We start from the raw sequence: 66,074 nt of genomic DNA, 5'->3' as shown, positions 1-66,074 counted from the left end.
ACACACACACACACACACACACACACACACACACACACACACACACACACACAGGTTTAATATCCCTCTCTCCCTGGCTGGAGATGCCTTCATGGGCAGGTCGACTGGAGAAGTAGCTAACCTGGCCCATCTCTGTTCTCCAAGAAGCACGGGCTCAGAACACTCAGTGTCAGCAGCACAAGGAGAAACTTAAGGTTTGGGGAAGACCCAGTGGGCAGGGAAAGGCTGAATACAAAAGATAAACCAGGAAAAAAAAATCTTCAAGATGTTCTAGAATTATGATGTTCAAATCTTGTGTTTGTCTTTTGTTGTTGTTGCTTTCAATATTGGAGGTGGAACCCAAGGTTTTGCTCGTACCAAGAAAATACTCTGTCCTTGAGCTATTACCCCAACTCTCAAATTACTTTCAAGAAGCAAAATTTGACTTCCAATCAAACTGCCTACAGGGAGAACCAAGATAACACATTCTCTCTCTCTCTCTCTCTCTCTCTCTCACACACACACACACACACACACACACTCATACACACCTAGCTTGTGTGACTAGCTTGGGAGAGTGACTGCCTTACATATGAGGTCCTGGGTTCCATTCTTAGTACCTCTGAAGGAAGAAAGGGAGGGAAGGGAGGAGAGAGACCGACAGAGGAGTGAAGTTGAGCCTCTAGGTCCAATCAAGAGCTAAGTTGCTGGGGCTTTGCCAAAACCAGAGGCTAACAGATGTCAAGGATCTCCAAAAATCTAGAGCCTGGCGGAAGAGGGAGAGCAGGGATGCTTAGCCCCTAAGACAAGCCTGGTGTCTGAGGTGTCCATCTTCTACAGGGCACAATGGACAGCTCTGAGCCCTGGGCAAAGGTCCTCCACCCACAGCACAGGCCAGCCTGCAGCTTTCCTTCAAAGCGTTTCTCCCACACCCTGCTTTGCAGAGGCATTTCCAGAGCAATCCCTTGCCACATTCAGTTTCTGTCAGCCACTTAACACTCTGAATAAAATATCAAGCTCTCCCTAAGAGCAACTTCAAGCAAAAAGTGGATAAAATTGATCCAAGGCTAAAGCAGGACCTTAATTCCTGTGACATTGCTGGCGCTGGCAAAGGCTGGCTAAGAAGGATGCTCAGATTCTGAATAGAGCAGGCCAGCTGAGGACAGAGGATAGAGGGAGGAAGGAACCACTGTTCTCATCTTCCTCACCTAGCCCAGCCTGCTGTGTTGATGTTGTTTTATACAAATATAGAAAGCAAAGAGCATAGTGGGTGCCTAGAACAAGACAGAAGACAAGCTGCTTGACAGCTGTGGCTCAAGTGGTCCCTTGGCCAGGAGCAGCAGCAGCAGCAGCATCTAGGCTGCTGTCAGAGGCAGGGTCCTCCCTAAGAACCTGCCTATCAGAAGCCCTGGGGGGGCCCAGGAGACCCTACGCATATTCAGTTTGAATGTAGCTGTCATAGCGCCCTATTCTTGGGCTATTGCAACAATCCCAGGGCTGGGGAGGAAAGGGAGCCAAGTGCCACTGGAGATCAGGCCCAGGGAGATGGATCATGCTTCTTTACTGCTAGTGACTGGCACAAAGATAGGGGTTCAGGATGGTAGGGGCAAAAAAGCAATGTGGCTCTAGTGGGTGGAGCACAGCAGTCTCATCAAGGTAGGAAAAAATAAAGGAGCAGGGCCTTGCAAGCCCACCATATGGCTTGGGTCATTGGCCAACAGTCAAAGGATGGTCTGGGAGAGACAAGCTCAAGTGGTCTTGGATCTAGAGGGTCACAGGGATCAGGCAAAGGTTCTAACTAAGCAAGTCTCAAAGCAAAGGCGGCTTCAGTGCCGCAGGCTGGACATGGTATATGTTCCTTTGCTCTTACAGGGCTGTACAGGGGTCAGTCCAGGTGACCTCACAGATCTCGTCACATGTGTCTTCAAGAAGGCATCACCCATCCTGCAGAGCTTAACCTATTGACCCGAAGGGGCACCAGGTGACCTGGGTGACAGGAGGAAACTGCTTCAAAGGAGAGTGATATGATACCCAGCTTATCTGTGTCCCTTCTCTGAAAGATCCTAGAGACAAGACCATGGGGGTACCAGTGCATGATAACCCTGGCTTCTTGGCTGGGTTCACAGAGCACTTGTGGATGTGCTCAGGAGACTTCTGTGGTTTAGAAAAGCAACTTGCTTCCTGTTTGGAGACAGAACTCAGTTGGTAGAGTGCTTGACTACTACACACAAGGTCACAGGTTCAATCCCCAGTCAGGCATAAAACCAGGCGTGCAGGTGAATGCCTGTAATCCCAACATTCAGTGGGCCACAGCAGGGCTAGCCTGGGCAACATAAGACCTTGTCTTTAAAAAGCAATTCTCTCCTATATCTGAGTTTTAATTTTTATCTCCCGTACAAGAAGGAACTGAACTAGGAGGAGTGGGGAGTCCTATATGGTGCTGACCCTTCAGGACATTTCAAAGGGATCAAGCCAGGTAGCGTAGCATTTGCCTATAATCCCAGCACTGAGAAATAGCGATAAGAGGACCAGGAGTTCAAAGCTAGCTCCTTGTACATAATGAGTTCAAGGCCAGCCTGCACTAACAAACCCAAACTTAGCCAGCAACCAACTGACCAACCAAGATGGGTCATGACTTACGATCAGTAGGGAAAGCTGCTTGAGTGAGAAATGGAGAGGGGAGGACAAACTGGAAGACAGCAGCAGGTGGACCCATGGAATGTGGACTATCTCAACTCAACCTCCATTGGCACAATCCGATGGTCCATCCAGTAAGTTATACCATATGTACTGTGTGGGCCTCAATACCTGATAAGTTCTTGTTCAGTTGTAGTAATGATTATTATTGTGATTGACAGCTCTGATTTATGAGCTCTCTACTGACCTAATTGTCAGTTCCCACAAATCTTCAAACTGCTGCATCATCAGGCTGAGGACTGCTGAGTCATGGAATCCGAATGCTTGCTGGACTGATGGGAGCAAGGAGCTCCTAGCTAAATCGCTGAGTCAGCATCAAGTGCCAATACCAGGGAACATCTCTATCCATGTTGTCCTTGGTACTTTCCATGCCCTTCTAGATCCTTCCAAAAGCCAGTCCCACCTTGAGGACCAATCTTGATGGATGTGACTTCAGTTGATTTGACAATTTGATGAAGCGTTTCCATGATATTATCCTGATGGGTTTCAGAGGCTCTCGGAAGTCACAGCCTGCGTTGCATCCTGGTGCTTGACCTTCAGGAATGTGTCACCTGACTCACCTTTCCCGTGTCCATTCAATTTCCAGTCAGAGAGAAGTTCATCCTTCTCTCTTCCAGCTGCCTCGACCTCTTTCACTTTGGTTGGATTAGAGTCCCATATAGTCCAGGTTGGCCTTAAAGTTGCTATGTAGTCAAGAATGCCTTTAAATCCTGACCCTCTTGCCTCCACCACCCCAGGCCTGTTTTTTTGTTTTGTTTTTGTTTTTCTTTCTAATGTAGGGCTGGGGTTGAACCCAGGGTTTTGTGTATGACAGGAAAATGCTCTATCAATTGAGCTGCATTTCCAGCTCCTCTTTCATCTTTATTTATGGCACATAGCTAGTGTGTTATAAACTTTCTGGGCACATGGACAGACAAGGCTCATACCTCTTTTCTTATGTCCTCCATAGCCAGCCATGAGCCAGGCTCAATGGCAGTGTCAACGAAGCAGACTTTTGAGTAGGGCCATTTACAGACACCTCCTGCCAGCTTGCCAGAAAGAACCACAAAGCATGCCGAACGAGGGGAAGAAAGTATAGTCAGGTCCTGCTTCCCTCAGGATGCCCAGCCTCATTCACTCCAAAGTTGATCACGGCCTGCAGCCCCCTTCCACGAGGTCCTGCTGGAATTACAGCAGCCTAGCCTTTTCCTGCCTCCAGCAGGAGGCACTCTGCTTTGATTCCTGAGCCCTGTGGAGAATTGGGCAAGAAGCTCTCGTTCCTCCTTCCAAAATAATAATAATAATAATAATAATAATAAGTCAAAAGCCAGCCATGTGAAAGCTTTTAATATACTTAGAATTTTGTATATAATATCCACTGGGTTTGAAGTTCACTGATGAAACCCCTAAAGACATAAGACCCCAAATTAGAGGCAGACTCAGGAGGTTTAGGTTTCAAGTAACTAGTGTAAACAGCGGGGGATTTCCTCTGGGTCTCTGGGTTCCTGGATAGAAACGGGGGTCACTGTGAACCCAGATAACCCATCCCAAATCATCTTGTGTCACCCTGGCAACATCCCAGGGTCCTTCTCTGGCTAGGACAGCCTCTGCTCCCCCCCACTACTGCTCCTCACTGAGGCTTGTGGAACAAGGCTGTTTTACCTTTGTTTCATTAGACAGCCTTTTAAAATGCATTTGCAAGTCTGGGTTGAGTACAGCGTGTCTCTTGAGTGAGACTACTCAGCCAGGTCACCTTACCTCAGAGATGTTGGCTGTTTTTTTTTTTTTTTTTTTTTTTTTTTTCCTCCGTAGCCATGTCAGGACCTAGCTCAGGGTAACCATAGGAGAAGAGTATAAACCAGAAAGCAAATCTGGGGCTCCCAAAGGCCTCTGACCTGCCTAGTCATCCCACTGAGCTGAACTGGTGGGGGGACTCCACAATCACAACTCAACCAAAGACAAACTTGAGGTGTCTGTATTGCCTCTCCACTCGACAGCCTCATGTTGACCTTGGCCTCAGAAACTAAAGTTGCCCTTCAGGGTTGTTTGCTTAGGAAAAAAGGCTCAGGGGCAGGAAGGCTGCTGCAAGGACATTCTAGGCGTCCTGTCAGGGCCTGGTCATTTGAATGGTGACGGGGGCCTCGGAAATCATGAATGGGTGTTGAATTTTCTGTTGGTTGAAAAGTGTAAGGGAAAATAAAACCCTTGGAGTCTGTCTGCAGAATGTAGTAGCTGGAGTTTCCCAGACACTGTGGTTCAGTCAGCTCAAAAAGGTCCAGACAATGTCAGGGACTACTATGGTGATGGGGCTGGCAGCTGGGCTCCAAACTAAGCGTCCAGGTGCCACGCTGCTCACGCTGTGTGGTGACATTTGACTCCAGGCCCACCAGAGGGTGGAGGGCTGACAGGTGAACGAAGGAAGCAGCTGAATCTTTCCTTCCAAGGCTGTCCAGCTCACCGAACAGGCAGGAATGTTCCTTTTCAGGGCGATGCCTCTTTGCACATAGGAGCAGCCTGGTGCCTGGGGGGGGAGGGGAACCTGTATCCCAGATCACCAGGGGCACTGCCCCCGAATCTGTCTCTCCCATCTGTACATTTTCATCCCCTCCTCTCCCTTGTCACCACCTGAGTGCTCAGACTCCAGGTAAAGGCCAGATGTTTAATCAGGGCCAGATGAGATCCGTGCCAAACTTACCAAGCGCAGAGGCAAATGAGAAAGAGCCCGGCACAGTTCCTTGGATAAGTTCCTCAGGTTTTGCTGAGTGCTAAGGACTTGGGAAACACTCGGAGGATGATCTAGAAGCTTTGGAAAGCTGTGGAGGCTTTTGGAGGTGGAGGCTTGTTGGAAGAATTAGACTACCCAGGGTGGGCCTTGGAGTCTCATTGCCCAGCTCCACTTCCTGCCTGCTCTGTTCCCTGAGTGTAGGTGCTCCTGTCTCAACACCTCTTCCCTTCTGTGATGGATGGCATCCCCTTATAAATTGTGAGATAAGTCAAAACCTTCCACCCTTAAGCGACCTACTGTCAGGTGCTTGCTTTGTCTTATGTCTTTGATCTATGTGATGACAGAGTCTTGTAAGCCTAGGCTGGCATGGAACTAAATGTATAACGAGCCCCAAACTCATGGCAATCCCCCTGCTGCAGCTTCCTGGGCTGCTGTGCCCAGAAAGTCACTGAAATTCCATTGCTCCCCTGTGACTGTAGCACGGCCTAACTCCTCCTATCTGATATAACTGTAGCCTTTGTCCATTCATCCCCATCCTCCCTCAAGTTTCCCTTTCCACGGGAGCTTAGACATTGATATGAGCATAAAATAAATCAGTGGTAAAGATGCAAGGGCAGAGGTCACTTTAAGGGACCTGGATCCAGATGAATCAGCCAGCCATCCCAGAGTCTCTGAGTCTCCCAGTTACAGGGTTGCCAACACTTTCTAGCTCCCTCAAGGCCGAAGGTCTGCTCTTTCATTCACCTTCTGCCCCTGCTCAGGACTTCCTTCATTTGCTGACATTATTTTCAATTAGAAAAAAAAAAAATTTATGTGCCTGGGTGCTTTACCCGCACGTTATGTCTATGTACCATATGCACCCCTAGTACCCTAGTAGAGGGTAGAAGAGGGCACTCGTCCCCCAGAACTGCAGCTACAGACAGTTGTGAGCGACCATGTGGGTGCTGGGAGTCAAAACTTGGTCCTCTGCAGGAGCAGCCAGGGCTCTTCACCAACCACTGAGCCACCTCTCCAGACTCACTTTAAAGAATATTATATTTTAAATTACATGCATGTGGGTCGGTAGGAGGGGTAATGTGGGCGCGACTACTTGTACCTGCAGAGGCCAGAGGCATTGGATCCCCCTGGATCCGGAATTACAGGCAGTTGTAAGCAACCTCCATGCTCAGAACTGAACTTGGGACTTCTGGAAGAGCAGTATTTACTTTTAACCACTGAGCCATTTCTTTCTTTTTTTTTTTTAATTATTTTATGTGCATTGGTGTTTTGACTGCATGTATGTCTGTGCGAGGGCGTCAGATTCCCTGGAACAGGAACCACAGAGAGTTGTGAGCTGGAAATTGAACCCTGATCTTCTGGAAGAGGAGTCAATGCTCTGAATCGCTGAGTTATCTCTCCAGCCTGAGCCATTTCTTTAAAACCTTTGCTTTGACCAGTGGTGGTGCACACCTGTAATCCCAGCACTCAGGGAGGCAGAGGCAGGTGAATCTCTGTGAGTTCAAGGCCAGCCTGGTCTACAAAGCAAGTCTAGCACAGCCAAGGCTACACATAGAAACCCTGTCTTGAAAAAAACAAACAAACAAACAAGCAAACAAACAAATTTGTTTCTCTAAGAATTAGTATGGGGCCGGAAAAATGTCTCAGTGGGTCCCAGTGAGTAGTACTCTTACAGAGAGCCTGGTTTCTGTCCAGCAGCCATGGTGGGTGCTCACAGCTGCAGGTAGTGAGCGCTGGCTCTGAGGAAGCCAACACCTCTGGCCTCCTCAGGCCCCTGTGTTCACCTGTAAGTACCCACACATGGGCACATACACATAATCAAATAAAATCTTTGCTGAGGGTGGTAGCATATGCCTTTCATCCCAGCCCTCAGGAGGCAGAAGATACTGGTCTCTGTGAGTTCCAGGCCGGAGGAGTCTACATAGTGAAACCTTGTCTCAGAAAACCAAAAACCAAAAACAAAACATAGTAACTAAAATCTGAAAAGCCATTCTGACCCAGCTCTCTACAATACAGAGTAAGTTAAGTCTCCTGCCTTGTATTTTGTGTTGCAAAACACCAGGTAGATTTAAGTTTCTAGTTTTTCAAAACCGCAGGGAGCTGGCAACCAGCTCTAGCAAGGAAGAGCTAGTACTGGAAAGGCCAAAGATAACAAGGGCAGTGGAAGATTCGGAGTAAAGGGAAGGCTTGTGCGCGGCTGGTGGGAGTGTAAATTAGTACAGCCATATGGAAAACAATATGGAGTTTCCTAAAATAAATAAATAAATAAATAAAAATAGGCAGTGACTTATGGAGCTACTGCCTCGGAGCTATGCTAAGCCCGCCCGCTCTTCTAGCTCAGAAAAGCATAACTTCTCCTTTTCCTTTCAGATGTAGGCCATGGCCTGGGCATGCTTTGCAGACACACTGAGCTTTTCCTTTTTCTCTGACCTCCACCTTCATCTCCTGCCACGTGACTGCTTATGAAACAGCATGTAATTCTCTCTTCCCACGTCTCCCTCCACTGGGAAACTTTGGAGGTTTATATATTTGCCTGCCTTGGTTTTTTTTTTTTTTTTTTTTTCTTTCAAACCCTAATAAAATTGTCCCTCGAGCTTCAAAAACAAGTCAATTAGTTAAATTAAAAAATAAGCCATGTACGGTGCACAGTTCTATATTCCCAGTGCTTTGAAAGTCAGAGGCCAGGAGGATCACATGTTTCAGGTCAGTCCGGGTTATATAGCAAGACCCTGACTAAGGATACAGCTCAGAGGTGCAGTAATCCTGGCGCTGGGGATGCAGAGAGTCTCAGAGAATAACGTGGAAAGCAACTGAGGCAGACACTGACATCAAGCTACCAAACATCAGGCTTTGGCTCTTACACACATATACCACACACACACACACACACACACACACACACACACACACAGAGAGAGAGAGAAGTTGGCTCATTTACATGCAGAACCTAAAAAAAAAAAAGGTGATTATCTTGGAAGTTGAGAGTAAGGACTAGGGAGAGAAGCAATGAGGTTGGCCATGGGTGTTAAATTATAGTAGGTATAAGGGAGACGTTCTGGGGTGCTGTTGCATACAGTAGGGTGAGGGAGATAATGTATTACAAATTTCAGAAAGCTCGAGGAAAAAAAAGATCTGGAGTATTTTCAGCATTAAGCAATGACACTGTACCTGATTTAAGCATGTGTGTGTGTGTGTGTGTGTGTGTGTGTGTGTGTGTGTACAGACACACCCCAGGGTGTCCCACAAATGTGTTTAATTTTTATGTTTGTGTGTTCTACCTTACAAAATCAATTTAATTCCAATTGTTAAATTCTTAAGTCTTCGACACCCATATTTCAAATGTAACAAATTGAACACTCGGACGTCTTGTTTCTTGCAGAAACCTTAATAAAATGTAACTTAAGCACAGGGTTAAAAAGTGGGGAAGGGGGTCTGTCCACAAGAACAAAGGGGGAGGGGGAGGGGGAAGTCCAGCAGAAGAGCAAAGCCATCGACATATTTTTGAAGCTGGGAGGAAGGGAGAGGCATTGGAAGGCCATGTGCCCTCACGGGGCATGGTAGTGAGGGTGGAGCCAAGGCACGCTGTGGAATCCTGGCAAGGCCTGAGATTTCAGGCGCCGGGTGCTGCAGAGACAGGAAGGGGGCGTCCAAGGGAAAACTGGGCGACCAGCTGAAGCTGGCCTAAGGAGCATTCAGCGCACAGTGGCGCACATCTGTAATCTTAGCGCTCGGAGGCGGAGGCAGGAGGGTCAGGAGTTCAAGGCCGTTTGAGATACAAGAGACACTATCTCAAACAAGAGAAGGAAGTTAGAGACCCCCCAAGTTCCCACCCCCATTTGGTTCAGCCAAGTGACCCACCTTTCTCCGGGAAGTCTATTTGGCGGAGAGTCATGAACAGGAAAAGCAGAAAGGGAAGGCACCACTGTGAAAAACAGAGGACTAAATAAGTCTGCCTGCTGGATGCTCCTACCTCCCGTCTCAGCTCATACCCTCCCCTCCACTCCAGGCCAGAAACCCAGAATTACACTCTGTACTCATCCACACCTTCCCTTCCCACTAGCAGCTTGTGGACTCCTGGAGTCTTCGTTTTTTTGTTTTTTTGTTTTTTTTTTTTGGGGGGGGGGAGTGGGAGGGAGCGTTGGCTTTATAGTAAGTACTTAAAGTCTTTGTTACTCATTTATTTCTGCTTGTGTGCATGGACGGACGTGTCTGTGTATGCTCACGTGTGTTTTGGGGAGGGATGCCTGCACACTCCCGTAGAGGCCAGAAGAGGTTGCCAGCTGTCCTCTATCACTCCCCCCGCCCCCCCCCCCCCCCCCCCGTTCCTTTGAGGCAGTCTCTCCCTCACCCTGGGGCTTGTGTTTTCTTGGCTAGGCTAGGGGCCGGCAAGCCTCAGCCGTCCTCGGAGCTGGGTTTAGAGGTTTGTGCAGGACACCTGACTAGTTCTGCGGCTGCAGGGATCTGAACTTTGTTTCCTCATAATCACACAAGTGCTCTTAACAACCGAGCCATCTTTTAAGGAGCCCCCTGCTTTAATTTTCTAAATTGATAAATAATAATGGCACCTACTTTTAGAGAACAATGTAGTGTGTGTGTGTGTGTGTGTGTGTGTGTGTGTGTTCATGATGGGGGGAGGTGTTTGTTCACATATGTGCAGGTACCAGAGGCCAGTCTCAGGTGTCATTCTTCAGACACTTTCTGCTTGTTTTTTTGGAGACAGGATGGTTTCTCATTGGCCTGGGGCTTGTTGAGTAGGCCAGACTCCCTGGTCAGCAAGCATCAAGAATGCCCCTGTCTCAGTCTCTTCAGTGCTGGTATCGCATATACCGCACGGCACTTAGCTTCTTTTCATAATGTGTTCTAGGGATTGAACGCAGATCCGCATGGTTTCCCTGCGAGCTCTTGACTAACGAAGCTATCTCCGCAGACCACCCATAATGTGATTTTAAAAACATACTTATTTGCATTATATTTAATTATATGTATGTTTCGGGAGCGGTATGTGCAGATGAGCGAAGGTGCCCGCAGAAGCAACAGGTATGGGATTCTCTCCACTCCCCACCCCGGAACTGGAGTTACCAAGCAATTGTGAGCCTCTAGACATGGATGCTGGGAACTAAACTCTCATCCTCTCTGAGAGGAGAAAGTGTTCTTAACCACTGACCCCACAGTGTGATACCGTGCTAGACGTACACCAGGCATAACGGTCAAATCAGGGCAATTCACATGCCCTCACTAGTGATGTGAATCATTTATTTGTGTGGTGTCAAAATCCTTTTACCAGCCATGTTGAAACACACAGTCAAGTATTGCTAACTCTAGTCACTCCACTGGGCTATAGAACATCAGAATCTTCTCTCCTATTTCCTATCCAATAGCCCCCACGGACATAAAATAGCCCCTAGAAAAGACTCACTGTTGCAGACACTGGGGCTCCCTCCGCCAAGAAATGTCCGGGACCTCTGGCTCTGAAACTCTCTGATGAGAGATGACACCCATACAGAGTTCACTCTGTTTACGTTACTTTACTCCGGGTACCACAAAGCATAACCAAGAGTTTGAGGAATACCTCCAGCATAGAAGACAAATACTAGTACAGCACACTAACGGGCACACAGAGAAATGCTTGGACAGAAGATTGATCATCAATAGCCACAGAAGGACAAAAAGTCAAAAGGAGATGCGTCACCCTCGAACTTAAACGAAAGAGAAAGAACTCATTCAAACCAGGATGTGGTGAAGGGTGCTCATCTCTGAAAAATTATTTAAAAGAAAAAAAACCCTACTGAATTAGAGCTGAGGAGATGACTCGATAAAATGCTTGCCCTGCAAGTACATAGACTATTCAATATCCAGAACATGCATTAAAAAAAAAAAAGTTGGGCATAGTGGTGCTTATAATCTTAGTGCCTGAGAGGCAGAGGGGGCTGCTGGACAGCAGCTTAGCCTACTTAGTCATGTCCCAAGCCAATGACAGATCTTGTCTCAAAAGAAATGTGGATACTGTCTAATACACGTTATATTGGCAAGCTGTCAGGTGCTGTTTGAGCTCACTGAGAAGCTGCATCTGAAAGCGGAGTTGCCCACGCCCCCTTTTCAGACCCAAGCATGTTTATCTCGGGGTGCCTCCAAAGTCCCTCGTCCGGGCATGGACTGGCCCCCTAACTCTGTGCTGGGGATGGAAGGGAACAGCCCAAGAGGGAATCCTTGGGCCCTGACCATCAGCTAGAAGGAGAGCCATTCTCAACAGAGGTTACTGTTGATTGCCCCATGGTATAAAAACGCCCAACCAGGGAAGAGAAGCAGGATCTCCGGCTGACTGCCTCAACTTCCCAGGTGGTTTCTGCTAGATGTTACGAGCTCCTGATTTGATGCTGTTGCTATGTATTCTTTTACTTGGAATTAAAAGAACCCAAGGGGACACCGATCTGCCCAGAATCCCTCTGTCAGAAACTCCAGATGGCAGCCTTGAAGGGGCTCCCCTAGTTGATTTCTGATGAATGCCTTGAGTGACCAATTTAAAGTGGTTTTCTTTTTCTTTCTTTTTTTTTTTTTCAAGACAGGGTCTCTCTATATAGCCCTGGCTGTCCTGGAAGTCTATCTGTAGACCAGGCTGGCCTCAAACTCATAGAGATCCGCCTGCCTCTGCCTCCCAAGTACTGGGAATCAAGGTGTGCGCCACCACCACCCAGCTAATGATGTTTTTGTTTTCTATCTGTCTATTTACCTATCCATCCATCCATTCATCTGCTATTTGCTATTTATTCTTTTACTTTGCCTTGCTGCATACTTTATAAACTTCACCTATTCAAAACCAAAAACCAGGCTGTCATGGAACATTCTCCAAACTTTGCAGAACATGCATAGTGCCTGAAGAGTAATACCCAGGATTGTCCTCTGGCCTTCACACACACACACACACACACACACACACACATACAGAGAGAGAGAGAGAGAGAGATAGACAGATAAACAAAGAGTGTGTATGTGTGTGTGTGTTTCTAGAGACAGGGTTTCTCTGTGTAGCCTTAGCTGTCCTGGACTCACTTTGTAGACCAGGCTGGCTTCAGACTCACGGAGATCCCCCTGTCTCTGCCTCCTTGAGTGCTGAGATTACACAAATGTGCCACCGCACCCAGCTGAGCGTTTCTCTTACTGTAAGAAAAACAAGCAAAATAGAATACTAATTTTACGAAGTAAGTCTTTGACTATACAAAGACTGGGATGCGTGTGGGCATGCGTGTGACAGACATGTACAAGCAAGCACTCGTGCAAGCTTCTGTGTTGATCTCTTCTCTCATCATCCCCACCATCAGCACCTTTGCACACAGTCACACTGTCTTCCTTCCTTCCCCTCACCCCTTCCATTGTCCCTGCCTTCCCTGCTGTCTCTTCCTAAACTGGCCATCACACAAGGCAGAGCTTTTCATTTCTTCATTTGTTAAATCATTTTCTGTTCGCTGCTCTCCATTTTAAGAGCAAAACAAGCAGAACACTTTGTTTCTGCATCACAAAATCAAATTAAAATGCTTTTGTGCTTTTCCCCTCTGTGGCCTCTGAGGTATCCCCCTGGATTTCTGCCTGGGAAGCCCTGTGTCCCTCCTCCTCCGATGGGAATAATTTAAGATATGTAGGTTGCTTCAAATGGGAATAAAAGGCTTAGCTAGTTGGAGCTCAAACTCACCATTTAAAGATCAACCCAAGCTGGTATTTTCTACTTATTAGAAACGGAAAACAAAACAACAACCAAAAAAAAAAAAAAAAAAAACCCCGCAAAGTTTAGATCTTTAGAATTCAATAGGAAGCCGTGTTTGTTCTAGAAGGCTTTCTGTTGGGCCGGCCTTGTATTAAAAACCTTCCAGGCATGTCTGTGACTCCGTGCCAGGCTTCTAACAGGATGAGATACTATCAAAACATGATCAGAGGTAGATGGTGCTCACATCTGTCAATCTCACAGAAAAATCTACCCAAACTGTTTCTGTTTGCTTTGAGAATGTGCCCTCTATGGTATGGGAGGACAAACAGTTAAACAAGTGACCTTTCTTTCTTTCTTTCTTTCTTCCTTCCTTCCTTCCTTCCTTCCTTCCTTCCTTCCTTCCTTCCTTCCTTTCTTCCTTTCTCCCTCCATCCCTCTGTTTTCTTGAGGACAGAAGTCCAGCTCTGGCTAGCCTGGAAATCACCATGTAAACAGGCTGCCATAAAGCCCATAGTGATTCTCCTGCCTCTTCCCCCTCTCCCCCCAATGTGCTGGGATTCAGGCCTGGTCTACCAATATTAGTTTCGAATAAATGACCTTTCTGTGGTGGGGAACATACGCAGATGGCACTGAGGCCACTCATAGGAGGCAGAGCTCCTCTGTCATGGGGCACTGACGAAGAGGAGGCAGCTGGGATACTGGCAGATGAAGACAACTGGAGGTAGGGGAGGGCAGGCTCTGCAGGGAAATGGCGAGTACCAGAGCACTGAGGGGTCTAAGAACATTCCTTTTGGATGCTCTGGGATGTGGCATCCAACCCCACCATAGAGCTTCCCAAGCCCATACGACCCCCATCACCAGTGTCTGGTCCAGCATCGTCAATGCTGGCTTGTGGGTGATGGCTCTGTCCTTAGCTCTGAGATGGGGCAGCTCTACTGGCAACCAGCGGCTCCCAACTCAGCTCTGCTGTCCCAGCTGTCCCTGGAGGCTGCGAGTGAGACAGCCTTGTCTCTTGCCGTGTGCTGGCTGTCCCAGTCTTCAGGGCCCCTCTCCACACTGCTCTCTCTGTGGTGGTGAGAACAGCAGTGCTTGCGAGTTGCTCAGGGCAGGCTTCACCATGGAGACAGAGCACTGCCCTCAGGATCCCGAGGCTTTGGGTGGTCATTTCCAGTGTCCACTGAGGGCCAAAGTAGTCTGCCTCTCAGAGCCTGATCCCATCTATTTTCTTTGCAGAAAAAAAAAAAATGAGGCAGATGGTCAGCTCACTGCCCGGTGCCCAGATGATTGCCACAAAAAAAATGACTGGGGGAGGTCAACAGAATAAAAGATGGGTTTTCTGAACTCTACCAAGGAATGTTGCTCCCCAGAATCTGCCAGCCCTTCTCTCACACGCTCCTCCTTCAGTGACCTGCTCCCTCTTACCCACTCCTTGTGGACTAGCAGATCACCACCTGGAAAGCAGGGGTCCCCAGTACAACACCATGCCTGCTGCAAAACTCACCCCAGGGGAGTGCAAGCAATGTCGCATTCCTGGTTCAGACAGGACAGGAAGGGCTCCGGTTCCCAAAGCCAGCTCCTTAGGCTGGACCCAAAAGCTCTGTCTTTGAGTTCTGAGCCCCACATGGAACACTGGTCCTTTTTGCCTTAAGAAAGAAATACGTATCTATTCATCTGTCTGTCTGTCTGTCTGTCTGCCTGGTATACGTGTGCACACTCACCTACTACAGCATGCACATGGAGACCAAAGGACAGCTTGAAGGGGTTGGTCCTTTCCTTCTGCCACATGGGCTCTGGGGATTAAATGAAAATCCTCGGTGCTTTGAACAAGCCCCTCATCTCCCTGAGCCATCTCACTAGCCCAGGTCTTTTGTGTTTAGCATTGGCTCACCTCCTTCCCAGACTGCCCAGCTTTAGTCAGGAAATGAAGTCAAAACAGAAGGGTTTCCCCTGTGGCCTCCCAGGTAGCTGAGAGGCTCCCCCGGGATTGAGCAGGCCGCAGGCACACTGGTGTCTGCGGTTCCCACCAGCCAAATGTACGGCAAGTGGCTCAGTTTGGGTAGGGTGAGCAACTTGTCAGCAGTGTCTAGCGAGCGGGAGTGAAGCCTGAGCGGAAGATTCAGGAAGGACCTTCAGCTCCATCCACTGGAGAAGACAGAAAAGGAGATAGAAGAGAAATCTTGGTTCCAGGTACCTGGCCCTAGAAGAAACCAATTATGACAGCCAGGGATCTCGAGGGAGGGACACATACAAGGGACATGTAATACAGGAAACCTAGGCCGGTGTTCCCTGGATGGCTGCACGCTCCTGAGAGTAGCCAGAGCAGCCCTGGGTTTACCTGGTCCAGCATTCACCAGGCCACAGCACCACCTAGAGGGGAGCCGCTGCATCAACTCTAGGCCAACTCACAGGTAAGGGGCTATGACAGGCAGATTTTTGTTGTTTTGTTTTATTTTTGGAGACAGGGTTTCTCTGTGCAGCCGTGGCTGTCCTGGACTCAGTTCGTAGACCAGGCTGGCCTCCAGCTCACAGAGATCCACCTGCCTCCGCCTCCCTGAGTGCTGGGATTACAGGCGTACGCCACTGCACCCCCTCTGACAGCAAACAGAGGAAAGAATCCATCATGGGGCCCAGCCCTTCCCAGCAACCCTCTGTCTGTGATTTGGGCAGGTAGCACTATACCCATTTGACAGATGGAGAGACAGGGTTCCTGAAAGCTAGAACTAGCCAGCCAGGGAGTGGTAGAACCAGACAGGATTGCAGCCAGGGCCCTCTGCTGTCTCTCCCCCACATAGAAAACAAGAAAAGAGAGGCGTGTGGTAAGTGGGAAAAATGTAACCAAAACCTGAGGATTGGAGGGCCTTGAGAGCCAGAATTTGCGACTTGGTTCTGTGCCTCGCATGACAAGCCCCGCCCACTCCAGCCAGGGAGTAGAATGATCCCCAGACAGAACAGCCGATTACAACGCATAGAAAATTGAGCTACTTAGAAAGGATTGTGGAGGTGGGGTGTGTGGATTTTTTTTTTTTTAACATCTCAAAAGCTGGCAAGATAATTGAGGACATTTTTTTTTTTCCTTCCAGAGCTCAGAGCTTGTCTCGGCAACAAGCCCTTGTCAGCCAGAACTCAGAGGCCAAGGCTGTCTTCCCTAATGGGAAGGAGATACTCAAGCTGTCTAAATTCACCAAGTTTCCTGAAATATGAAACCTATAATTTCCTGAGCTGTGTTCTGTTACTTGGCCATCCAGATTCCCGAGTTCATATTTAAGTACTGTCAAAAAAAAAAAAAAAAAAAAAAAAAAGAAAAAAAAAAGAAAAGCTGGCAGCCAGCCCAATTTGGTCAGCATTCAGTCAGCCATGAGTGAAATGACTACTCCCAGGTGGTTCAGTGATCGCATGAGCCACCTTCTTCCAGTGTTTTAGTTCACTTTTCTGTTGCTATGACAAACACCACGACCAAAAGCCACTTGAGGGAAGAAAGGATTTATTTCGGCTTACTCTTCCAGGCCCCACTCCATCACTGAGGGAAGCTAGAACAGAAACCCTATCAGGAACTCAAAACAGGATCCAGAGAGGAGTGCTGTTTGCTGGCTGGCCAGCGGGCTGATGCTAACCTAGCCTTCTTTTATTCCGATTTTTAAAGATTTACTTTTACTAATTATGTGTTTGTGTGAGTATGTGCCATGGAGATGCCAGAAGCGGGCACCAGGCTCCCTGTAGGTGGGGTGAGAGGCAGTTGTAAGGCGCATGACCTGGGCACTAGAAGCCAAACTGGGGTCTCCTGGAAAAGCCATCTCTCCAGCTGTAGCTACCTGTCTCACTCAGCCTGGGGATGGTGCTGGCCACAGTGGGCTGGCTCTCCCACTGTGATCAATCATCAGTGAAGACACAGCCACAGGCCAATCTGATTGAGACAATTCTCCAGTCAAGGCTCCCTCTTCCCAGGTGACCCTTGGCTTGTGTCAAGTTGAAAATAAAAAGTAACCAGGGCAACCACCCATTTATACATCCCAGTGGGAGTGTGTTCTGGGGACAGAATCTCGTAGCTGCAGTCCCCAGGTGAATAGCAATTTAGTCCTGATGGAAGTGTAATCGGAAGGAGACTTGCCTGCCATCCAGCATTCTTCTCCTGTCCACACTCGGAGCCTTCAGAAGCGATTTACCTGGCCCCAGCAACTCCGTTGTTTGATTATCTGTATTGCAGCTTTGTTTCACTAACTCAAAACCTTCCACATTTATGCCTCCTAATTAGCCAACAACATTTAGTAATTGCCTACTGAATACGCATATCACTAGGATGTTTCGCTCGGTGGTGCAAAGAAAACATATTCTTCTTTGGGACGCTGGTCTCCTTGGGGTCTTCAATCAGATGACGAGACGATACACACTGAACAGTCACTGTATTCAAAACACATGTCTGGAAACACACACATCTGAGAATAAATGCCCACTGGAGAATTTCTACAGTTGGTTGAAAATGAGAAAGAAAACAAGTTGTATTGTTCTGGGCCTTCTTTATCTCACTCAGCCAGGAGAAACACGGGGACTTTTAGCACAATATGTGACAGTCTGCTACGCTGGTCATTTTAAGGAAAGGTTTGTAGAGAGCAGGGAGAGCATTTACTGGAATGGCCTTTCTTATACTAAAACACCCACCAAAGGGAAGACAATTGTCTGCAGTCTCCTCTCCAAGGGTTCTTCAAGCTCATACCCCAGGAAGAAAAGCCAAAGAATGCCACCATGGCTAGACAGACTGTCTCAGGCTACGGTTCATATCCCAGCTCCATTTACACTCCCAAAGAAAAATATTCAGGGGGCAGTGGACCTGGCTTGGCGGTGAAGTGCTTGCTGGCAAGCATGAGGACCTGAGTTCAGATCCCCAGCAAACATATAAAAGCTGGGCACAAAGGTGAGAGACAGGAGGTTCCCTGAGGCTCGCTAGCCAGCCAGTCTTGCCAAATCCATGAGCATTAGAATAGCGAGATACTTCATCTCAAAAGCTAAGTGGAGAGCAGCTGAGGAAGATAGTGTTGTCCTCTGGCCTATATACGCACATACATGCGTGTTCACACCAACAACCAGATATATGACACACACGCATATCCAAAACAGTTACAGGCAATTATCCATCCCTTGGCCCATTTATTTCCCCTGAAAATCATTTATCATCCAAACGGTCTACGTCCTCCATCTGCCTCTGTCCCCCGAAGAAGGCATGCAGATGTGAAGCCTGGCCAAACTGGGGTGATAACCCTCCTGACATTTGCCTGTCCGTGTTAGATGCACATACACCTGATAAGGCTGTCAGTCAGCTTCATTTATTCACTTGTCAGCCCGTTCCAGCAAACCTGTTGAGGGTTGGGTTCCTCTCAGCCCTACAATTGTGTTAATTAACTCATCAGATATTTGTTGAATATCCCCTGCCTCCCCCCAGGTTGGGCCTGGGAGAGGGTTTTGCAAAAACATAGGATTGATTATTGTTATTCTCTCCTACATTACATCCTGAATGCAGTTTTGCCTCCCTTCTTCCCTCCCAGGTCCCCTCCCGTGCACTCTCCCTCCGTTTCTCTTCAGGAAAGGGCAGGCATCCCATGGGTATCAACCAAACATGACATATCAAGCCGCAATGAAACTAGGCGCCACCCTTCATATGAAGGTTGGATGAGGCAACCCAGTAGGAGAAAAAAAGGTCCCACAAGCGGTCAAAAGGGTCACAGACAGCCCCTGTTCCTACTATTAGGAAGCCCCACAAGAAGACCAAGGTACAGAACCCTAACATACATGCACAGGACCTAGGTCAGACCCAGGCAGGCTCCGTGATTGTTGGTTCAGTCTCTGTGAGCCCCTGTGAGCCTAGGTTTATTGGTTCTGTGGGGGTTTTCTTTGGTGTCCTTGACCCCTTCCGGTTCCTGCAATCCTTCTTCCCCCTCTTCCACAGGAATCCCAGAGCTCCAACTAATGTTTGGCTGCAGGCCTCTGCATCTGTTCGCATCAGTAAGCACAGGCTCTTACCCTAGATTTGACAGCCCAGTGGGGAGGCTAGATCCAATTTTTTCAAATGCAAATTACAGAACAGAACAGAGACACCGTTGGGAGTGTTAAGGAAATTCGGCTCCTGGGAGGTTGTCAGAAACGCTCTCCCCACTGGAAGGGAGCATCCATCCTGTGCAGTGTCGCCTGCCTGTTGCCAGTCCTCGCCTGTATCAGCTGAGGAAAGGGGGGGCCACCCTGGACCCAACACGGTGCCACTTGTGGGTGACAAATGAACCCCACCTGGAATGACTTCCTTCTCTCCACTTCCAGAGTTCCCAGATGTTAACCTCTGGCTTCCCCTCCTCCAGGGCTCAGCCACCGTTCTATCCTGGACACATTTTGGCTTCTACCTTCCAGTATAAAGCCATTAGGTATTCCAAATGAAGGCGTTATCCAGCTGGCCTGAGGAGCCCCCACTCTTGCAGGGCTCAGAAGGCTGGACTCTTGCCTGACCTTAGAGGTAGGATCCACCACCCAGGAGAAAGTGGAGACAGGAAGCGGTTTTCAGTTTAGCGCTGTCTGTGGCTGTGTGGATTTCAAAGCGATACAAATAGGAAACACTATAGGGCAAATGACAATAGATGGCTTCAGAAGTGTTTGCTATTAAGATAAAGATGTGTAAAGCGTGGGGCACCATCTTCAAACTCAGTAAGTGGCCAGTGGAAGTTGGCTGCTGTTAATATTGCTGTTACTGAATCTCACAATGATGGCCTCACAACAAGAGGCAAGTGTAACAAGAGCGGCTTTTAAAAGATGGATAAGATAATTGACATTTCCGGCTCAGTGGCACAGGCCTGTAATCCCAGCATTTGGGGAGGCAGAGGCAGGCAGATCTCTGTGAGTTCGAGGCCAACCTGGTCTACAAAGCGAATCCAGGCCATCCAAGGATACACAGAGAAACCCTGTCTTGAAAAACAAAACAAACAAAAAGAGATAGATGGCATAATGTTATTAAGAGTCTGAGATAATTTAATGCCCCCTTTCTCCTAATATGACTTCCTTTTATGTTTCTTTTTTTCTTTAGGGGGTGGGGTGGGGTCTGGGATTGGGTTTCACTCTATAGTCCAGGCTAGCTTCGGAGTCACAACATCCCTTCTGCCTCAGCCTCCTGAATGCTAGGATGACAGATGGCTCTACCACATTTAGCTCCTTCCATTTGCTCTACTAAAGAGAATGTGGCCAGGTGTGGCAGCCTAAGCCTGGGATCTCAGCACTCTGGGAGCTACGGCAGGGTGGTTGAGAAGTCAAGTCCAACCTGGGATAAAGGAAAAGTCCTTGTCTCAAAAAGAAGGAAGAAGAAGGCAAGGGAAGGGATGGAAAAGAGAGGAGGAGAGGAGGGAAGAGAAAGGGAGGGAGGACTCTAGGGAGAAGAGGAGGGAGGGACTGGCAATCAGAAAGGGTAACAAACCACGACTGTGGGGAGGCTGTGGCCCAGGAGAGCTGACACACTACCTTGCCTGAGCTCAGCTCTCTTAATAGAACCAAGAACTGCTGGTGAATCCTAAGAAGTCAGGAAGCCGACAAAGCAGGAGGAAGTGGGAATGTGCAGATGTTGCCCAGGTTGAGAGAAGATTCTGGAAATTATGGACCACCTATCTTCTTTTGGTGCTGGGGGTGGAACCCAGGTCCTCACCTGTGGTAAAAGGGTTCTGCACCCTGAGCTACAGCCCGGCCCTTCTGACATCTGCTGTCACTCTGCAATCGGGCAGGCTTTGAGCCTATATTAAACAGCAGGTGTGACGAGTGAGCAGCGGAGCTCACTAATTAAGTTAATATCGTCTCCACTGTTGGCAGCTCAGTAGTGGAGGCATCGCCGACCACACCGCACGCTTACTTGTAGCAAAGCATCTGACAGACCTTTTAAATAGAGACTTACTTCTTTTGTGTGTGTATGTTTGTCTGCATGTTATGTGTGTGTACCGTGTGTGTGCCTGGTGCCCTTGGAGGTCAGAAGAAAGTTGAAACTGGAGTTACAGATGGATGTGACCTGCCATGTGGGTGCTGGTAACTGAACCCCCCATCCTGCAAGACCACAAAATGTTCTTCACTGCTGAGCCATCTCTCCAGCTACCTTTGACATTTTTTCAAATGCAATTTATGTGCATTGGTGTTCTGCCCGCGTGTATGTCTGTATATGTCTGTAACTCCCGGAACTGGAGTTTCAGACAGGTGTGGGCTGCCATGTGGGTGCTGGGAATCGAACCAGGGTTCTCTGGGAGAGCAGCCCGTACTGTTAACCACCGAGTCACCTCTCCAGGCCCTGAAAGTAACTTGCTTTTTTTAATTATTAATTTATTTGTGTGTGGGAGTGTGCCTGTGCCATGGTAGACACATGTAGATTGATCGGAGTCAGCTCTCTCTCTCTCTCTCTCCCATCTGGGTCCCAGGAATCGAACTCCGACCCTAAGCCTTGGTAGAAAGCATCTTCACTCTCTGAGCTACCTTGCTGACTCCTGAGAGACCTTCTCAGGACTCCTGACGGACAAGATGAGGAAACAATGGCTGAGACTGAAACTGTGTTTAGCCAAACTGAACAGTGTGAGGAGTGGAACAATGTCCACCGTAAGGCACATCACAGATCTTCACTAATACCCGGCCCACGAAATGAACCCAGCTAGAAGGAGCTTCTGTGGCCAGCCCCAGCGGCATTCAGTGTGAAAAGATGACTTCTGTGTCCTGGTCTCTATTTGCAGAAGGCAAAACCTGGAGGGAGAACTGGTCCATTGTATGGAAAAATCCAAGACTGGAAAAGCAGCCAAAAGGTGGACAGGCAGAAACCTAAATGAAATGAGACAAATAAGTCATTCATTTGGTCCCTAAGAACAGCTGCACGTGGAGAGAATTGGGCAGAAAGCTGGGCTTCACTCCATGGGCAGGTTGAGTGCGTTTGGTTAGTATGAAGTCGCTGCTGACACTTGGCTGCGGGCCTTTGGCTAGAGGAGAAAGGAGAAGGGAATACTTCCGCTTGCTGAGTTCTTCCCGGATGCTGGTATAGTGCTGTGTTCACATGCATGATCTATGTCTGCGGTGGTTTTGAGCCGAAGGATACCAGAGCTTGGGATGTGACTCCATTGGCGGAGTATCTGCTTGGCATTCCTGAGTTCCAGGTTCAAGTCTGAGCAGCACATAAAACTGGGGTGCGATGGCCTAGGCCTGTAATCTCAGCCCTCAGAAGGCAGAGGCAGGAAGATCAGAAGGTCAACGTCCTTCTCAGCCATATTTTAATTAGAATCCAGCCTGGGCTACGTGAAATTCTATCTAAAAAAAAAAAAAATGTTTCCCCCCCTAGGCCATCACAGTAACACATACATGTAATCCCAGCTCTTGGGAGACTGAGACAGACAGATGAGGAGTTGGAGGCCAGCCTGGGCTACATAGTAATAGACTGTCTAAAACCAAGAAAGCAAACAAAGCGTGTCTATTGCATTGGAAACGCCTGCTTTACTTAAAAGATTAAGTCAGTGTGCACAGTCAGAAGACTAAGGACAATATTAGAAGGGACAGACTGTGGTGGAAAAAGAGGCTGCTGGGGTCTTAGGCTTACTGGTTTTGTGGTGACAGAGCCTTGCTTTGTGGACCAGGCTGGTGTGTGTTTACATTTTTTGAAGCTCACTTTGCAGAGGAGGGGAAATCAAGTTAGGTGTCAATGGAGTAGAGCCATAGTCCTGGCCAACATGGAACCGAGTAACACCACAGGAGCCCTTTCCTCAGGGGAATGGATCTAATTAAGTACCTGGAACAAGAGGAATTCGAGGGTGGATGGTAAGTGGCCTGGCTGGCCCTGCCCTACAGTAGTGTAGAGGAAGGGTTTGTGCAGCGAAGGGAAGGTGAGATCAAAAGACTGGAAAAACTGTCATCAAGAAGATAAAAGAGAACATAATTACATGTAATGGATGAAACTTGATTGGATCCTAGTTTGGGGGGAGAAAAAAACATTATAAAAAGCAGCAGGAGCCAACTAGAAAGCAGATGACATTAGAAAACGACTGAGGCGTCCCTTAAGTGGGAGAGTGAACTTGAAATCTTCCGTTCTCTCTCCCTCTTTTCCTTCACACCCCCTACCCACCATCCCCTGACCCCATGCAACCCAGGCTCGCCTTCAGCTTGTGATCCTGCTGCTTCAGCTTCCTGATGCTGATCTTGTGTGTCTCTTTTCTTTTTCTTTAAAGATACATTTTACTATTATTCAGGAGTGTGAAATGGGGAAGCACACATTGAGCACAGGTGTATGTGAAGTCCAGAAGAGGGCATCAGCTCCCCTGGAGCTCAAGCTGCAGGCAGGCACCTGTGAGCTACCTGATGTGGGCATGAGGGAACTGAACTCTGGGTCTCTGAAAAAGCAGTATGTGCTTGTCACAATGGAGTCAACCCTGTAGCCCCTGATTTTTTGTTTCTGGTGGAGAAGGCCCTCGTTTACATCCATGCTGATGTTCTCAGGGGCAAAGGCTCACAATGTCTGTTGTCTTTAAAGAGCTTAGCAAAAGAAAAATGAAGATGGAGGCTTACAAAGGGAATGTGGCCAAAGCGAACAAAGGTATTTAGACAAAGACTTTCTAAACGCTACCTTCAACTCCATGCCTGAAATTTTCCTAATTCAAGAAAAGTTAGGGGCTGGAGAGATGATGGCTCAGAGGTTAAGAGCACTGACTGCTCTTCCAAAGGTCCTGAGTTCAATTCCCAGCATCCACATGGTGGCTCACAATCATCTGTAACGAGGTCTGACGCCCTCTTCTGGTATGCAGGTGTACATGCAGGCAGAACACTGCATACATAATAACAAGTCCTTCCTGGGCATCAAATGTGGCACATTAACACCTTGGACATGTGACCTCACCCCTGTCTTCCAGGGTTCAGCAGAGACATTCAGCTGCTGCTTTCCATGTACTTTACCATGCAAGGGTGCTTGGGGCCTTCACTGCTCTGTTTAGGCACTTCCAAGCCAAGCCAAACCCCCTAAAGGTTACCTAGGAAGACTGCATTAGTACAATCCCCACAGTAACTCGGGAGAAGTTCTAGGTTCCTAGAGGTCGGTATTTTTAACCATAGTCACACAGCTGGATGGAACCATGATGGAACAAGAATTTAAATCTAGTGCCTTGACTCTAGTATCCAATCCCCTACATCGGAAGAAGGTTGACAAGCCCCAGCAAGTAGAAAATGGGCACGTAGAGCTCTCACACTGTGAAAAACACCTAGGATCTCTCTCTGGGACGCAGCGACTTCAGAGAACGCAATGACTTTCATCAAGCTGTCAGGCGTGCTATAGGGCAACAGGGGTTTACCACGAAGGTAAGCATGTGTGACGCGGTTCACCCGATTTGAGCATGTCACCCCAGACAGGCCTGCTCTGAGAAGCCCTGAGTTCCCCAACACTACGGTTAGATTAAGGCCGGGCTATGCTCTGAAGTGCTCTCTCCTCATAGCTGCGGCCAACTCCCAACAAAGCCTTGTTCCACCGCAGGTGCCCTTGTCCCTTTTGGGTGCATGACTGTTCTAACCTGAGGTATAAATTCCACTCCTTACAACTCACCCATTAAGTGGACAACTGGACAGATCTTGCCAAATGTGTGTGACTAACTACCAACGCAGCCACATTTCTGAACGTTTCCAGTTTCCCCTCAGCTTCCTTCTCTCCTCGGTGCTGGCTTCTGCGGGACTAGCTGCTTGGTCTTCCGTGGATCCTGTGCACTCAGGAGAGTTTGGGTCCCGGGGTCACAGAGCTGCATTTGAACTGTGTCCAGGTGGCTCCAGCAAGTCACGTTAACTACTTCCTCCCGACGCTCGTTTACATTGTATGTACATGTAAGTGGGCATGGGCACGCATGCCATGGTACACATATGAAAATCAGAGGATAGCTTGAAGATGTTTTTTATTTTTTTCTTTCCACCACATAATGGGTCTGAGAGGTGAACTCATGTTGTCCTGTCTGCAAGCACCCTTCCCAAGTCATCTCACTAGCCCTTTTCTTTCTGCTCTTCCTCTCCCTCCTTCTCCACTCCCCCTCTTTTGAGGAAGGGTCTCACTGTGTAGCACGAGAGGCCTGGAACCCTCAGCAGCCCTCCCCAGTACACGGGCCTCTTTCTCTCCCTTTGTAATGCAGATGCTATCTGTGTGCTCTGCTGGGGAAGAGGCTTCTGACATCTTCATTGCTGCCCTCAATGCTCTCTTCTTCGATGTCTGCTTCACCTTTCTCTTCCAGGCACTCCTGTTTACTGGGTCACTCTTGCTGCCAGGCCTTACTACCTGCAAGCAGTGATGGAGTCCTCTCCACTCCGAAGGCCCATAGCTCATTTGGCGGGGAGAGGAGGCGGGCGGCACTGGTAAGCTGGGGTGAAGCAGAAGCGCCACCTAGTGGCAAGGAATAAAAGCAAGCTACGTCAGCAGGGGCAATGCTTGTTTCCCCGGGGAAGACTTGTAGACAGGGTATCTATCCCATGACACCCATTAGAGAAGATGACAAGGGTGTGAGTGAAAAAAAATGAGAACACTTCACAGTATGATGATCCACCAAATCTCCAGACACTTGAACAGTGAGCTTGAGGGTATGGAGGATTGGGGGTGGAGCTGGGCAGTGACTGCCAAAAGAACTCTTAAAAAAAATGTGTACAGGTGTTTTGTTTTCAAGTATGTCTGTGCACCATGTGTACACCTCGTGCTTTCAGAGACCAGAAAAGGGTACAAGACCCCCTAAGAGTGGAGTCAGAGACAGCTGGGATGCTGGGAATCAAACTCAAGCCCTCTGGAAAAGCAGCCAGTGCTCTAAACCGCTGAGCCATCCCTCCAGCCCTGACATCGTCTTTCCTATAGAAAAGACTTTCAGGCTGGAGAGGTGGCTCAGTGGCTAACAGCACTGGCCTCTCTTGTAGAAGGTCCAGGTTCAATGCTCAGCACCCACGTGATGGCTCACAACCATCTGCAACTCTAGTTCCAGGAGGTCTGATGTCTCCTCTTCTGTCCTCTGTGGGCACCAGGCACAGATGCAGTACATAGACATACATGCACACAAAACCCCCAAACTCATAAAACAGAATTTAAAAGGGGCTCAGCAGTTAAGAGCACTGTCTGCTCTTCCAGAGGTTCTGAGTCCAATTCCCAGCACCCACATGGTGGCTCACAACCATCTATATTGGGATTTGATGACATCTTCTGGCACGGAGGTGTACATGCAGATAGAGCACTCGTAATTAAATTTTTAAAAAATAAATCTAAATAAATAAATAAAATTTAAAAAAGGAAAAGCTCTCAAAATCACAGTATGGACATCCACATCCATGAATATGCTAATCACCACTGGACACTTAAAAGCCTCTCCATAGCCCATCATGAGGGCTTCCATATACTGCAGAACAGTGTCTACCGGATGCCTGCCAGGGATCCAACATCACTTTGTTCACATGAGAAATCTTTGAAACCGACTGCAATACTCTTCCTGTCCTAACACTATGGAAATATCAACCACTGAGGAATAATGTTTAACGGATCAAATTACATGCTCTACAACATGCTGGTAACTCACAGGCTCAACCATTCGTAACATCCTGTGCACTGACATTCACAAGGGCCTGTGCCCCAGATAAGCCCCAGGATGGTTTCCAGGACAGGAGGGTAAGGACCCACTGGTAGGTGGGTGCTCTGTGTCCTCTGTTCTCCTTCTGACCAGGAGACCAGTATCATGCTGCAATAGCACCCCCACCCTTCCTAGGGTGATAGAGTTCATGTCACCTGCCGCCTCACCCGGTGCTTCTCAAACAGCTGGCAAGCAGCTCCCCAGGCCCTATCCTCAGAGACAGAGCAGGTGAGGGATCTCGAGGGAAAGAAGGGGCAGCAGGTGCCAAGAGACACGAGGCTTCTTTTGGTGCTGATGAAAATAATCTAAAATTGGTAGGAGCTACTCTGTGAATATACTGACTCACTGAACTGTACAATAAAAATAAAAATAAAAAACTGAAGGAGGTAGGTTGGGCCCCCACCGTCTGCTTTTCATAGGAGCATTTGGGCCGGTCTTGTTGCACTGAGCATGCTTAGAAAGGACAAAGCTCTCAGCAGCTAAACTGTATACATCGCCAGTAGTGCAATGAACATTCTGCAAGATAATTTTTTTTGTGTGTGTAGCCTTGGCTGGCCTTGAACTCACAGAGATCCACCTGCCTCTGCCTCCCTCTGCTGAGATTACAGGCATGTCCTACCACGCCCGGCTCTATAAGATAATTTTTAAAGAAAGAAAAACCTCACAGCCCACATTTACAATGGCATGGAACTTTTTTTTCCTTAGTATAACTTTGTTACCAATGAATGAGATTTATATAAAGTTCAGCAGCTATGGCAACTCTCCCATGCTATTATTAGTGATGCTGGCCTGTGGGGGACACCATCAGTGCTGCTGTCTGTCCTTGGTTGGATATCTGCAGAAAGAGCAGAGCAGGACATTCAAAGGCACGTAAGAAATCCTCACCTGTCTGGGATCAGTACTGGTGTCTCAAGTTGACAGGTTCACACACACCAGTGCTAACAGGGAGTGGCTGCAGAGCAAGGCAAGCTAGACTCGAGTGTGGCTCTCAAAGACCTGGTCTCTGTTGAGAACCACCATAGTGAAATAACCTGACTGACGCTTTACTGGTGCCTCAGTTCTAAAGCCACGTGAGAGTCATGAGGTGGAAGTGCCAGGAAGGAGGTAGGCAGGGATCTGAGGGTGGGCAGCACCTCCTGGTGTGTCCTGTGTGTCCTGAGGTTTTAAGAGAAAGTCAGAAATAAGCGGACTTGACCCAGTTCAGACATCTAGAAGGACATGGTCTCCTACTTCCCAAATAAGTTCTTTATTGTCTAACCAATCACGGCGTGTTTACTGCGGCCTAGCACCAGGCCAGGCACACTAAGCATAGTTACAAAGGGTAAGAGACTCCCAGCCAATGGGAGGCGTACAATTTCAACATTTCTCAGGAATTCATCTGTGGTTAAAAATCACATCTGGACTTGGTCGCCAGTATTGCAATGAACATTCCTTAAGATAATTTTTAAAGAAAACAACACAGTCCACATTTACAATACATGGAGTTTTTTGTTTTTTTTTTTTTTTCCCCTAGTATAACTTTGTTACTAATGAACAAGATTTATTTAAAGTTCGGCTTGCATTCCCCTTCCTGTAAGAGGAATCAAAATTTTCTGAAAGGAGTTTTAAAAGGTTAGGTGGTAGAAGAGCTTAGGTACAAATGTGGCCAAGAGCTGTGTGGCCAGAAGGGCTTAGCGCTGAATCCAGCTCCTCTCAGGGCCTTCCTATGTCTCACTCACTATCTGCAGGACAACACAGCACAAATTTCCGAGCAGCTCTTCAGGCGCCACTGCTGTTGAGGAGGGAGTCCATGCCGAAAGAACGATGTATATAAAAGATACTTCTCCAAGTAAAGTTTAGCACCAAGCCAGGGAGGGCCAGGGGTCACCGGGAACTTCACCTCCTATGTTATAACCTCCTGCTTTTCTCAGACTCTCAGAACTCATGGATGTACAGTTCTAGAAAGATTCTAGCTAAAAGCCTACAACAGACTAGGACAACTGGACACAGTGGCAGCTCCACCCAGGAGCAACTGTCTGCTTCCTGTGAAGAACACTCAGCGCAGAGCAGGAAAGTGGGAGCAGCAGCCTCGAGGGCGTGCGACAGTGATGCCAGAGCACAAGAGGCACCTCACTTCACTTCCTCCAGCAGACCTTCACTCCACTGCGGACCATGTGGCTGGGGAAGAGTCCTGGCCTCCTGTTGGGCCAGCAGCCCACAGGGTTTCCATTTGGCAAGTAAAGGGCAGGCTGGAAACTTCTCTAGTGTTACAGTCTTGATACTCTAGTGGAAAAGGTCACTGATTCCTTGGACTAAAACAAGCTAAATGAGTCATTTCTGAACTAACAGCTTTGCGGAAGAGTTCCCCTCTGAACCTCTTCACGCCTTCGGTCAAAATGTTTCTTCTTGTTGCTTTAAAGCACTACAAGTAAGCTGATAGCTTTGGCATGAAGGGCAAGAATGACAGGTCCTTCCTTTCTTTTTACAGAAGGACACTGAAGTCCAACGGAATTCCAGGTGCGTGGAGGATGCCAGACCCAGGATCGCAAGAATGGGACCATGTCCTGCTCCAGCTCTCTTCTTTTCCAGCCTAGAGACACTCTGACTATCACATCCAGGGGGGGCCTCAGCAAAAATGACCATCAAAGCTAGTGAAATGGAAGGTAGCATTCAAATGTAACACTGGTTTTCTTAAAATGGAGTCCTGGTTTTTGTACAGCGTGTTTAAGGCACGGTGTGAGAAAGCTGCCCCCACTCCCAGCCGCACAGCCCCAAGGGCTCTTCACACGCTCACATGCACACAGGAAAGGCCAGCTGGCTTTGCCACAATGCATGGGGAAGGGGTTGCTTCTGATCACTTCTGGTTTTTGAGCTGGTTGGAGAGCCAGTCCAGGCCTTCATAAAGCCCATCTCCACTGGTGGCACAGGTAGCTTGAATGTACCAGTTTCTCTGGCGAAGGGAATGTAAGCCAAGCTTGTCTGTGATCTCTGCTGCGTTCATAGCATTAGGAAGATCCTTAAAGAAAACAAGCAAACAGATTACCAACCTATACTCATGCAATACACCAGGATCTTCCTCTAAAACATACCCTGAGCCACAGGCCCTAACCAAGTTGGTCAGGCTCCAAAGCTTCCACACAACAGGAAATCCCAACAGTCCTACCATCAGAATTTATGGTATTTCTGAATCTGACCACCTCTCACCATCTTCTCTGCCACCTCCCGATCTGATCCCACCACGGTTTCTCACCTGGATAACGGAAATGACTTCCTCACTGGTCAGCCTGCTTCTGTGCTTGCCCCTACCTCCTATTCTCAGATCACATCCTCCTAACCAGAAGCATACCAAAGTGCCCCCTTTCCCAGAGAAGAGCCAAAGCCACCACCATTGCCTGCCAGTCTTTGGGGCCTCTCCTTACTGACCCATTTTGTCTCTTTCATCACAGCATCCAGACGTGTAACCACATGATAGACGTTATTTACTCTGTGTATTGACTCTACACTACATCTCCTTTACCTAGAATGTAAAGCAGGAATCTTTCTCTTTGCTTTGACCCATACCAGGAGACACAGTGAGCTGAAACTAAACTAGTATATACTAGCATTGAAGGAAGATCTAGGTGTACTGGTATGGAAGAATGTCAAATATATGCTAAGTGAAAATACGGGCTGCAGAACAATGCATATCATAATCTCTGGAATCTCAATAGGTGTGCAAGGCAATCCCAGCACTCGGGAGGCAGAGGCAACTGGAGCTCTGTGAGTTCCAGGCCAGCCTGGTTGACAAAGTGAGTCCAGGACAGCCAAGGCTACACAGAGAAACTCTGTCTCAAAAATAACAATTAAATAATAATAATAATAATAATAATTAGGTATGTAATCACACATAAATGCTTACATAGGCAGACAGTCTTATCTCTGAAAAGAGAGATAAGAAATCTGACCTTTTTTTAATCTGACAATAAAGCTAGAGGAATGGAAGGTACCATTCAGAATGTAAAACTGGCTTTCTTTAAATGGAGTACTATTTTTTGAGCAGCCTGTCTAAGTCACAGTGTGAGAAAGCTGCCCCTACTCCCAGCCACACAGTCCCGAGGGCTGTCCACATGCTCACACACAAAAAAATCTTTCACTTGACATTCTAAACTTTTCAAATTTTCACCCTGGACTTATTCTGTTTTTATCATTAAAAACAAAGCTATTGTGTTCTTGCTTAAAGCCTGTAGTGTCCACTAGTGAAACTGCCTGGCATCCTACCAGCACAGCGGGGGACCAGGTGAGTGAATCATGATCATCCACCACAGGAAGCCATGTTTACAGAGTGGAGGTGACAAGAACCGCAACTGATCAGTCTGAAGTGACAAAACTGGCTGCGGCACTGCCATTACAGTGTAATATCAGCAGCATAAGGACTAGAGAAAGAGGATGCACAGCTCTGTGAACAGAGGTCGCCTCCCAGAGTCCCCACTCCGCTTTCTCTTTGGAGTTGGATCAGCTCAGATCCAGAGGCTGGGCAGTTCTGCACCAGCTGTTCCCCACATTTCATGGCTTTTCCTTTCTAGATGAGCCTCTTCCTTCCCAACAATAGGCCCCAGAGGATCCAATCTTCCCTGTGTCCACCCCCTCATTCTGCTTCTGGAAGCTGTGGCTCCCTTGCCTCCTGGCTGAGATGTAAAAGGTGTGCCCAGCACTTCCCACAGCCACAACAGACATATTAAATAATCTGTATCCCCTGCCTCCTCCCAGTACAGAGTAAACACAAATGCAGGAGCTTCTGTGTCTTGTTCCCTGCTAAGTACCCAATACCTGCAGCAAAGCCTGGAACTTAGCAGATGTGCCATTAGTATTTACGGAGTGACTATAAGACATTCTAAAAAGGAGATGGAGGAGAGCTATGGTTAGGACTGGTAAGGAGGAGGCGGGCATCTAATTTAAGTATCTACACATTCAAATGAGCCATCTGGCAGTAAATTTCAGTCTCAGTGTTCAAAAAGCTAACAACCACATACCTGTTTGTTTACAAACACCAATAAAACTGCATCTCTGAGTTCGTCTTCTGCTAACATTCTGGTTAGTTCTTCCCGGGCCTCATTGACCCGCTCTCTGTCATTACTGTCAACCACGAAAATCAGACCTGAAAAGAATTCCCAAGCATATTAGTAACATGAGCCTAGAGAGAGCAGCCGTTCACATGTCCACACAGCTGCTCCCTGCTCACAGTGAGGCTCTACTGAAGGTAGACAACAAGAATATGGTGCAGGATTGTGATCCCAGCAGTCTGGAGGCTGGGGCAGAAGTATCACCCATGAGTTTCAGGTCAGGCTGAGCTGTTAATGTATAATGAGACTCTGTCTCCTTGTCTTTTCTTTTTCTTCATTATTCTTTTTGGAAAGTCTATACAATCTCCAAAGTCAGGAAGCTCATTGTTCATTCATCTCACCTATCTTGTTCAGAAGGATCACAGCCCTCCAACAGGTTAACCAGAAGGAACAGAGAAACGTTAGGCCTAGTTATTAGTCAGTGCAGTTCCACCTCAGAGGGGAAAAGGATTTAAGAAGAACATGGTTTAGACAACAAACAGTGTCTGAGACTGAACTGAAGGCCTAGGAGTAGGTATGTTGTCCTGGAAGTGGTCCCAGGACAGCAGGTGTGAGGATTTGCGGGAGGAAAGGACTGAAGGGAGGACAGTCAAGGTAAAAATGAGGACTCAGGTTGGCAACTCCCAGGTACACAATGTTGGATGCTATTGGACATTCCAAGCCATATGAGACAAAAGGGGAAACTGTCCTTTCACATATACCCAAGAGGCACCTGAAAGCTACACAACCCTCAGCATCTGTAGGTCATAAGTTGTGAGAATGTCACGAGAGTCTGTGGGCTCCTGTAGTAAAGAATTTGATGGCGCTTTTGCCACCAGAACTTCTATTGGGAGAGGAGTCTTTGATGGTGGGGGCCCGCCCCTGCTAGTTTATACTAGTTTATAAGACTGCCTCTGGGGAAGGGAGGGAGGGTGGGGTCTGACACACATGGCCCAGTGATTCACTCCATGTGCCTCGGTAACGAAGTCCCAATAAAACAAGGTTCACATGTTCACAGGAGCTCACATAAACTTCCCTGGTGCCAGCACTTTACTGTCTCACATCCATGTGCCCACAGAACAGGTGCTGCTCCCTGAATTTTGGGCAGTGGACAACAGAAGCTGTGGGTGACAGGTACCCTCTCAGGTCCTTCCTGTTGACTGCTGCATTTATGTCCTTTTGATGTAATAAAACTGTAATTTCAAGTATAGCTCTGCCCTGAGTCCTGTGAGTCATCCTCACAAGCTATTAAACCTACTAGTACAGTGAAAACTGCCAAATTATAACCATTCAGCAGGAAGTAAGAGTGGCTGGTGTACCCCAATCCTGCCATAGCTGAGAACAGACATCATCATAAGAGTGTGTCCTTAACAATCAAAATAAGATTGTGTCCCTAAACTGTGAAAAGCAGCCTAGCTCTGGGCGGTGGATGTCAGAGCCTTGTAGTTCCTACTTGATCAGCAGAGAAATTCCAGGAGGTGAGAAACCCAACGCAGGCTGAAGGAGGCACCACCGTGAGCACCACGTCACACCTAAGGGAAAACCTGTAGAGACTTGCCACACTGCTGGCGGAAGCAGCAAGGCAGGAAGAATCTGCAGGGTGAGCACAGACTAGGGAAGAGCTCCGCAGTCAGCATTCCACGTGACAGTAACAGTAACAAGTCGGTATGTGGCTGAAAGGAAGACCTTTGAGACAAAAATGTGACGCAGCTGTCTAAAGAACTCACTAGATACTAGACTCAGCTGCCAACAATGACGGCTATTCCATTTCTGGGACATAGGTGAAAACAAGCAGATTCTTCTGGACATCAATCCGATCATCCCAGGGAATATTACACTGCCAGTGTTGAAACCAAACACTCTTAAATCACAGGTACATGGGAGGTCTCAAAGAGCTAGCAGGACAGCAAGGTATCAGGCGCCAGGTCAAGTGATACAACCAGGAAAACCACCTGGAAGAGAACACTTGGTAAGAGACTGATAGCTATCTGCAGATATCAGAAAGGCCACCAACCGAGTCAAGCCAGGTGCCTTGTAGGGCTCAGGGAGGAGACAGAAGATGAGCACCAAAAAGCCACAGGAAGTCCACAGGGCAGAGCAGAAGGACTGAAGATGAGATACTAAGAGGACCCTGGTAGAGGTGTCTGTGCCAGCCGAGGGCACATTTCATGGGGACACTGCAGGAGGAGAGACTCTGGTCAGATGACAGAAATTTCATGACTGTCCAAGAGAGAAAAACCACGCCTGGCCCTCTGCCCTAGCCTCAGTGTGTCCCAGGCCTTCCAGCCAGCCTACCCAGCAGAACAGCACTCTCAAGGCTTAAGAGTTTTCATGTTGAGTCAAAGCTGTGTCTGATATATCATATCAGATTAAAAAGGGAGCACGCAAGCCCCATCCACACAGGTTTGGTATATGACCCGAAGTTCCAGACTCCAGTTCTAAGTACAGCAGCTGATGTGGAAATTCAAGCACAGCCTTAGCTGCCAATGCAAAACCCACAGAGTAGAAATGACTGTTCTCGCTTTGCTATTCCTAATGCAAGTAAAACTTTATGTCCTTTACCATATACTTATGGAGGACCATGAGTTTCAGGCAAGCCTGACCTATATAACAAGACCCCATCAAAGGATGACTGTCTAGCATATGCAGGGTTCTAGGTTTGACCTCAGCCTTGCCCCTCACCTTGAAAAAAAATGAGGAAGGTAGGGAGACTACATGTATTACATTTATTATATTATCTACACTTGTAGAAATAAGTACGTGTAGATACAAGAAATAAAGGTGGTTGTACAGGGGAGGTAATCTGAGAAACAAAACTTCTTTTTTGTATCCCTTTCTCTTTTCTTTTTTTGATTCAGATAGATTGCCATTCAATAATTAAGTAAATGGTGGTGGCACATGCCATCAGTCCCAGCACTTGGGAGGCAGAGGCAGGAGGATCTCTAAGTTTAAGGCCAGCCTGGTCTACAGAGCGAATTCTAAAACAGCAAGGGCTACAGAGAGAAACCCTGCCTCAAACTGCCATCCTCCCCACCAAAAAATGAACCCAAAAATCAAAGAGAAAAATGACATCAAAACTAAAGAGTCATTTTCTGCACTTTACAGTAATCAGTTAGGAAATCAGATGGTTTACATTCTAGTCTACACAGGTAAACCAATATGGGGCTGGGAGTGACTAGGACCTCCTGCATACCAGAAAAGCATTCTAGCCCTGAGCTCTGAGCTCCAGCCTCTGGCGTTTTTATTTTGAAACATCTCACAAAGTTGACAAGGCTGGTCTTGAACTTATTCAGCAGCCCAGGCAGACCTTGAACTTGTGATTCTCCCTGGGCATTCTGTGTATTTCAGGCCTATACCACCAGGCCTCCAGCTTTTGATGTCTTAAAAGAGAATTACAGGCATTCATTAAGTTCTGTCATACTCAATAGACTGATAAAAAAATTAAATTAAAAAACATCCTGACCTTTGGGAGGTTCGCAGACAGAGCAGGGGCAGCATCCAAGACTACTCACCGATGAGACATGCGGCCAGAGATGGCAAGTCTATTCACACAGCTCCCACTTGCTATTTCATGAGGACCACCCCTCACTCCCAGAACATAGCTACTTCCCTCCATCAAAGCAACGGTTATTGCAAATCTATAAAATTATGTTTGTTATAAATAGAAGACTGAAGACAAAATGTACCTCAGCTTGATACTTAAATGTGAAAACTAAATAAGGTGAAAAAGAAATGTGGGCAGAAAATACTGTTCGTCTGGGATTTTGAGTGTTTCTGCCTCTTAGCCACACAAGTGAGCACTTTACAAAATTAACCTCATTTTTCAGCCCAGGGATTTGGGCAGCAGGCTTTATCCTCTTTTTAAGATGAGGGAATAGAGGCAGAAAAAAAATGACCTTTCCCAAGGTCAACCCAGCTGTTCTAGTTTATTACTGATGAAAAGGTACAAGGTGGCCAAGTTGCCAAGCACCAGTCCAAGAAAAATATACACTCTAGGAAGCATCAAAATATGTATCCCACAGCTGGGCATGGTGGCACATACCTGTAATCTCAGCACTTTGAGAGGCAGAGACAGGCCGATTACCGTGAGTTCCAAGCTCCATGTTTAAAAAAAAAGTATCCTATTTGCAACACATTAAATCACAATGTAAAAATCTACACATCACCAAGGAAGTGATGTGGCTTCTCTGAAAATAAAGACTGAAATAGTTTTCCTGATTTCCTTAACTAGAATGTATTCAGGAAATTCCTTATTTAAAAGGATTTCAGCAGTCAAATAGAGATAGAGGAACAAGGGGTTGGGGGAGTGGCTGGATGTGCTTGCTTAGCAAGTATAAGGCCCTGGGTTCAACTCCCAACACCACGAAGAAAAACAATAAAAAGTTCCAGGCCAGCTTGGATTAGGCAGGGCCTCCTCTCACAGTTAATACAATTTAAAGAAACCACCATTTTGTGACTGCTAACAAAACAAGAGAGTTCTCAGCATCCTTCAATGAGCAGTAGGCTCACGTGGTAAAAGGCGAATAGGGAGCTTCATCCGGGAAATCAGGCTGACAGCACCTGAGCACAGTGGCTGCCTGGGGCTCAAGGTGGGAGAGAGCTGGGTGCTGGATCTCAGTTTATAAGGTGAGGCGGCTTTTGAAGACGGGCAATGGTCATGATTGCACAGCATTGTAATTTAATACCAATGGCCTGTATGCTTCAAAGTAGATTATATGTCTAGTAGATGAGTCTAGGGGCTCAGTGGCAGAGTGCTTACCCATCATGCTTGAGGCCCTGGGTTTAATCCTCTAGCAATAACAAAACAGAACAAAACTGGCTAATTCAGCTGGGGTGGCTGCAGTGGCTCAGGAAACATCCTGAGTTTCAAGCAAGCCTGGACTACATATAACAAGTGTGTATATATATATACATGCACACTCATATACACACACACACATACAATATGACAGTAGAATACAAGTGCAAAACAATAGAAAAACCTTTCACCCAGTCATTCTGCTCCTAGGCAAATCAAAATAACTGAAGGAAGAACTCTGCTGAACCAGTGGCACACACTATAACTCTAGCACTCAAGAGGCAGAGGCAGGAAGACCTCCAATATCCACAGACACATGTTCACGATAGCATCCTCGGAAGCAACCCAAATGTCCATCAGTAAATGAACAAGCCAGATCTTGTGCAGTTCACCTGGAATCCCAACACTGAGGAAGACCATCTGAGTTTAGGAGTTGAAAACAGAACAGTACCGGCAACACAGTCAGGCTCCAACTCAAGAGGGGGCATGCATGGTGGTGCACAGCTGTAATCCGAGCAGACAGGCAAGAAGATCGGAAGTTCAAGGCCAGCCTTGGCCACATGAGTTTGAGAGCAGCTTGGGCTACACGAGACCCTGACTGTGATAGTTCCAAATGACAGTATTATTCAACAAGAATGAAGCCAGGTGTGTGGCACTCACAGCACTTGAGAGGCAGATGCAGGAGGTTCTCTGTGAGCTCCAAGACAGGAGGATCTCTGTGAGATCCAGGACAGCTTGGAAGTGATATAAGTCTATGAAGAGTGTGTTTTTTAAAAACCGTAAAAGACCTCATCAGTTGGAAATGAGCACTGAAAGAATGTGTGAGTCAAAGGCATCACAACTGGGATGGCCAAGTGTTAACTAGAGAGACTGAGTGATGAGCGCAAGGGTTCATCACAGAATTACCTCTCCCTTTGTGTACTTTTAATTTTCCACTAAAGAAAGCATTAGGACTTGGTATGTACCAGCTCAGCTGACAGAATGCTTGCCCAGCGAGAACTAGGTTCAATCTATAGCACCAATAAAGCTGGGTGTGATATCACACATCTGTAATGCAGATGCCAGGAACTGAAGGCAGGAGGGTCAGAAAGTAAAGGCTAACTACATTCCAAGTTTTGGGTCACCCTAGGTTACAGATGAGATCTTTTCTCAAAAGAAGAAAAACTTAAAAAACAAAACAAAAACCAAAACCAAAAACCCCGCCCTATTTTGAGGAAAGATATTCTAAAATCTACAAGCTGAGAAAATAACTACAAATAGGGTTACATGTCAAGTGTAACAGCGAAAAGAACACTGTTGAGATATAAAGGAACAATAAACCTTGGGGTTTGGTCCTAAAGGCTCTTTAAATACATGTAACAAAAACTCCATCAGCTTTGAATATATCCTAAGCAACTCCAAAATGAGTAAGTAATTTGTAGATGCCATAAGGTAAAGATTCTACATGGGAACCAGGGTGTGAAAACCATGTGAACAGTCTGTTTAAACTGGCAAGGCCCAGGAAGGGAGCATTTACTGGAAATACAGCCATGGGAAACACAAATGGATTAGAACTCCTTCCCAGAACTCACTGATAGGGAAACAAGGAACCGATCCCAGTGGGCTTCCATGCCTGCTCATGAACAAGAGGGACTACATCAGGAAAGCATTATGGCCAAGATGACAGGATTTGGGGTTCCAGCCCCCCCCCATTCACCCCTTTCCCTCTGGATGTGATTTTCAGATATTCTCAGCAGATTGAAAGGAGTTGACTGAATTCAAATTCTTCAAAAACTGGCACTACATCTAAGAGCAAAAATCCCTCCATTAACAGAAAGATAAAATCCATTTGGCTAACCATTTTCTAACCTTTCTGCATTAAACGGAGTTAAAAGCCAAGTCCTTTTTCTAGGACATGCCTGGGAGCCGTGTCACAAAGACACCTCCCCAGGAAGTGCAGACACAGCTGGCCACTAATAAAGCAGAGCGCCAGCAGGTATCCCTGTCTTCAGACACTTTCAGTGCTCACACCTCCAATCTTTACCTTGAGTGTTCTGGAAATAATGTCGCCACAAAGGTCTGATTTTGTCCTGGCCACCAACATCCCAGACTGTGAAGCTGATATTTTTATATTCTACTGTCTCCACATTGAAACCTATAAGTAGGAAAGATAGAAATACTTTTCATTAGGATTTTCACTAGTTCAACAATTCAAAGTAACTTCCATTAACATTTGAATAGGACTTTTAATTTATAAGCAGTTTGTAAACCAAAAAGTTATAGATCTCAGAGAGAAAGTTCTCAGTCTGCAATTCTATGAGCTTTGATCACCCACCCCAACACTCATGTAATCATCAACTCCCAGCTCTGCTTCCCTAACAGAAGGCCTTCCAGGATGCTTCTGGACAAAGAAGCCATCCACGGAAGTGGTATCCATTTCCCGTTACACAGTGTAAGAATCTACTCACTTCTTCTCCACCATATTTGCCCTCCATCTTAGAACACTGGAAAATGTCTGAAAAGTATGTAATAACAATTCCCTCTTCTTGTGTGTTGGATTCAAACCACGCAGACAATCTGAAGACTTGTACATTATCACTAATATCACCTCTATTTGAGTCATCTCCAACCTGTCCTCAGCATGCCTGTATACTTCATATTTTACATCTTAAAAAACAAATCTAAGGGGCTGGAGAGATGGCTCAGAGGTAAAGAGCACTTGGTTGCTCTTCCAGGGGTCCTGAGTTCAATTTCCAGTAACCACACCCATCTTTATTGAGATCTGGTGCCCTCTTCTGGCATACAGGTGTACATGCAGATAGAGCACTCAGATACAGAAATTAATTAATTAAAAAAGAAAACAAATCTAAACTGGGTGTGGTAGCACATGTCTGTAATCCCAGCAATCCAGACAGAGGAAGGCCGATGAGTGATGAATTCTTTCTAATAATACCTGAATAAGGTTCAAATAAATACATCAGGAGGAGTGCAGGAAGATACCTCTAATTGACAACTTAGTACACAACAAGGCAGTCCACATTAGCATGGAAAAGTTACTCAGTAAACGTTGTTGGGCAAGTCCAATACCCAACCAATGGTCAAGTATCTATTCTTCAAAATTTGAGTTATTCTTACTTTTTTGCCTGTGTATATATATGTACATACATTTACATCTGGTGCCCAAGGAGAGCAGAAGAGAGTACTGGATCCCATTACAGATGATGATGAATCCTCATGTGTGTGCTGGGAATTTAAACCTGGATCTTTTGTAATACCAGCAAGTGCACTTAAATGCTGAGCCATATCTCCAGTCCTTATTTAATTTTTTTAATAAAAAATGTAAACCTTATGAAGTTAGTAGGAGGAAATACTAGCTAATATTTTTATGATCTCAAAAAGAATGGCTTAAGCTGGGTAGTGATGGTGAATCCCTTTAATCCCAGCTCTTCGGAGGCACACAGGCACTCAGGTCTTTGTGAGTTCAAGACCAGCCAAGTCTATTAGAGCGAGTGCCAGGCCAGCCTACACAGAGAAACCCGGCCTCAAAAAACAAAACAAAAACCATAAACAGAAAACAAACAAACAAACAAACAAACAAACAAACAAACAAAGAGTTGTCTAAAGATACTATAAAACTCAGAAGGAAAAAAATATAAATTTGGCTCTCTAATAATTTAAAATTCCCTTATGTTAACATAGCAAAAACTACGGTTGAAAGACTACATTTATCAACTAGAAAATAAGCATCTGACAAGAGTTCTTCATGATCTAAATTACCCTTCTTTAAATTAGTAAGAGACAAACATCAAAACAAACAAACAAAAAAACAACTGAGCATTAAAAATAAAAAACAAATCAGAGAAGAGCAAAAGAAGACATTTAGCAGAGCAATGGTGGCACACGCCTTTAATTGCAGCACTTGGGAGGCAGAGGCAGGCAGATATATCTCTGTGAGTTCAAGGCCAGCTTGGTCTAGAGTTCCAGGACAACCAGGGCTCTAGACACAGAGAAACCCTGTCTCAAAGAAAAATTAAATTTATTCACCTATAATGAAAACACAGAAGGCAGTGTTTTCTCCCTATCAGATGGCAGATTTATGCTTTTCACTGTTGGTGGAACAATCTTTTTGGAAGAATAGTCTGTCAACCTGTATATACACTTTAAATACTCAGCTCTCATCAGAAGCCCTCCTCCAGAGATTACTGCAAAATTACATTACCTTATAGAGATTACATGAAGTACATGTTTGCAAAAGTATAAGACAGGGCTGGAGAAATACTCAGTGGTTAGAGCAATGACTGCTTTTCCAGAGGGTTTAGTTTTAGCTTTTCCAGGGTTTAGTTCCTAACACCCACATGGCAGCTCAAAGGTGTCTGTAACTCCAGTTTCAGGGGATTTGATGCCCTATTCTGGCCTCCAAAAGCACCAGGTACACAACTGGTGTAAACATACAAATATCCATATACATAAAAAGAATATAAAAATAAATGTTTTTTTTTTTTTTTAAATGAAGGACAAATAGTGAACCTGGGCATGCTGGCATAGGCCTGAAATTTTAGCACTTGAAAAGATAAAGCAGGAGGATTGCTGCCAATTCCAGGCCACTTATTTAGGTCACCTTAAATAAGAACTCCAGAGCAAGACAGTGTCTTAAAAAGGAAAAACAAAACAAAGAAACGAAGAAACAAAACTAAGGGCTGAGAAAATAGCTCAGAAAGTAGAGTGCTTGTCTTGTGAGCATGAAGGCATAAAGTCAATAGATAGGACCTGGGTGGGGGCGATAGAGGATTTGTACTTTCAGAACTGCAGAGGCGGAGACAGGAGGACCCTGAAGCTTGCTAGCCAGCCAGCCTGACTGACAGGTGAGTTCCATGTCAGTGAGAGATTCTGTCTCAAAACGGGGATAGAAGGTTGGTAGTGACTGAAGAATGATACCCAAGGCTATACTCAGGCCTTGATATTCGAATGTATGTGCACACACACATAAATAACTACAAATAAACTACCCATCAATGAACATTACTTTAAAATACAGCTTTATAATGGAACACTAAACCAGTTATTAAAATCCAATGTTGCCGTCCCTTTTAATCAGTGGAGGCCAGCTCATTCTTTTGGTCTCAGCTTAAGAAGTGAATCTCAAGAGCACCTCCTCTGTTGGTGCTTTGGCCTCCTCTTTAGTATACCTTGTGAGCCAGCAGGTCAGACCACTCTCTTCCCCGGTGGTCTTTTATGCTCCCGAAACACTGGCTTCCTTAACTAATGGTGGCAGCTTTCAGTTACCATGATGTTTCACTAGCCAAAGCAAATCACATGGCCAAGTTCAGCACCATGAAAGAAGGGGGCTCAAGGGCAAGAATGTTGAAGAGCAAGATTCTTTAGAGGCCATTAGTTCAACAAACTATCACATAAGTATGCAATTCATTCATCAAAGATTTATTAGACACCTAACATGGCCAGGCATTTTACCAGATGCTGGGAACAGAGAGCAAGACAGACATGCTTCCTTCTGATTTACTCTGTTGGGAAGAAGACAATGAACAATCAATAAACTACAAATGTGTCTAAGTGTTATTAAGGACTTCAAATTACTATAGAAACTTAGGAGAAGGAACAAGGAAAGGAGTCTCTAAGAAATAATGCTTAAACTAAGACCCAAAGATGGGTTGGCAGCGTTCACTAAATAAAGGAAGAGGCAGGAAAGCATTCCAGAGAAAAACCAACAAAGTGAGCACACACACTATTGCATTAGCAAACTGGGAAAGAGCATGTATTTGACAAATACACCATCAAAATCTTTCAACAGAATACTAAACGAAGATTTGAAATGTGTATATTTCTGCATATGAAAATTATAGAAGCATGTATTTTTGTTTCATTTGTGTGTAAATATGTATAGGCATGCATGTGCCATGTTTCGCACATGGAGGTCAGAGGGCAACTTTGTGGAATTCCAGGAATCAAACTCATTTGGAAGGTATGACAGCCTTCAAGAGCCTTCACCTGCTGGGCTGTTTGCCAGACTAGACATTGTTTTTATATATGGGGCAAGCTGTTTTTAATTTGGACTAAAACATTTTCTAATTGTGTGTGGGAACATTGCTGTCAGTTTACAACTTTCTTCAAACGTTGCAACCTCTGGAGCTAGTGCCCAAGGCGAAGGTTGCCCATGTCAGCCACGCCAGAACTCAGACAGTGTCCAAAGCACACAAGAGCCTGGGGATTTGGTTTCTGCAGGCAGGTCACAAGGCAAAGATTAAGCTCTGTCAAAAATGCTTTTGCCAATCTCTTTAAAAGCCCATAAAACAGCACGGGTTCACAGTGAGGATAGATTGCTCAAGTCCTTCAGGTGGATCCCATCTCGAGTACTTGTCTGGAGCCAGAGTGAAAAGAACAAATAGTTTATCTTTAAATACCAGGAGCTCAGCTAGTTCAGAGAGATGCTCCCAGGGGAAGCCAGGCAGCATGCAGGTGGAGAAAAGGCAGCACCAGCTCCCACCAGAGGCTTGTACCAGGTCTCACTCCAACAGAAAGGGTAGAGGACAGAGCTTCCTTACCATTGCTATGGTTACTATCTTTTCCTCTTTGTCAAGCAAATATGGCTACATTTGCTTAACCTAAATTTCTTCACAACTCCCCTGTAAGCCAAGGAATGTGCTAGGGATGCTAAGAAACACTTACAAATAACTATGGTTGGGCACAGAGGTACCCTTAGGAAGATGAGTCAGAAGTGTCACAAGTTCAAAGCCAGCCTGACTTCAGTATAAGACTGTCTCAAAAATCAAAACAACATAACAAACAAACATAACCTCATTTGGGGCATCACAAAATTTATGTTCTTGAAGTAGTCAAAGGTTTTTGTTATGTTTGTTTTTTTGAGACAGGGTTTCTGTTTTAGCCCTGGCTGTCCTGGAACTCACTTCTGTAGACCAGGCTTGCCTCAAACTCACAGAGATCCACTGGCCTCTGCCTACCCGGAGATTAAAGATCTGCACCACCAGCTGGCTGAAGTACTCAGAGTAAAAAAAAAACAAACAAAACAAAACAAACAAACAAAAAAAACCAACAACAAAAAAAAAAAAAACAGAAACAAATATTCAGTATGAGATGCATGTCAGGTACTGGAGGAAAGGTTCAGAGTTTGCTGAACAAGCATGAGTTTGGATCTCCAGCACACATGTAAAAGATGAGCATGATGGTACATGTCTGTGGGTAGGTGGATACAGGAAGATCCTCAAGCTTGATAGACAGTCAGCCTTGTCAAAATGACAGGCTCTGGGTTCAGTGAAGAGGCTCTGTCAAAAAAATTAGGTGGAGAGTGATAGAGAAAACACTTGTGGACATGCAAACATACTTATGACACATACCTATGCAAACAAAAATTCTAAGTAGGTAACACAACAAAGTAAAACATGCTAAACTATGAACTGGAAAGGCCACAGTCATGGACATACCTATGGTAGGAATGGTTGTCACAATCTCTCCCAGCTTCAATTTGTACAAGATGGTGGTTTTGCCAGCTGCATCCAAGCCCACCATGAGAATCCGCATTTCCTTTTTCCCAAATAGACTTTTAAACAGCTTTTCAAAAACATTCCCCATTGTAGCTGAATTCTGTAACCTGAATGAAAAGCAAGTGGAGCAATTATTCTTCATTGGTGCATATGTATGCATGTAAACACATATACATATATATATATATACACATACATATATGTATATATATATGTATATATATGTATGCAATATATATGTATATATATATATGTATGCAATAGACATATAATACATGGCACAATTAGTGGTGGTTTCTAGTAAGGGTTAAGTACAGCTTGGCCAATAAGGAAGAGTGTATCTCATTTGTAAAAGGAGACACCACTAAACCATCCTCTGATGCTCTGCCAGAAAACTCTATTTTTCACTGCAGCATCCAAGTGGGATGTGGGAAGCACAGCCTCAGGGCCATTTTTTTGGTGGCAGACTCTAGTCACCTTAACTGTGGAAGAAATGCCACAACTGATAATTTATAGAGCAGATATTCTGTTTTCCACAATATGAAGCAAAGTCCTTAAGGTGGGTAAAACATCAATATCCCTAGGAAACTGTAGTTAGTTGCCCTTGGCTGGCAGATGATACCAACACCCAGAGAAGAATTAGGAAGTTTCAGAGTTGAAATATTAAGTGTTGGGGAATTTCACCACGACACATATCAAGCAGGCAGACTTGAGGGAATACTTAAGCATCCAGCATCCAATGGGAATGACCATCTTCTTAAAATGTATGTTCTGATACAAATACGGTTGACTGCAGAGGGCCATGAATGCTCATGAACCAAGGACAACTACCAGATCAAGCAAAAGATAATCACCAGAGCCTCCCTGTGGCCCCTCCCAGTCATTACTCCCTAGAAGGTAATTATTCTGTTGACCTCTAACGGGTTAAACATTAGCGTTTTATTTTTCAATACAATACCTGGAAGGTTATCTGACAAAGCAATGAAGTCAGATGAGTTTTTGCAGAAAATTCGTCTATGTTCTAACAGATCAGCCTGTTTGAATGGTGTAATATTTCAAAGACTTGTAAAAGCAGAACTATGCTGCACATCCGCTACACACACTCTTTGCTCAACAATGACTGTTCAAAAAGACATTCTAGGGTTGGGACTGAAGTCCACACCCTCCCCACCCCACTCCCACCCCACCCCAAAAAAAACTTCAAACAAACAAAACCCCACAATATCCTTGTTTCAGAAATTAGGGTTTTCCTTCTCAAGTTGTTCACCAAGGAAACTTTTACACACAGTGTGTGTGTGAAGGACAGCCTTCACACACTGAATTCATTCAGATTCTAATGACTCAAAGGGTAGGGTCGCAGATTCCAGAAGATCTACCTTGGAAAGTCAACAATTGCTACAACCGTTTAGTGTCACGGACTAAGGCCAAGTACACACCACTCCATTCTACCACGAGAGACATTTCTCCTGTACACACATGAGAGCCAAAAAGATCGAAGAAAGAATGACTGCTCTCCCCATTCATAGCACTGCCGTGGTCTAAAAACCCTCCAGTACCTTGACGCATTCAAAATTCCTGGATTCCTGTAATGTTTCCGGGGGGGGTGGGGGGAAGAAGTGTCATAGCCCAACAAACTCAAAGGACCATTCATTGGAAGGAAAGGGAGGAACCTCCAGCTTTCAGGCCCCCGGAGGCAGGATGCCAGATGCCCCGAGTCACCGGACAGCGCACTCACGGGGTTGTCCCGCCCGTTTCCCTCCGTTCGCCTCCACGCTCCGAGGCCCTAGGCCCCACGGTGAGCAGGGAGACCCTCTGGAGTAAAGGCCATCAGCCCTAGAGCCCTTTTCCAAACATAAATGACAATGACAGTGAGACCTCAAGGGCACGAGCGAGCAGGGCCGGGCACGCGCGCCGAGAATCCGGGTCCGGGGAGGGGGTCTGTCTGGCCAGGCCGCTCCCCCGGGACAGCGGACCGCGAAGCCGCAGAGCCAGCAGAGCGTCAACCGGCGCCGCGCCGCCCGGCCCCGCAGAGGCGGGGAACCAGCGGACCCAGCCCCTTTCTGCAGGCCGCCGTCACCACGGCTCTCCGGTGTCCTGCCCGCTGACACACAGGAAACCAACCGGGCCGCGGGCCCCGCCGTCCTTTCCCCGCAGCCTGCGACTCACCTGTCTCGGCAGGGAACACCTCCTCCAAGCCAGTCCCGATCCCGCTGCTCCGCCGCGGACAGCTAGGCGAAGTCGGCTCTCAATAAAATGGCGACGGGCTGGGGGCGGGAACAGCAACCAACCAATCATCCGCTGGCTCCTGGGAACCCTTGAACCAATGCCCTCGAAGTTTCCTGAGTGACAAGAAACATAACCAATGGGAATGACGATAAGGCTGGGCGGGAGGAGGCCCGCCCCCCGCGACCTAGGCGACGGCACCAAGCTCTGGAAATGCAGGCTTCCTCTTCCAATGGGAACTCACTGCATCCGGGCGAGACGCGCCCACTTGCCCCACCCCGAGGCTACAGGCAACCAATCAGAAAACCAAAAAGAGTTCCGATTTGCGCTGCCAATCAATTCCGGGAATTCTCAAAGATTGAACGAACCCCGGGAGCATTCTGACCAATCCAGTGCTGGTTTGTGGGCGGGGCCAGGTTCACAGCGCTATTTAAGGAAATTTGCTGTGGTGGAGCTAAAAGTAGAAACTAGTTCGGAGCAGAGTTCCTGGTTGGAAATACCGAGATGCCAACATCGAAATTAGACATAAAGAAGATTTCCTATTTGGTATGGCGCTACAGTGCGGCTGTTCTTGAGTACAGACTTTCAATAATAGGGAGAAATACAGTCACCAGTACCTTCCTGGTGTCCCAGAGTCCCAGCGGAAACCTGGGACCCTTAATCAGGGTTAAGGGTATAGCTCAGTGGTAGAGCACTGCTAGACAAGCATGTCTGATGGCCTGGGTTTCAGTCCCGGACATAGCAAACATGACCTACTCTATAAGTTAACAGCTTTATTCAGTGCTAAAAGGAAACAAACTATCTAAACCATGAAGAGGCCTTAATTGTACATCACTAAGTAAGTGAAAGAAGCCTATCAGAAAAGGCGACATACTTGGCAGTAAAAACACCAAGGGTTTCAAAGGTGGAACTTAGTGCGCTTTTAGAAAAGCGAAAGTATTCTCTGTGGTAATAATGACACCATTATATGGGTGTCCGCGTCCAGGAAATGCACACAGCTAGACGCACTGCCCATTGTTTGGTTATGCTGTGTCAATGTAAGATCATCAGTAAGAACAGGTGCCTCCCTCTAACGGGGGATGTTGGTATCTGGAGAGGATGTTAGAAATGTTTTACTGTGAACCTAAAAGGAATCTAAAAATAACCCTTAAAAATTTAAGAAGAGGGCAGACAGGAGTGGTGGCTCATGTCTTTAATCCCATCCCTAGGGAGGCAGAGGCAGATGGAGCAATGAGTTCGAGACCAGCCTGGTCTACAAACCGAGTCCAGGACAACCAGACACAGAGAAACCCTGCGGGGGGTGGGGACTAGGCAGAGATATGGGGTTTTAGTGCAGTTTCCGCTCTTTTACAGGACTCAAGGTTCCTAGGACATTTGTTAGGTGTCTCAACAACCACCTGTAACTCCAGCTCCAGGGGATCTGATGCCCTTTTCTGGCTTCCTCTGGCATCCACACATATGTGGCCCACACACAAACAAATAAGAATATTTAAAACAACATCCCTGCCCATTTGACATTCATTGGAATGACTCCTTGGAATCATGAAAGCGTGTGTTTTATATATGGTATATAGCCTTTCTTTTTCACGGTGGCAAGGGATCAAACCCAGAGCCTTGCTCAGGGTAGACAAGTGCTCTACCACTGAGCTACATCTCCACACTTATATATACTTTGTGTGTGTATGTGTGTTAGTGTGATTTCCATTACTATAACAGCATCTGATATAATTGACTTAAAAAGAGAAAAGGTTTATTTTGGCTCATGGTTCCGTTTCAGTCCATGGTTGGTTAACCTCACAGTTTTGGACTGTGATGGCATCAAGGAGGGGGGGCATGATGGCACGGAGGAAGAAACCTATTTATTATAGCTGGGAAACACACGCACGCACGCACCGCATCCAAACACACACACAGGTTATATTTTTAAAAAGTAGCTGAGAGAGAAATTGTGCACTAATTTTATAAATAGGAAATTCGGCCTATTAGAAACAAGTTTGAAGAGGACTAAGAATGCAATCCAGGGGTAGGGAGTTCTGTCATGTCCATTCCATCCACAGCTCAGAAAAGAGGAAGAGAGTGAGAGAAAGGTAAGTTACAACAAGCATGAATTGCTTGTGGTGACACTGATGTATGGCAGAAGCATCTTCCCTAATAGAAAGCATTTTCTGTCAATCAGATGCTTGCAAAGCGTGAAGGACACAATGTGCCCTTGGGGAAAAAAAGGAGAAAGTTTCACACTGGAAATGTGCTATTGGCTCAGAGTTTAAACTCTGCTGACTGGGCTGAGGGAGCATGTAGCTCTGTGGCGGAGCCCTTGCCAAGACATGTAAGGCTCTGGGTAGCATCCTCAGCACCCAAAAAAGAAACAAACATACAACAACAACAACATCAAAAAAAAAAAAACCTTCATTGTCAACTTGACTGGATTTGGTGTCCCCTAGGAAGCACAGCTCTGGGCTTACCTCAGAGAGGATTCCCTGAGACAGGAAGTGGGCAACCTGAATGTGGGCGGCACTGCTCCATGTCCTGGGCTCCTGGGATGGTGAATGTGCTGGCTAGTTTTATGTCAACTTGGCACACGCTAGAGTCATCAGAGAGCAGGGAGCCTCCATGGAGAAAATGTCTCCTTAAGACTTGGCTGTAGGGGCTGGAGAGATGGCTCAGAGGTAGTCTTCAAGACGTCCTGAGTTCAAGTCCCAGCAACCGTATGGTGGCTCACAACCATCTACAATGAGATCTGGCATCCTCTTTTGGTGTGTAGGTGTACATGCAGACAGAACATTGTATACATAATAAATAAATAAATCTTTTTTTAAAAAAAGATCTAGCTATATAGGCAAGCCTATTGGGCAATTCCTTAATTAGTGATTGATGGGGAAGGTCCCAGCCCATTGTGGGTGGGGCCACCCCCAGGCTGGTGGTCCTGGGTTCTATAAGAAAGCACAGTGAGTGTTTTTGTTTGCTTGCTTTTCCTTCCTTCCTTCCTTCCTTCCTTCCTTCCTTCCTTCCTTCCTTCCTTGCTTTCTTTCCTTCTTTCTTCTTTGAGTCAGGGTTTCTCTGTGTAGCCTTGGCTGTCCTGGACTTACTTTGTAGACCAGGCTGGCCTCACAGAGATCTGCCTGCCTCTACCTCCCCGAGTGCTGGGATTATAGGCCTGCATCAGCATGCCCAGCTGAACTTTCTTATAGAACGATAATCATTCCATGAGGTGCAAGCCAGTAAGCAGCATCCCTCCACAGCTACTGCACAAACTCCTACCTCTAGGTTCCTGCCTTGTTTGAGTTCCTGCCCCCACTGTTTTTGATGACAAACTTTCATATGGAACTGTGAGTGAAATAAACCCTCTCCTTCCCAAGTTGCTTCTGGTCATGGTATTTCATTGGAGCAATAATCACCCTGAGACAGTGAATGAAAAGAAAAAAGGAGGAAGACATCTGTGCATGAGCATTCATCAATCTGCTTTCTGACTGCAGCTCCGATGTGAGCAGCAAGCAGCCTTGCTCTCCTGCCGCACAGACCCCATCATGATGGACTGTATCCCTTAAACTGCAAGCCAGAATAGACACTTCCTCCTTAGCTTGCTTTTGTCGGGGATTTTACCACAGCAATGAGAAAAAATAATTAATACATTATATTAGTTATAATAACTGCAGACATAGTATAGACAGCTGGCTCAACTGTGTGTCTGCTGGATCAGCTACTGGGCACAAAGGGTCTCTGGGTAATTTTCTACTTCTCACATACAACATTAGAGCTTAGAGAGTTTGAGGGCTGAGACGGAAATGTAAGCCAGCGGTTGAGTGCTTACACTAGCTTGTATGAAGCCCTGGGTTTGCTCTTCAGCACCAAAAACAAAACAACAGCAAAACAGGCAATGTATCCACACTCCTTTCCCCCAAGCACTATCCTCCTTAACGATTGTCTCCTGGCTCTAGAGAAGCCCCTCTCTACACCTTCTTTGCTCTAGAAACAGCTCTCAAGGACACGCACCCCTTAGGTAAAACCTTAATGCACACCTCCACCTGCCCCTAGGAGTTTTACTGAGAACCATCACAGTCAGTAATGTTACTATAATCAACAGCAGGTGGTGGGACCAGTAAGGTTGTAAGTGACTTGGCCCCTCCCTAGGAACTTTGACCCAGATGCAGGAAGGCTAAGGAGGCCACCTTCTGAACACTCCCTTGACAGAAACGCAGGCAGCTTTCTGGCCCCACAACATGGATGTGCAGAGTCAGGCAGCCAGGCAAGTGCACCGGTGCTCCGATCCCTGAAAAGGATCATCTGGTTTCCATAGCAACAGTACTTCCCTTCCACGGAAAATCCTAACATGTCCCCTGCCCACTCAGACTTTCCAGAATGAATTGATTTCTATGGCTATAGATGTTTGTCTTTATCTGTCAAAGAGCAAATAGGAATTCCTTTGAAATCAGCTCTCCCTGCCCCCAGCCTATCCCTGCACGGCTGGAATGCTGCATTGCACCAGTGGTTCTTCCTTTACAAAGTCCTACAGCCTCTCTCCCTGCTGTTCCCTTCGCTAGCCCTGCGCATCCCTTCAGGAAGTAGCTTTCAATGACAGAAAACAGACAGATGGCAACTGCATCATCCCAAGCTTGGCTGTGACGGGGCTGTGAAGCTGTTCCTGGGGTAGGATGACCAGTGGGTTAGGACTGGAATGGCAAGCATAAGGCTGTCTGCCTACACAGTGTCTCAGTCTTTGCCATTTTGCTATTACAGCTTTGCTTCTTCCGCTAAGCCACTGCTTTCCCGGCGATACACTCTTAAATGGCACCTATGAATACATTAGGTTACTAATGTGGAATAATCTTGGGAAGGATGGGAGGTGCGAAGGGGAGGGTGTAAAGGGAACTCTGAAAATTGCCTTTGCTGCACAATGCCCTCAGTGAGATGTTCTCCGAGCCTGGGCTCTCGGACCCACTGCAGACACCACTGAAAATTAAAATGCAGTGGAAAATTTGCTGAACAGAATGGCTCACAAATCATCTGCATACAAGCCAGCTGGAAAACCTTTGAAACCCACACCCTCCTATGACCCTAATCTCTGTCCCCAATGCCATTTTCCTAACCCTACAGTTTCCACAAAGCAAAAGTACTTCCCCTTTTTGTTAGGGTAGAAAGTATCAGACAGCAGCCAAGTGTATCCTAGTGATAAGCCAAGTGTATCCTAGTGAATCAGCTCAAGTGCTGTTGTTAATATTACCAGACCTCCTCCAGACATAGCAGGAAGTTCTTTGCCCCTGTGAAATGGAGTCACCACTGTGACCATCAGAGTATCTATGTTACTAAAACCTTACCCAACCCTAACTGAACTGCTTACTAGGCAATGTGGGGGGTCATAATTGGAACATAAGCTTCTACCCATGAGTCATGGTTGTCATTAGATTGGTGACATGCCAAGAAGCAAGGGGAAATACTCAATGTCACTGAGTAATCTCTGGAATCACTTCTGTGCCTCTCGATGGCAGGAGACTGACTGTACTCAGGGGAGGTCCTCAGAGAAACAGGCCTAAAAGGATGTGTGTAAAGCTAGGAAGAGGTTACGGTTGGCTTGTGTAATTAAGGAGGCTTGGCAAGCCCAAAGTCAAGTCTGGCAGGACAGGCTGGCAGGATGGACACCCCAGGCAAAGTTGAAGACCTAGTCCAGCAGTAATCTGAACGACCTCTTGGTCTAGAAGAGGTGGAATTGTACTCACTATGTAGACCAGACTGGCCTTGAACTCACAGAGATCTGTTTGCCTGTTTGCTTACCAGGTGCTGGATTAAAGATGTGGGCCACCATGCCTACCGAGGTAAGTCTTTTTAAAAATTAGATTGTTTTATTATAAATAAAATCATGGCATAGCTAAATTAAGGCTAGTGCTCAAACAATCCCTTTGGGATTGGCCTTTATTCTGTCCAGGCCCATCAATCAATTGGACAAGGCCCACTGACACTATGAAGGGCAATCTTTTTCTTCAAAGGCCACAAATTTAAATGTAAATCTCATCCCCAAAGGACTCTCATAGAAAACCTAGAGTAGTGTTTGAGCAAGTATTTGGGTACCATGGCCTAACCATTTAAAGCAAACTCTCACACTGGGTCACAAACAGCTATCTTCAGCAAGAACCGACTGTGGTCAAAGAGTGTCCCTACTGTGTCTCACTGTCATTTACTCTGGATTCTGCTGTTTCTATGTCTTTCGTTATTAATCTTCTTTACTGAGCTAGTTAGTTCTTATCAACTTGACACAAACTAGAGTCCCTTGGGAAGAGACTGTTGAAGAGTCCATTGAGGGATTGCCTCTATTAGGTTAGCCTTGTGGGCATGTCTATGGAGCCTTTTCTTGACTAATGATTAATGAGACAGAGTCTAGCCCACTCTGGGAAGTGCCATTCCCTAGTCAGGTGGTCCTGGATTGTATAAGAAAACAAGCTTAGCAAACCAAGGAGAGCAAGCCTGTAGGCAGCCTTTTGTTGAGATCTCTGTTTCAGTTTCTGCCTCCAGGTTTCTGCCTTCAGTTCCTGCATTGACACCCTTTGAGCTGTAAGCCAAATTAAACCTTTCCTTCCTGAGTCCTTTTGGTCAGATTGTTTCATCACAGCATCAGAAAAGCAAACCAGAACGTTTCCCTACCTTTCAGGTACATTTTCTTTCTGATCTTATCCTCAGCTCTATCTCCTGGCTTCCTACAAAAGACCTCCACTATGCAGAAAGTGAGGTTAGTCATTTCCATTTTAGTGTACATTTAAAGCATTTAATGGTTTTCTTACCTGTCTTCTCACTGTAAAAGAAAAATGTATTAAGAGAATTTCAGAGATCAATGGAGAGCTAAGGGAAGTAAGACTTTGATTTTGTGAGTGTGTGTGCATTAAAGTATCTTTGATTTGGCTGTCTAATTGTCAATTTGGGGGCTTACTGCATCTGCTAATCTAGCCTAGTCCTGGAAGCTTCTAGCCTTCCTACAATCTAGAATGTTTTCAGCCTCTGAGACTTACTGCTGAAAATAAGCTTACCCTCCCTGAGCTCTGGCTTGCTGGTTTAACTCAGCTGTTCTGACTCAAACTGCTCTCTAGACTGATCAAACTGGCTTCTTTCAGCTTCTGACTGAATATCTCAACTTGGCCTCATACCAACTTTGGCAATATGTTCTAATTTTCAGGCTCCTCATTCTCTGGAGTGTTCACTCTTCAACATCTCTCTATAAAACTGCCTCCTCTTTGCTCATTCTCTGTGATGTTCCCTTAAATAGCTTCTCTTTCCCCTCCTCCTGAGAGTTGGGTGTATCTTATTCTGTCAAATCTTTGTAATTTTGTCACTTTGTCTGCCACTCAATTAGTCATCACTTTCAAACATGGGTGTTTCCTTCTACAAACTAACTTTACTTTCATTGTTTTGGATTAAAGGTGTATACCACCTCACCTGGGTCTAAGATTCTTTACCTGAAACTTGCTCTATACCAGGCTGACCTTGAACTTAGAGGTCTGCTTGCCTCTGTCTCCTGGGATTAAAAGGTGTCTGTTACCACTGCTCAGTATGTCTCCATTCCAAATGGATCACACAGACCTAGAAGGTCTTTGTATGTGTCTAAATTCCTGTGTGTGTGTGTGTGTGTGTGTGTGAGAGAGAGAGAGAAGAGAGAGAGAGAGAGAAAGAGAGAGAGAGAGAGAGAGAGAGAGAACCTAAATGAAAGCAAAGGGGACAATCATAATTTGCAGAACTGAGGCAACTCCAGGGAGCTGGAGAACTATCTCCCAGCAGTAAAGAAGTGCTGGCTCTTTCTTCACGAGGACAGTCCCGGCGATTGTTTGGGAGAGCATCTGATTGACTGAACCTGGGTTCTTTGCTCCCAGCAGGGCCAGCCCAGGGAAGAGCAGGACACCCTGTGTGAACATCCTTCCAAGGCCAGGTGAAGTGAGCAAGCTGCCATTAGACAGAGTGAAACAGGGGTGGCGAAGGTATTCATTACCATCAATTACCATCGTAAGGGCTGTTGAGAAGGTAACACATTAGGTCCTCTCTGTTTCTAAGATGACCTTGAACAGGAGCCAGAGCAAGGCACAGATGGGCTGCAGAGACTCAGGGGCCATCTGGAGCAAGGTCTCTGAGTCCTTCCCCTCTTGCTTAAAGAACAAGCTGTGTTAGCCTGAAGCATCACTGCAGGGGTAGGAGCAGGATCTGTTTAGTTTTGAACCATTCCCAGGCAGGCTGGGCCTTCCGAGATGATAAACATCCATCCTTGTTGGAGACATCTTAGATGTGAGAGCCAGTGTCCTCTGGATCTGGTAATTGGGCAAAATGGCTATGATTTAATAGGCTTAAATTTGAAATAACAACAATAAAAAAGGTAAGATGCAGTCATTAAGTTTGTCAGTCTATTCATCTTAGTTTATTGTACACAACAGATGAGTGACAGGAGAACAAGAAAGCCTCCTTCCTGGTTCTTTATTTCCTCTAGGATAGTCTTCTTTTCTTCTTTGTTTCTTTTTTCCAAGTTAACATCAGAATTCAACTCTTTTCCTCCCCTTCCTCATAACTCCCGAGATCACTCCTGACTTAGCTATCACATCTGAGCTGCCCAATGCAGCACCAGGGGCTCAGAGTCGGTGGGAATTAATGAAACCCACAGAAATTCTTTCTTCTATTCCTGGTTCAACTTGAGCTCAACTCAATTTTTCAGTTCTTTTGTTGTTGTTGGGTTAGGTTTTTGTTTGTTGTTTGCTTGTGGGGGGTTTTGTTTTGTTTGAGACAGGGTCTCACTATGTAGTTCTGGCTGTCCTGGAACTCACTATGTAGACCAGACCGGCTTCAAACTCAGATAGATCCATCTGCCTCTGCCTCCTGAGTGCTGGGATGAAAGGCTGTCACCACTGTGCATGGCTTGATTTTATCAGTTCTTAATTTTAAATTGCTAAACATGCTGATCTCTAATTCTTTGCTTGATTTCTTTCATATTGGACAAATATTCCCATTTTTCCTAATTACTTATGAGTGTAGGTTCCCTGTGGTTCTTCACAGCATTTTTCACTTTACCCCCTCCCTACCTCTAAAACCTATTCAACCCAAAGGCTGGGCTTCCCTTCCCCCAGCTTCAGATTCAAATAACTCAAGTCATTTTGGTTGGGCGCTCTCTTGGTTCCTCTCTTGGCCTCTTGATTCTTCTCCCTCTCCTGGTCCCCTCTCTTCTCTTCCTTTTCCCTTCCTCTCATTCTCTCCTGTTCTCTCTCATGACCAAACCTATTCTGCTGGCCGTATTTTGTCTAGACTCTTCCAGATGCCTCTGGCTATGCTCTCCCTCATATCTACGATAAAACCCTTCTCCTTAACCACAGAGCATTTTCTCTTTTTCTTCAGTGAGAAATTAAAGCAAACCCCTAATATTCCCTATGGTCTCAGGCAAAAGTGGAAAGGAACAGAGGGATGTAGAATTTCTTCCCGCAGCCCTTCTGAGAGTCCAGTGAAGAGATGCTGTGAGGAGGTAGAGACAGGTAGAGACAGGATTCCTTGGAAACTGCTGGCCAGCCATGTCTACAAGGTAGCTCCAGGATGGGTGAGAGATCATGTCTTGAAAAATAAGTAGGTTTTCTCCACCAACAAAATAAGTCAATTCAGGCTGAATAAAAAGTAAAAATATCAGGTTTATTGAGGGAAGCTCTTGGTCCTGGTTCATAGGTCCCAAGGATTCTGGGCCAGGGAAATCATGGGAAGAGCCTCTGGGGAAGAAGCCAGGCCCTTGGGCTAGAAAGTGCCAGTCACACCTTACAACAGGTAAGGACTGGGAGTTGCTAGGAGACTCTGGAGGCCAGGTCCACTTTAACATTTTATTTAATTAAAAAAAAAAAGATTTATTATTTATACAGTGCTCTGCCTGCACGTATGCCTACACACCAGAAGAGGGCAACAATATCATTATAGAGAATTGTAAGCACTATATAGTTGCTGGGAATTGAACTCGGGACCTTTGATAAGAGCAGACAATTCTCTTAACCACTGAGCCATCTCTCCAGAACCCTCCTCACTTTAATATTTCAAATAGACACCTTAGCTGCTTATCCCTCTTGTCCCGGGTCTGTAACCCAACAGACAAGTGATTGAGGTATTTTCTGGCCTAAATACCCCATATAACCTCTCACACATAGACTGAACTAGGGCAGACTTTATTCTCGGAATACTCGAAAACTGAAACAACACTGGAAATAAAGATTACTAAAGATATAAATTGTGTTTATAGCCGGACGTGGTGGCACATGACTTTAATCCCAGCACTTGGGAGGCAGAGGCAGGCGGATCTCTGAGTATGAGGTCAACTTGGTCTACAAGTTCCAGGACAGCCAGGGCTCTGTTACACAGAGAAACCCTGTCTCGAAAAACCAAAATAAATACATAGATGGATAGAGCTCATAAATAAAAATGCTGAACCATAAATCTAACAAATATATAATTATAATTCACTTTCAAAACAAGTGTGCCTGCAGAGAAAAGCCCGGATTCGAACAGAATCCGAATTCAGAACCAGCTTCTGGCCTTTCCTTGCAGGAATAGAGAGTAACCACGCGGGATTTTCTCGGCGCATTCCCGTTTAAGAGGCCTGGAAGCAGCAAGCTAAAAGGCCATCAAAGGCCACGTGGCCAACTGCCGTGGCTTTGTAGGAACAAGGTGGCAGCCACGAGGCCAGCCAGTCTCGAGCCAAGATGGCGCTGCTCTCTCGCGCGCGCGCGCACGAGCTGCGGAAGGGCTCCGGGGCCGCGGCCGAGCGCGGGCACGGCCTCCCGGCGGCTGCGCGCCTGCGCGAGGGCGGGCTGAGGGCGGGCGCGCGCGCGGCGGGGGCGGGCTCAGGCCAGAGCGGAGCTGCAGCCTCGGAGCCGGACGTGTCCGCGAAGATGGCGGGCCGGGTGAGTGGCGGCCGGGCGGCCCCAGCTCGCCGCGGATCGCCGGGGTCGCGACGAGGTCCACGCGGGCTCCGAGGAGGGGGCGCCAGGGCGAGCACCCGGGAGCGCCGACGGGAGGGCGGTCAGAGCGCGGCTGGAGGCGAGACAGGGCAGCTGCGGCAGCGGATTAGCTCTGCTCAGAAACTCGGTCCTCCCCGAGGGTTGTCTTCTCGTTCCCCGGGGTCTCCCCGTGCCTCCCCTGCTATCCTCTGGGGCTCGTTTCCCTCGTCCTCCAAGCCCCCGGGGGGGTGGGTGACCATTCGAGCCCCCCTGACGAGTGCTGGGTGTCCTCCTCGCTCCTCCGAGGGTTCCCGAGGTGGCACTGCCGGATAACCGCGGGGTGTAGTCTGCTGCAGTCAGGGCGAGGATGTGGGGACCCATTTCCCGTTCTTCCTAAATGAATGGCATAGGGAAAAGAGGGGAGCTGCCTATGAAGCCTCTGGGGAGAAACCTGTCAACTGTCCAGTGAGAAGCTGCAGTGTCTTCAGCCCGGAGTGCAGATGCATTTGGGGGGGGGGGGGTCACGTTTTGTTTTTCTAAATGACAGCCGCTTCGAATGCAGCAGGGCGTGCTGTAGGTTCAGGGATTTAAATCTTACTTCCTCCTTAAGCCTGATGCGGCCAGGTCACTGCTGTTACTGCAGTGTGCATCACTAAGAGCTTGGATGGATGGATCCTGCCCAGACTGTTACACTGTTCGAAAACCTGGGGACGTTAACTGCGTCATTCACAGACTATCGAAGTGCTTGACTGATTCACTTACATCTGAATATTTGAATAACTTTACATACATGTATGCCTCTATGCAAATGCCCCGTCTAGAGAGACTTGTAGGTCATGAGATTCTGGAGTCCCAAAGAGATCTTAGAGGTCATCAGTCTAAGTCCATCTCTTTCTCTTCCTTTTCTCATAAGCCCCCTTTTATCTCTGGCTGCCCCTTCTGCCTGTACCTCAGGGTGTAGTTTAGCCCCTCAGTAGCCCCTCTCCTGAATCATCAGCTGTTCTGGAACACACTGGGGCCTCTCTTATCTTAAAGCCCTCTGCTCCCCACCCCCCACGTGTCACCTTTCCTCTTTTTTTACAGTGATAAATTCCTTTGATTTTTCTGTGTATTATCGTCTCTCATTTGCTTACCGACTGCTCCCTCCCAGGCCCACCACAGTCTGACTGAAGCCCGTTCCTAAAATTAATACACATGTTTCAATCCTTGTCATACTTGGTGTCTCAGCAGCCTCTGACATTGTCTACCGTTGCCTCCTTGACGGAAGACGCTCTTCCATGGCTTCTGTGATGCCTTGCTACTGTTTTCACTCACCTGGATTGCAGACTCACCTTTCTTCACCCTGTCATTCAGTTCCCACTCTCTATTTTATCTCCTTGGGTAATCCCTTCTGAGCCAAAGATACAACTGTCTGTATGCCTGAGGTTCTCAAGATTTCACCCATCCCCCACGGAACTGCCCTTTAAATTTTCAAACTGATGTGTGGAAGTGTCTATTTAAATAAAAGGACAAGGATCGCATACCTTTGATCCCTACAGAGGCAGGAGGATCTCTGACAGTTTGAGGGCAGCCTGGTCCACACAGTGAGTTCCAAGACATTCAGGACTACACAGACACTGTCTCAAGAAGATAAATAAATAGTTAAATAAATAAATTCAAGACAATTTAATCTCTTGTTTAAACCCAAAGTTATGCTCTATGCCTACCTACCTGTTACTTTTTCTGTTTTTCTTTCACTGAGTGGCACCGTCATCACCTATCCAGTGGAAACCTGGTGGGAATGGTGTGTATTGGGGGGGGGGGGGCCATGAGTAGCCATATGTGGCAGTCAAAGGACACCGTTGGGTTACTGTTTGCCATCCACTCTGTTTGAGACAGGGCTTCTTTTGTTGTTCACATTGACCTATACCAGGCTAGCTGCTGGGGAGTCTCTCCACCCAGAATTACAGACCTGAGCCATTCTGTCTGCTTTACAGTGGGTCTGGAGGTGTGAACTCAGGTCCTCACACCTGCAGGACATATGCCTTATCCAACAAGCCTTCCCCCATCCCTATTCTCTGTACATCTTGCCACATTCATCACTGTCTTCCTGTCCACACACACACACACAAAACAACAACAACAAAAAAATGGTTTTCAAAAAGGATTTAATTATAGCCAGAAAAGGTATGCTCTGGAGCGTTGTTACTTGAAGGCGTCCTTGTTACGAAAATCACCGGTTGCCCTTGTTGCATCCTTCTCTCCCGTCAGTTCACCATTCTGCATCCTGATCTCCACCCCGTTTTTCTCTCTTTGGTCTGGAAAACTGCACCAAGTTTTCAAGTAGTCTCCTTCTGGCATTCTGCCCCACTTCCATTCTCTCCACACGGGTGTTCTTCCTCTGCCCCTTTACTGCTCAAACCCCTCCTCAGCAACATCCCATTAGTTCTGGGAGAAGATCAGCTGCTTAACAAGGCTCTTTGTGGTTTTGCTCCTGTTTCCCTCCACTCACTTTCACTGTCTGCGCTCAGGTTATGTAAGCCTTTCAACTCCTTGAAGCTACAGTAGTTTCTCTTACCACCAGGTCTTTGTTGGGCTCTTCCTTTTCTTTGTAATGTTCTGCCCCCATCCATTTACCTCCTACTCAGAGAACACTTGGGAAGCCTGTTCTGATCTCCTGCTGTAAGTCGGGATACTTTGTTACCTAGCCTTGAAAACGTGTGTTCCTCTCTTAGAGATTTATCTCTTTCTCATTGTAACTGTTAGTGTGCTGTACCCTGTAGGCTGACCTATGTCTGTAATGCCAGTGCTTGGGAGACAGAGGCAGGAGAATCACTGTATGTTTGAGGCCAGCCTGGTGTACACACTGGGTTATAGACTAGCCTGAGCTATAGAATAAGACCCTAACTTGAAAATAAAGTATTAATGTTATTATTTGTCTCCACTTTATAAAAGAGACCGTACCAAATATTTACTCCTTGTTATTTCTGTTTTAGCCACTTGATTTTGTGCATCAACTTAGTAGAGATTTAAAAAGAATTGTCAAGTGCAATACATTTTTTAGAAAATAAAGCTTAATTCCATAAAGCACGAGTACACACGAATTTGTTCTTTTTTCAAGCACTTAAGGTGCAAAGGTGAAAGTATGTTATTGTTTTTACATCTGTTTGTTTACTGGTGAGAGGGCACGTCTGTGCCATGGCACATGTGTGTGGAGCTCAAAGGACAGTTTATGAGACAGTTCTCTTCTTCCTCCGTGTGTGCCCAGGGCTTGAATCCAGGCTGTCAGGCCTGGTGACAAGAGCCTTTCCTTGGGGAATATCTTACCTGTGCAAAGGTATGTTATTTTACTGTAGAAGAATGTCTCAGTGACAGGAGAGTGGCCCTCAGAAAGATCTGCATTTGCAATACACCAAACACTTGCTGTAATGCTGGTTGTTTTTTCTCTGTTTGCTTTTGAGACAGGGTCTTCCTGTGTAGCCCAGGCTGGCCTGGAATTCATTTTTAGGATGGCCTGACCTGTTCCCAGAGATCTGCCTGCCTCTGCCTCTAAATGCTGGGACTAGAAGTCTGTGCTACTCCATCCAGCCCTATAGTGCAGCTTTGAAACACCCAAACTCTCGGTTGCTGACATTAAACTTAATATAAAAAGTGCAAAATGATCTCATCAACATAACTTCTGTTTTTGTCCTGATTACCAGCAAAGCTGAACATTTTTCTTTTTGGTCAACGGAGAGTTCCTCCATGCGTTATCGCTGTACAGTGTTTGACTTGCTTCAGATCTGTTAGCTGCAGGTGGTGTCTAGGTGATATTCTTTTTATGTTGTTCACAAATTTAAAAGTTTATTGTTGTGTTTGCTAATTTCTGGGTCTGTATGGTCTATCCTTTTGTTTGATCTTCAAGAAAGCTTTCCTCACTTTGAAGTCATAAAGATCTTATTTTAAAGTTTGATTTGCTTTGCCTGTTTTTGTGATTAATTCATCTGGAACTTATTTTTGTGTTTGGTGTGAGTTATGAAGTTAATTTTATCCTTCCATATGTGAGAACAGTTGTCTCAGTGTTTATTGAGTCCATCCCTTATCCGAACTGACATGTAATGTTCTCTCTGTATCACAAACCCATTGATTGCCTCGTGGCGGGGGAGGGCCCTGAGTCCGAACTTTACTGTTTCATCACTACGCTTGGCTGTTTCATGGAGTGCATGTCTTCCTCATTTGAAAAAAAAATTTAAATGACATTTATTTACTTGTTTGTTTCTGTGTGTATATGTGTGGTTGGACATGTGCCAAGTCATATATGTATGGAGGTCCAAGGACAACTTGAAGGGGTCTGGGTCTGCCTTTTCCCATGGGACCATCTTTTCTGGCCAGCCCTTTCTTTCTTTCTTTTTTTTTTTTTTACATTTTACATTTTCAGCCCTTTCTATGTGAATTTTAGGAGTAACTCACCCCTGCTTCTTCCAAAGTTAGTTATACTCAGTGTCTATTGCTGTTGATTTTGACCTGTATTTACTTCCTGTGTTTTACAGAGATAGACATGAGGACTTTAATAAAATTCAGCCAAATTACTTTTTTTCCTTTTTAAAATATTTTAAATTTTTTTCTCTACGTAAATATTTTGCCTGCATGTATGTCTGTATAATATGTGCATGCCTGGTGTCCACAAAGGCCAGAGGATCCCCTAGAATTGGCGTTACAGATGGTTGTGAGCCACCATGTGGATGCTGGGAATTGAACCCTGGTCCTCTGGAAGAGCACCCAATACTTTTAACCACTGAGCCACCTCTCCAGCCCCAAATAACTTTTTAAAAGCAGTTCTATTTGTTTATTTAAAATGATTTATTTATTTTATGTATATCCTGAGGGCTTTATCTTCATATACACTTGGATGCCAGAAGAGGGCACCAGATCCCAGTATAGATGGTTGTGAGCCACCATTTGATTGCTGGAACTTGAACTCAGGACCTCTGGAAGCAGACAGTGCTCTTAACTGCTGACCACCCTTCCCTCCCCCCTATAACTTTTAAAATCGATTTTCTCTTTCTTTCTTTTTTTGTTTGTTTGGTTTTGGTTTTAAGCCAAAAGGTATACAACATGTACATTTGAACCAAAGGACTCAGTACCAGCTCTATGAATCATGCAGGATATCTGGGTCTTCTGCCTTATTCTGAAGGAGGTGCTAAGGGTCCGTGGATTTTGAAATAGTGAAACAGAGGAGAAAATAGGAAAATCGTTCAGGTCAGAAATAATAGCGAGTTTTGGAATCACTGGCCCAATAGGGTGTTTTACAGATGCACTGGCAGGATTTGCTTTTGTTGTGAAGAGGCTTTAGTATTAAAGTTTATGAACATATAAGTTCATGTGACTTGAGAAGCTTTGTCAATATTAACACCAAGTTATGGGTCTTCTAAAGAACCTCTTTGTTGGGCTTTTTTTTTTTAATTAGTCATAGTTACGAGGACATGTTCTCCTAAGGCTGACACTGATTAACATCTTGTGAGGTAAGAGCAAATTCAGTTCTCCTTGTTTAGAATGGGGCCTGGGATGTGTGTGATGACTGCTGAGCAAAGTAGCACCTTTCAAGTGCAGCTCAGTATTAATGTCGCTTTCCCTGCTGACCCATCGATACCCCTAAGTAATGCTGCCGCTTCTTGAACCATCCAAACCATTAATAACATAGACCTAAGAATTACCTGCTTGACTCAAATATAGTTCTTTTTCTCTAAGATAAATACACACACAAATAAAACCCACTCAAAACGTATAAAAAACACAAAATTGGAAACTGTGATATACAAGCAAAAGGCCAGTAAGACAAAAAGATGACCAAGCAAAGCCATATGACACAAAAAGTCTACAAAAATACTAGTGAGTTCATTTTGTGTTGGCTGTACACTGTTGGCCATAGGGTCTACCCATTGAGACCCCACTGGGGGTCGGGGGAAATATTTTTTCTTTTGCAAGTAGATGTCAGTTTTAAATAGCTGCTTTGGATGGGAGCCCATATCCACTTCCCTCTCTCAGTGCTCTGACCCTGGCTTGAAACCGTGCAGGCCCTATGCGGGCTACCACAGTTAGTCCCTGTTCCTTTGTATATGTGTCAGTCAGGTGTTTTTTTTTTTTTTTTTTTTTTAACTTTAAAAAAATTAATATATTGTTTTATGTGTATATGTGTATGCATATATTTCTGTGCACTCCATGTGTGCCTGAGGAGGCCAGGAGGAGAGGATCAGATTCCCTAGAACTGGAGTTGTAGACAGCTGTGTGTGTGGTTCTTGCTGGGAATTGAACTCACATCCTCTGGACGAGCAGCCAATGCTTGTAGCCACTGAGCCATCCCTATAGATTGTGTTTCCCGGAAACAAGGATTCTCACAGTGTGTTCTGCAGACCAGCAGGTCATCGTCACCTGAGGACTCATTAGGGAAGTTTTGCTCCGGGCTGACAAGTTGTCTGGGACCCAGTGCTCTCCATCAGCAGACCCCTCCACCCCCAGTTGCCTCTGCGCACCATGGGAGAGTTGAGAGCTGTTGGCTTTGCTCTGTTGACCGACTTCCCCAGCGTGGCTCCTTGTGGATTGTTGAAGGTTTTTATTTATTTATTTTTTTAGTGTCGTTGCAGCCTTGATATTTATAAGCTCCAGGGTTGTCTTTCCTCCCATTGAAGACCGCTGCCAGCATCCAGTTTTTCATTTCATCCAGGTTCTGGTTGTCAGCACCCATGTTGGGTGGCTCACAAGCACTTGTAACTCCATTCCAGGGAATCTGATGCCCATGTCTGGCCTTAGCAGGTTCCTGTACACATGCAGCACACACATACACATATAGATAACAACAAAAATAAGTCTTAAAAAGAATTGAATTCAGGGAGGCAGCTGGCCAGAGCTTAAAGAATAATCAGGCCAAAGCCTGTGTGCAAGTAGGAAATAGAAGGCAAGTGCCTGTGCCTCCGGGGAAGCTCAGAGAGGAGGAGATAAACATGGTGGTTTTGGTAGAATGCTTCCAGTGAAGACGCTCCCTCCAGGGGATACGCCTCATGATATATGTCAGCTAGGAATAAACTTGTTCAGTCTAGGGATCTGAAGGGAAAATTTCCTGTTGCACTTTGGTGCTGGATAGGGTCAAAGACACAAACAAACAAAACCCTCTTACATTTTTTTTTTTTAACCCCTTGGATGACCTCAAAGTTTGGAATTCTGATTTCACGCTACCTGGTTGGTATGAACCTCTTAAGCCAGTATTTAGGTGTAAAGGGGCACAAGAGTGGCAGCACCCCCACATGCCTGGACACCCCAGTAGCAGCAAGTGTAACCCTCCTTGGAAGAAATCGTCTTCCAAGAACCCCAGAACTCAGGAAATTCCTAAAAACGAAGTATAAACACAGAGTCACAAATGACACCAACAAGACTCAGCAAATGAAAAGTCAGCAGATACAGTAAAGGCCGGGGTTAAAGAGCTAGTGCCAAGGGTTAAGTGGGTTAAGTAAGGCGCTGCCACCAAGCCTGCTGACCTGAGTTCGATTCCCGGGTGCTAAAAGGTAGAAGAAGAACACTGAACCGAGTCCTGCATGATTATCCTGTGATCTCCTCAAGCTGAGGTGCACACACCTCCCCTTAATAAGTGCAGGCCCAGAATCCCAGCAGGCAGAGAGGCAGACCGATCTCTGTGAGTTCAAGCCCAGCCTGGTCTACTTAGTGAGTTCCAAACCAGCCAAGGTTACATAGGGAGACCCTGTTTCAACAAACTAATGAAGAATCAAAACCAAAAATTACATCAACAACAAAAAAGACAAAACAAACAGAAGGAGCTGGAATTTGCAAAGGCTTCAGATGTTGAAATTAGCAGACACATGGTAAAAATACATATACATATATAAAACATGCTTATAGAAATAAGATTTTAAGAGTGAAGAGTAAGTGTATGAAATGATGGATTTAGGAAAATAACTTGTTTGTTGATTTTTGTTGTTGATGATTTTGTTTGATTTTTTTTTTTTTTTTTCCTAGAGGGCAAGGCTTTTCTGTATAGCCCTGGCTGTCCGGGAACTCACTCTATAATGTCTACAGAGTGGCTGATCTCAAACACAGAGATCTTCCTGCCTCTGCATCCCCAGTGCTGGCATTAAAGGTGTTGAAAAAAATTTATGCAATATATTGTGATCACACTTTCCCCCTTCCCCAACTCCTCCCAGACTGAGAACGGAAGCCCCACCTTAACTCTCCTGCCTGCTAAAGGCTGTTCAGCTTCTTTATTAACCAATCAGATAATTAGGGAGTAATTTTTACAAAACATTGAGACAGGAGATTTCTCAATAGCTTGAAGATACCAGAATCTGTTAGCATTTAGCTCACTGCTGGTTAGGCAATTGATCGAATACATAGAGACACACATTAATACAATGTAATGAAGCCATCAATTTAGGCTAGTCACTAAAGATGCAGCTAGAAAGCAAAAAGATTTTTTAAAAATTATCGGATAATATCTAAACAAAAAAGATGTAAAGTAACTATAGAGCAATGTCTGGCAAGAGTTAAGTTATCCATAAAGATAAAATAGTTCTGAACGTCTATGTGTCTCATTGACTCCATATACAAAGTATAAAGTGATAGAGCAGGCTAGGAGCACAGGGAAAATCAAGGGGACATAGGACAGGAAAGGAGCCGTCTCTTGTCGGCGGAAATAAAAATTTCAGTGAAGGTCTATATAGACAAGGCTTTTTTAAAAATATATTATATTTTTTCATTTTTTAAAGACTTACTTATTGGGCTGGAGAGATGGCTTAGAGGTTACTAGCACTGGCTACTTTTCCAGAGGTCCTGAGTTCAATTGCCAGCAACCACATGATGGCACACAACCGCCTATAATGAGATTTGGTGCCCTCTTCTGGCGTGCAGGTGTACATGCAGACAGGACACTCTGTAATAAACAAATAA

The 66,074-nt window shown here is 46.1% G+C and overlaps 2 protein-coding genes across 3 annotated transcripts in view; one reads left to right on the top strand and one right to left on the bottom strand.

Annotated features, from left to right (window-relative positions):
* Positions 1 to 27,895: 27,895 nt before the first annotated feature.
* On the bottom strand, positions 27,896 to 46,262 carry LOC129665701 (ADP-ribosylation factor 2). 2 transcript variants are annotated; one of them, XM_055592514.1, is made up of 5 exons: positions 46,186 to 46,262; positions 43,960 to 44,126; positions 38,550 to 38,660; positions 31,660 to 31,784; positions 27,896 to 29,666 (listed from the first exon to the last, which is right to left on the bottom strand). In XM_055592514.1, the coding sequence occupies exons 2-5, from the start codon at positions 44,105 to 44,107 to the stop codon at positions 29,505 to 29,507; spliced, it is 546 nt and encodes a 181-aa protein (XP_055448489.1). In that variant the 5' UTR covers positions 44,108 to 44,126; positions 46,186 to 46,262; the 3' UTR covers positions 27,896 to 29,504. The 2 variants fall into 2 exon arrangements, with proteins under 2 accessions (XP_055448489.1, XP_055448488.1); XM_055592513.1 differs by lacking the exon at positions 46,186 to 46,262 and adding an exon at positions 45,895 to 45,963.
* Positions 46,263 to 57,048: 10,786 nt separating this feature from the next.
* Nsf (N-ethylmaleimide sensitive factor, vesicle fusing ATPase) overlaps positions 57,049 to 66,074 on the top strand; it is an 80,139-nt gene continuing 71,113 nt past the window's right edge. Inside the window, exon 1 of the mRNA XM_055592438.1 lies at positions 57,049 to 57,128. Coding sequence (XP_055448413.1) covers positions 57,117 to 57,128 — 12 coding nt within the window. The 5' untranslated portion in view covers positions 57,049 to 57,116. The remainder of the gene's footprint in view (positions 57,129 to 66,074) is intronic.

This window comes from Psammomys obesus, unplaced genomic scaffold, assembly GCF_907164565.1.
Source record: "Psammomys obesus unplaced genomic scaffold, mPsaObe1.curated_primary_1811, whole genome shotgun sequence".
In the NCBI taxonomy this organism is placed as follows: Eukaryota; Metazoa; Chordata; class Mammalia; order Rodentia; family Muridae; genus Psammomys; species Psammomys obesus.
The sequence above is the reverse complement of the archived record's forward strand: the minus strand, read 5'-3'. Positions and strand labels throughout refer to the sequence as shown.

What these genes read in the sequence shown, in the direction of transcription:
- LOC129665701 (XM_055592514.1), bottom strand. Translation starts at nt 44,107, where the DNA reads ATGGGGAATGTTTTTGAAAAGCTGTTTAAAAGTCTATTTGGGAAAAAG. An exon ending in GACAACCATTCCTACCATAG is followed by an intron (nt 38,661 to 43,959) that starts GTATGTCCATGA and finishes TCCTACTTATAG; the next exon opens with GTTTCAATGTGGAGACAGTA. An exon ending in TGGTGTTTGTAAACAAACAG is followed by an intron (nt 29,667 to 31,659) that starts GTATGTGGTTGT and finishes GTTTTCTTTAAG; the next exon opens with GATCTTCCTAATGCTATGAA.